Here is a 70739-nt window from a genome sequence, read left to right as displayed (position 1 = left end):
TAAGACCTGGAGCAACACAAATGCAGTTCTCGCTTTAAAGTCGGCTGCAACATGAACGCATTAAGACATGCGACTGGATGGGAAAAGAAAAAATTATGTTGCATCCATCTCTAAAGGGAGAAAGAAGCACACCATCATAAATAGGTTAAATTGCAGATTTATTGTTTTAAGTTAAGTCTATGATTGTTACAAATTGGTTTCCATTTATTGTCTTTAATGCAGTGGCTATCTATATACTGATTCATGAGAGAAACAAGATCACATGGTAACGTCACAGAAACATAGTCTAACACGCCTGCTTATGTACTGAATGGTAATGTGATAAAAATTGCTCAAATTTTCTTGACTTGTCAAATTAAACATTAACGTTTTATATCAAACTGAATCACTTTGATGGGGTTATAAAACATGGGAAGTAAAGGACCTACTTCTAATTCCAAGAAGACACACACACACGCACACACACACACAAATCATCTCACTAGAAGTAAAAAAGTTTAGGCGATATCTCACTTACGACAAAAGTTCTACAATGAAAGATTGTATTAACAGTGGCTGTGGTCCGTAGACAATGAAAAGTCTGCTTATTTCTTTATTATCCTGATTATGAAAACAAAATGTACCTATAAAAATGTACCATCACATCATGGCTGTGACATTATAGCACTCATAGTGATGTTATAATTACTATTCATCTGCCTTTCAGAGGTATACGACAACTCACACTTTCTCTGCTCGATCAACCAATCACAGTCATACTTTAACTTGTCGCAAAGTTCCTGGAAAAGCACAGGTTTCTACATCATGTGTCATGTTTGCAGCAGTCCCAGCTCCTTTAGACTCGCATCACAAACCACACAGTCACAGAAAAACAAGAGAAGACAAAATGCATAATGTTCTAAAAGTTTCTGCTCGTTGTACCTTACAACGAGAAAAACCTTGTAGCAAGAGAAACAGATACCTGGAAATGTGCAGAAGTAGTCCCTTTGGAGAAAAAAATAATCTTTGCAAAATTTCTTTTTAAATAAGTTATCCACTTTGTCTAATTTTGAAAAAGACCTATAACTCCCGCTGAGCTCTGTGTGAGTCAACCAAAATGAGTTCAGAGGCAGGATTAGTTTTTCTTTTCTTTTACCAGCAACAGCCACTGAAAGCTCACTGGAAATCGAAAAAAAATAATACATCTTTTTTCAACCTTCAACCTCTCCCGACAGTTGAGCGATTGGTGTGGCTGGATGCTGAGTCTGGTTAAACTAACTTTTCTCCACTAACTCCAGATCAGAGGAAGTTTTGCAGTGAATTTGTCGCTGTTTGGTGTGTAAGGAATGTGTAATGCAAATGTAATGATGATACCAATCAAGTGGAGAGGCACACCACACTTCAAACACAGATAGGTTCATTAACCCCATTAAACACAACAAATGGAAAACCAGGTGACCATCTTGAACACCGAGTGTCTAAATGAGCTAAGCATTTATGATCGACATGTTGAAATATAAATGACGTTAGTTATAACTGACTGCTACTTGAAACTGAGTTGATTGATCAGACAAAAACGACCCCAGATTAGATTGTGATTTTCAAAGGATACACAATGATGTGAGACTTGTACTCGTGCAAAACACTGTTTTGTTTTGTTTTTTTCTGTTCGGGTTGAAAGCAGTCAGTGATGTACAGTATGTAATTTCTAACGCGTGCTTTGTTCTGTGTGTAATCTGTATTTGTACATAAAGCATTTAATAAAAACAACATAAACCTCAGCACAAGTGTGTAAGACTCTCTAAAAACACAGACTTTGAAGCTTTAAATTTTGTATTTTTCTGCAGTTGGTTAACATTTTTTTGTCTCGAAAACCCAACGTCTGCTTTGTGCTAACAAGCTAACTTCTTCAATAAAGAAAGCCCAAACACATTTCTTAAATGAATCATTTGCTAAATAATTTATATTCCTGCTCGAACATCCTTGAATATTTGGTCATTTTCTTATTTAGAAACTAATAAATTTGTCTTCTTAATCCATTCTGTGAAGTTTTACCTATTAAACAGATACTGATTGACTCTGAGAAAGATTTGGAGTTTAAAGAGGTAAGAACAGCCCTCGTATGCTATTATAACAATACTTTAAACATGCTCTGCATTCCAAGAGCATCTGATAGTGTTTTATTGCTGAGTTAAAGAAGAAGAAGAAAAAAAACGTAACCCTCAGCTGTTATCTGCAACTCATCAATGTCTCTGCTAACCTCTGTCTGCATTTCTGTCATTTAACCATGAAAAAGCTGTACTGTCCGTGCTTTAAACCTCCAAGCTGAAGTCCATTTAGCGATTTGAATTCTCTTTTGTGATTAGTACACCTGAAGCCTGACTCTCAGTAAGGGACTGAAAGGAAGACTAAACACTAAGCAGGTAACCCCAATAATAATAATACTAATTTAAATATCCTACACTAACTTCCACTAAAAAAAAAGTAAACCTGCCCGTTTTAACCACGAATAAATACACTGCTGAATTAAACACCCTTCCCATCTCTAACTAGAGCCATAAGCAATTCAGCTAAACGGTGATAAAAGAAACAATAAATTTCCATTTAAATCAAATATAAAATAATGTTCTGCAAACTAAAACATCACATCAGTGATATAAATACATTTCTCCTAAAATTTCGGTTTTATAATACCTTGAATTGGTTTACTTTTTTCACAGTGATGGAGTGTAGTGATTGGTGTGTGTGTCATGTTGCATGCAGCCCGTGTGTGTGTGTGTGTGTGTGTGTGTGTGTGTGTGTGTGTGTGTGTGTGTGTGTGTGTGTGTGTGTGTGTGTGTGTGTGTGTGTGTGTGTGTGCGCGCGTGCGTGTGTGTGTGTGCATGCAACAGTGATGATATAGAGGATTAATGCGTTGCTAATGCTGTTTCATTCTCTCCTGTAGATAAACGATCACACTGTAGAGTGAATTGGCCAAAGCCAAAAGAAATATAACAGGTGAGTGGATGCAGTCACTTTGTCCCAGTTATATATGAGTGTGTAGATTTCACTACCCTGAATCAGGGTTGTGGGAAACATCAGTGATTTATCATGATAATAACATTTGAGTTAAACATTATTCACAGAAAATCAGAAGGTTCAGCATAGCCAGCAAAAATTTTAAAAGTGCAAGCTGTAATGTTTCAGTATTACCACCTATGGTGGAGTCTGATGCTGTTACAATAAGGACAACCCTCCATTTCACGTGGTTCATATATGGAAGAACATTTCGCTTTGCTTTAAAAAGAATTTTGTTTTCATGAAGACATGAATTTTATTTTCTAAAATAAAGAAATTAAACATTTTCAATGGGAGTTAACTTTGCTGAACTTCTGATATGCTTCCTGGTAACATCTCGTTTTTATATTCTGGTCCCATTTAGATGACAGCAATCAACTGAAATTAAACTTTTGTCTACCTATGATGGTTGTTTGCATGTGCAGTGATAGCATTTCAGAAAAGTTGGAGACATGGAGATGGATCGTTTTCAAAAAGTTTCACTTTCAGTGACTCCGAGTGCCGTTGTCATGTAAACGGGAAACCGAAATGTAAATTTTTTTCACTTGAAAATGTTGCAAACTGGCCCTCAGTCTCCAGTGTCCCAAGTCTGGTATCATTCATCTGCTGGCTTCTCGTCTCCCCAATATGATCCTTAATTCACAGTTCACTGTGCGCTCCTCATGTTTGGCTGGCTCATTCAGGTCTCAGGGGCTCACATCCAGCATGTTCCTCTTGCTTCCGAGGCCCCTGTGCAGTGGTTACACCCCTGGACACGTCACCAGTACATCACAAGACAAACACAGACAGATTGACATACACTCATATTCATACTTACACACAGATTTTCACACATGTTTTCAGATGTTTTCCACATTAAAAAGGCTTGTCTTGCAATACAGTATATATCGCTGGTTAGTACAATACAGAGACAAAGTGAAATAATTATGACTGCTGGGGTTTTTTTGTACTTGCTTATTTTAAAAATTTTAAATAGAAGAGTTATTTCAAGTGGGACATCTGAGTGATACTTGACAGTTTAAAACTTCCACTTGTCATTTAAAGTGAAATCACAGCGGCTTACAGTCTATTAAAAATGACAGTGTGTCTCTGTATGTGTTGTGCAGAATGCGCATCTCTTTGTTGCTCGCGATGTCACACTTTTCATGAAGGATTGAAGCATAATTTCTAACTCGCTGCGCTTTCTCATGAATTCCCCATTAAAGCTCATTTGCATCAACTGTGCAGTTACAGTTCTCACAACTCTGACAGCTCATTAAAAACACAATAAAGCATTGACACACAATTAAAATAATGAAAACAAAAGAGGTAAAGGAAGCAAAATCTTACAAAAACTGCAACGCAATTACAAATAATTAATGATCTGATTAAAAGAACAGCAGAGTAGTGACTGTATAAGGTTGGCTGGGAGATAAGCACTTGTATGGCTGGCTTAAGATTAATTATACATGTGGGAAAGTGTGGGGAGAGAAACTTCACAGTCACAGGAACCAAACAACACTCGACAAACATTATATCAACAAACATAATATCTGGTCTGTTATCTCTTTTTCCCTATCTTATCTTCTGTCTTTCCTGTGTGCTTTTATTTATCTGGGCCAGTTTTTGCACCTTCTCTTTTTGCTGCTCAGTAATAATCTCACCAGATCACAGTTTTTGCATTTTTCACTCCGGTTGTTGTTTTGTGGCTGTGCAAATACAGATACACTTAATCTTTATGGCCAGATACTTGCTGACTTATTCATAATTCATCCTCCGCTGCTGACATTTTTCCAAAGGTGCACTTTTGTTTTGAAAATGTATGTGAGGAATAACGCCTTAATTGAACACTTGTGCTGATAATGCACAACAAGATTCATGAGCGAAGCCACTATCCTTCGAAACGCAGCGTCCATTGTTGTCCATGTTGGTACAGAACTGTCTCAGGACAGAGAAAGCCTGTAAGGCAGTGTGGATATTGTCCAATTGGTATGTATACAGAGATATGAGAAAGAGAAAGAGCATCTGCACACCTGAATATTAAACACATGCCAAAACACGCAGCTCGATGGAAAAACTCCCACACACAGCCATGTTCAACACATTAATTCACGTTGCTGGTGTGAGTAAGACCTCCATCATGCATCACAACAGCACTAAATCCCAAAGCGGTGTTGTTTCCCCATCAATGATACAGCAACAGATTGTTCAAGCATTGCTAAAAGACACAAACATTTATTTAAAAAAAAGGGCACATGAGCATGGCCATCACACGTTTCACATCATCATTAAGGCTGATGAGAGCACAGCAGGTCAAAGGCTAATGTGCTTGCTATACTGCACTTTCACTTTAAAACAATATGTGGCATTGGCGTAACATTGATCACTCACAGTTGCAGTCTTGTTTACGAGGTTGACCCTGCTGTTGAATTTCCATTATTGACTAAAGCAGGATACTCTATATGTACAAAAACAAAAAATTAATTGGCTCCTATATGTTTGATTGGAAAAAGATCAAGATCAATACATTGGAGATTGAGACGGATAAACCTTTTAGGGGATTCATCAATAAAAGCCAACTTTGAATTAGTCATATTGCAGACATGTTGGGACAGTTGCAATTAAAAAGCTACTACACCTCTGGAGTACTTAAACAAATACTGGGGGAACAATCTACAACTAAATAGATTGAATGGATAACAAATGAGTAATATGTTTGCATATTTGAAGAGCATCACAGAGAGTCTTTTCGAAGAGATAAAGAGAGATTTACTGGGCTGGTAGAAACAGTTGAGTACGTTTTTTTTTCTTTGCCTTGTAGAACAGCTGTGGGTCACCTCTAAGATCTTTAAATGATCAAATCATCACAGTGTATCCGGTACACACTCCTTCTCACAACCGTGCATCAGGGACTTTCAAAGGAACGGGACACTTGCCCAGTTCCCCTGCCCCAGATTCTAGAAAGTGCCTTAATTTGGCCTTTTTTTAAATTTAACATTCTCAGACCAAGGAAGCCTTTGGCCCTCTATAATTTCTGGTACCTTTTTTTCACGGGGTCCCCGAGCACAATTTGAAAAGCATTGATCTAGAAAATAAATCTGCTTGATGCACAACACAGCGTGAGCGAGCACTGCAAAAGCTCAGTGACACGTTTAGGGAGTACTGAGTGCGAACTGTTGCATCCATAAATACTAATTAAAACTACACTATATAAGGAAAGCAGAAAACTGTTTTATGGGCGCCGACTCATGCAGAAGGTACCGCTGTGGAACTCCTTACCGGTGGCCAGTTTAAAAGCTGTGATGATAGAAGTGTGAACGGCACACATGCTGCTTTCAGATGATATCTTTGTATGGGAAGTCCTTTCCTATTTGAAGCCTTCAAGGCCTTTCACACATTCTGCGCGTTCTCAACATATTTGAACAGCAAGGCTCAATTTTACCAGAGTCCAGGTGTTAAATTGCCTCATCTGCAGTCTCGTCCTGTCACATATTGTGAATATTTGGGACAACAACAAAAAAAAAAACAAGAAAAAAAACTCAATGAAAAACCTGAAACTGTTGAACAAGAATAGAAAACAGCTTCCTGCTTTTGATCTTGCACAGTTAGTGTTATTTAAAGTGTTGCTATCTTTTGATGATGGTTACTTTTTTAAACAAAACAATAAATGACATTTCACCCATGAAGTGAGCATGTCCATTAGATATATAGACATTGTTATAATAATCGGAGCGAAAGAAACTGTTGCTAGAAAAAGAAGATACATAATACTTGATTAAAAAAATAAAAATACATGAAGACTTTATTCAGGATTGTCTGTGTGGTCTCTAACAAGATATAAAAACCCTTTTCTTTTTTTATTTTTTTTTTTTATTTTTTTTTTTATTATTTTTAAATACATTACAGTCATTCCAATTTGCTGTTATAGAGAAAATAGAAAAGCCCAACATATCCACATGAGCAAGCAGGTGTGTTTGCGACTGTGGAAAGGAAAAACTCCCTCAACAAGGAGAAACCTTTGCAGAAACCAGACTCAGAGGTGGCGGCATTCTGTGGACCGGTTGGGGTGAGAGGATAGAGGAGAGGAGAGGAGAGGAGAGGAGAGACAGAGAAAGGCTTGGTGAAACAAAATAAATACAAAAAATACAAAATACAAAATACATACAATACCCTTGTTAGTGCTACATACAATTGTTTTTTTTTTTTTGATAATACATTAACCACAGTGATCTAAATATTTTCCAACTGCCATGAGATTAAGACCTGCCTGAGCAACAACAGAGCAAAAGGCCTAAATAATGACAACAATTATAACAAAAGCAAAAAGCAAAAGGACATAGAACAAAAATAAATAAATAAATAAATAAAACAAACAAACACACACAACAACAACAAAAGCAAACAACAACTTGGTTTTGATAATTAACAGAACAATCTCGTCAATGGGGAGTGTGTGTGTGTGTGTGTGTGTGTGTGTGTGTGTGTGTGTGTGTGTGTGTGTGTGTGTGTGTGTGTGTGTGTGTGTGTGTGTGTGTGTGTGTGTGTGTGGTTTATTGGTTTATTTATCAATAAAAACCCTTTTCTTGTAAATATGTCCTTTTTAGATAGATACCCATGAAGACAGTTGCTGAGTGATTAACAATCAGAGGAAAATTCAGAAGATTCTTTTTTTTTTACATATTCAAACATGAGTCATAATCATTTCATTATATATTGTTTTTCTTAACTTTTTGCAATGTATGAGATCTCAACCTTTATGACTAAAACATGTTTGCCATGTTTTTGCCATTTCAAATTTAGTTTTTGTTATTTCACATTTTGTAGTTGTTTTGAGTCTGAAAAGTTAAAAATGTATGTTTGTATTTTAAAGGTTTTTAGCTTGTTTACCTTTATTTAGATGTTTTAGCTGTTTTTTGCAGTTTGAAGCACTTTCATAGCTTTTTAGTGGCCAATTTCTCTCCACATCTCAAACACACAAGCAACCTTTATTTCTTTTGAGTTGTGCAACAGACTTATAATAACATATTTGATTTCTCTTTTATCACTTTTATGTTAGTTAGTTTGTGTTGAGCTTTGGTTGTTTATAAATAAACATGAATTGAATAAAATAAGATACAAATATTTTTCCTTACACATATTGTTATTCAGTGTAAACTGCAAGGAGCCATTACAGCACTACATGGCTGACACCTGCTTCATACAGGACATTCAAATCTTCTGAATATTGAAAGACATATTTACATGATTTCCACACCATTACCTTCACTTTATTAACACTTTACATAGCATCCCGGTGTTTGTGGAGTGGGAGTTTTACTGTCTGTAGACAATATAGAACTAAATTCCGCCTATATCATGCAGTTCCACCCGTGTCTGTTATGTTTTAACCCAGCATAATATATATGGTTCATATCATGCTCACAATGATTTTTTTTTTTGTGTGTGCAAAACTCTAATGTCAACTCGTACTTGTGTTTCTCTCCAGAGCAGGAGACACAGAAAGCAGCTCCCACAGGACTGAAGATTGCAGCAGACATGTTCAGCGACTTCATCAGTCAGTAAAGTAGCTTGGTATGTATTCAGAGTTTTCCACCATAAAGTATCCTCACAAAGGAGAGTTATACAATCTTCTTTTGCACTGAGATGGAAAAAATTGGTTGTTAAGCTCGCATGAAGAATTATCGTGTCAGCCTAATGCAAAATTAGCACGATGTCTTTAATTTCCACTTGGTGAATAGATCACGTTGTCACATAGAAGATTTTTTTTTCGAGGTTGTTTTCCAAGAATGACAATATTGTAAATCAGCAATAAGCTACAGCAAAGTGCTATTTATTTTAAGAAATCTGTAGAAAATGGAATTCTGTCCTTCACGCAGAGGTTATCAAATATTATCTGGTGAATGAATAATGTTTGATTAAGTCTCACAAAGACAATTTCTACCTAATCTCTGACTCGTCACTATCCTGTTTGCTCTTTTCTTGTTTCCTAAAAAAAAAAACAGCCCTCGTGTTTCTTTGCGCGTATGAGATGGAGGCGCTCAGTGTAGCTGCAGACTCGTGTATGCTAGTGATGTACATGCAGCCTCTGCCAGAAGCAGCTCTCGGATCCATTTTCATAACAAACCCACCACCGGCTTGAAGCCAAGAGCTGAAATCCCAGTGCCTGCTATGGCTGTTGATGCGTTTCTTAAAGTGATTGCCACTGATAAAACTTCTCACACGTTCAGATTACAAGAGGGATTTCAAACAAAAACTCACAACTTCTTGTACTTTTGTAAGTAATCTAAGTCTGAGGCGTTTAAAGACGTTGCAGTCTGTCTTCATCTCCACTCGCCCTCAGTCCGCACACGGATCCTCGGTGATTCCCGCCCATTAGGCAGACCTGGGCCGCAGCCTCGGGCGCAGTCAAAACTGGCAGCTGTTTATTTAGGTGGTTTGCCAAGTTTCTCACCTTTGGCAACACTGTTTATGCAGCCCCTACACTCTTGTTAATAGAATACACATTAGTCTTTCCAGTAATACACTCTTCTTATGCATCTGTTCCAGCAAGAAACTGAAGTAAATTCGGTCTGTGTTGATTGTACGCAGGAATAAATTTGGACGTGGGGAGGAAACATGATGAAGCGCATTGGCAAAGACTCACGAATACCCGACAGGTAAAGTGGTGCTGCTAACTGTGATCAGTTAAATTCTTCTGTGGAATTACTTTTGTTTGTGTGCGAGTGGATTAGATCTGTATTTAAAAAGCAATCCTGGCAATGGAAAGAGTTTTGCTGGAAAACCTTTAATCATCTTGTCTGGAGGACTTCAGAATGCATTTTCAGCATCAAATCATATTTTCTTTGCTTCACTTTGGACTGTATGAATGTATTATTGTTGTGCTATAGAACCACATTTCCATTGACACTGTAAACTGTTTCCCACAGGTCAAACCTGAGAAAAGTTCTGCAATGTGGTAAGTAATGCTCTTTTTTAATGTTTATTCAGGGCCATAAGATAATTAGGTTTGATATCAGTGTAATGCATTTGGAGATACCATTTCCTTGACCTGTCGACTCTTGTTTATGCATGTTTCCAGTAGAACTTATTCACCATTTGTAGCAGAGATAACTGTGAAAATGTTATTTAGTTAACAACATTCAAAATGTAATAAAAGCAAAATCTTCAAAAGCAAATATATTAATTTTTTTTTTGTTTTTAGCTTACTTGTCAAACTTTTGAATTTGGTCTTTTCAAGCATGGGGAAAATCAAAACATGAATTTAAAGCATTCACAAAACATGTTTATTTGTTGATTCCATTTGGTTTCGGTGCGTAAGTGTTTGCTCTGTGTGCTGTAATCGACTACCTTCACTCTATCCTGCTTTTCGTCTCTGTTGGCCATGATGGCTCGAGCTTGATAAGGCAGGAATAGAAGATTGGTGGATGGATTGCGTGTGTAACCTCTGCATCGAGCCAGGTGTTGCTGTTGTAGCTTTCAGTGTTAACAATGTAATAAAAGCGCTCTGGTGTGTGGAAGTAAATAAGCCCAAAAAGTTGAATCACAGAAACTTATAACTCTTATACTGGAGGTGATATGGCAGGATTACTAATCAGAAAAGGAAATAGATATAAATATGAATGATTGAAAATAGACCTTACACAGCTTGAGTTGATATGAACACATTCTGCAGTCATGTAATGATACCATCTGCTTATGGGTTCAGACTGGCTGTGAGACAAAGAGACGTCCTCAGATAGGCAACATGCTGTACTCACTAACTCTGTCGGAGACTGCTTGAGCAAATAAATGTTGGCTGCACACTCCTTCCTGCCAGCTCTCAAGTGCAGTTGTGTGTTTTCTCCAATGACTGCACCTATTTGTTTCTTAACAAGACAATGAAGCCTCATTTGAAAAGGTCTAGGTGAGAACGGGGGGGGTCTTATCTCCTTCCGTATCCATCTCAAGGACGAGCTGATTGTGTCTGGCTAAAAAGCTGCATCTCCATACAAAACATCACCCTGGATGTCAGACTCGTGTTGACAGATTATAACTGGGGGATTCATAAAGAGACAGCTAGTGGATCGAGGGGAATTACTGCACCGCATTTGATGCACACCCAGCCAAAATGTCAGGCTGCGGGCTCAAAGGCTTCCTGCATTTACAAACAGCTACACACCAAGGACACCAGTGTCATTTGTCATACAAATCAGAATCAATTCAGACTGATGACTACATGCTTGTCACATGAATAATTCTACACAATATTATATGGACTCAAAAGAACCGTTTGACATTTGGAAACATATTTCTTGAATGCTGTCATGAGAAAAGTCAGATCAGAGGATCGATGTCATTCGTTTGTCACGGAGTTAAATATGGACGGGGGGAACTATAGAAGCAATCACGAGGTACTCCACAGCATAACATGGGAAGTTGTTAATTGTATTCAGACAAAGCATCATGAAATAATGTGTTATTATTCAGCATTAAAGCTGTAGATCTTTATAGGTTTAGACCAGTAGTATCAAACCCAGTCTCCTAGAGATTCTAATATGGGCACTTTGCAAGGTCACCTTGCAAGGTCAGCTTGCAAAGTAAACAAAAACAAAAAAAATGACATTAAGTACAGGTTTCTCAATAAAAAAATAACTGTTGTTCCTAATTTTTTCCTCTGGGGTTTGCAAGGTTTCCAAGGTCATAATGCAATAATGCCAGCCAAAACTGAACAGCAGATGGCCACAATGTTGGTACTCAATAGATCATTGATGCATGAGAGAAAACTAGCCACCTATTGCTTGCTAAAAACATGCATGCTAAAAACTGCAGACAAATGAAATTCAACAGGTGTTTATGAATATTAATATGAAGAGAAATGGCATTTCAGAAATTATTCATGATAGTCTATGTAGGAAAAAAGAGCAGAAAAGTGTTAGCTAATTTGCATATACTAGTTTTAGGGGTTTTTGCTATAAGATAAGACTCTGTAGTTGTTGGTAATTAGGCTATTATACATTGATTTTACAGGTCAAGCCTAATTGAGATTGAATCTGTCTTCATATACGGACATACAGTAGCTTTAGCTCTAAACTTTGCTTCTGATCTAACTTTGTTGTTTTCGCTATTTCGGAGTTTAATAAACATGGTAGATCTCAATCTTCTCAACTCATTATTAACAGGATATACATGTATTTTTCAAAATATCTAAATTTTTGACAAACATTTGAAGTCATTTCTTCCCCTGTTGTTGTTTTTTGCATTTCATAAAAATCTATGTCTCTGCTTTCTTTGTGTTACAGATTATTGAAGATGAGTTGCATTCCGGGTGGACAATAAAAGCTTTATCTCATCCCTCAGGATCGCTGTGTTATTTATATAAATGTATTTCTTGAATTGTAAAATATGTCCTCAGGTTTAAAAACTTAATTTCACCCAAGATCTGCATGAGAGAATGCTGTGTTTGCTTATTTGTGTTTGTGTGGCATGCCCCCCCCCCCCCCCTTTCCAGTTTCATCATAATCACATTTTGTATTTGAATCACTGTTATGGCCTCAAGTAAAAAGTCATACACACAACAAAATTTCAACACGACTGCACCTTACTTACTTTCGCGAGCAGAGAGGTGTTGTCATTTGGCGGCTGGGGTCATTACCGACTCCGGGTGCACCCTGTGTCTCCTCCCCGCTCACTAATAAATGGTTCACTTAGTGCTGCCAACATGAACATGTTAGTTCATTAAGCAAGTCGAGCCCACTGCTGGCGTCCCGGCCAAATGTCACAGCTACTTTATGAGCCCAACCCGTCACTGCTGCAGGAATCTACTCCAGCAGCCAGTCACAGCTAACCCCTGTGTCATTTTCCGAGTGGTAGTCATAATGAATGGAGCCTTCTGCGGCTCTACATATGGTACGAAGTGATTAACACTCGAGATTGATAGAAGCAATGCAGGCTTTCTACTGTTCAAATAAAGGTTGGAGAATGCCTTCCCTCTGAATTTTTGTGCTCATATTTGATCTACATAACAGAAAATCGATAACATCGTAAAGCAAGCGCGTCGCCACTCCTCGCAGCATGTTCATCTGGAGCAGCTCACAGAGCAAAGAACCACACTTGATCCAGAAGATCATTTGTTTCTTATCTTTTTGGGGGGGAAATTGGGGATTCGGTGAATCTGCTCCATTGGGTAACGGGCCCCTTCCCATCCAAAACATTCATTCTGATTTTGGCATTTGTTTAATTCATTTGCTCTGGGACATCCACTCCACGCAGCCCATGTGACAGCATGCCGTTTATCTTCCTCGATATCGCTTGATCTAAATATCGGAAACACAAAGAGACGCCAAAGTGGGTCAGAATCTAGGCGAATACCCAGAAATGTTCGACGATGCACAACACAGAGCACGACAGCGGCTGTAACATGCAGCATTTCCCCCAGCCAGCGACGAGTACCTGAGCAAACTCAGCTCTGTTTAGACAGCTGCTTGATGAGCCAGAATAGAAAATGAGGGCTTATAATCACTGCACTCCAAAAGGGCCTCTTCACCAACATAGCACTTGTGATGAAATGGTGTACGGAGTCATGGAGTCCGGGATGTGTTTTGATGATTTTCACGTTGTCTCCCTTGCGACAGCAGGCTGGGATCTGAGCCAGGTGACAGAGGGTGAGGATGTATAGCTTGAGCTGCAGTTTGTTGTGTGTAAGCCTACTATATCTGATCTTAGCTCCTTTGTGCAGAAAGCGCTCTCCTTCAGCTCATTAGAGCTATTTTAGTGAGGCTTGACATGGTAGGTTGCTCTGTGCGTACAACGAGGCTAAGCAGCAAGTGGCTGGTTTTTTTTTTCTACAGAGGAAGCCATACGAAACAAAATCGCTTCACAGATACAGTGGTGGCTCAATGTACAACTTGGTTTGCAGTATGTGGGGCTGCTACTGGTAACAGGATTAAGCATTATGCTTTGAGGAAAAAGTGCCCCTTCAAATACAATATTCCACTGGAAAGTTACAAAAGAAAATAGTCATTGTGATTTTGAACAGTGCACATGCACAGTGTGAACTTGCTCAAAACACTTTATTGGAAAACGTTATTTCTCTGTGAATGATAACTTTAAACAAAACAGCGGAGTCCAGTTTTGTTCCAGAAAACAGTGTTCCCATGCATAATGCAGAATAGGCTGCAAGATACATTTACATATTTAGATTACAGATACGTATTTATGAATAAACATAACATCTACTTGGCAGGGAAGCGGCAGCAGACCGCAAATGCATATGTAAACAAGATGAGGTGTTTAAATTAAATTCCTCAATGTGTGCATGTGTCTCTGTGCAAATAAATGTGCTGAATTGAATTTGAATAAAACACTTTATATCTGATTTAAAAAATAAATAAAACTCATCCAGATCATTTGTCTATTTGATGTACTTTTTTTTTTTCTTCTTCTAGCAAACAATGCCACTTACTTGTTTCATCTATGGTATAATAAGGCATAAGGAGTTTCTCAACCATTTGTCTCAAATCAAAAGCTTCTTGTCTTAAAAATAATATTCATCCATTCAGCTGGAGATAATTCCTAGTTATGAAGGTCCCATTTAGATGGTTACAGCATTAAGTTGATGATAATATACTGCTGTCAGAGCAGAAAAATTACAAAAAAGCTTGTCATCACATTCATCAACCAAGATAGGATGATCAATTCATTTTCACACTACAGCATGCAATTACAGTTATTTTGATGCTGCTAACATATATCACAATCATTAACACCATTGATTTGAAGCTTTAATCAAGCAGTAAGTACATCACAGAAGTTGTGAAAGGGAGTGTTGTAATCTTTGCTTGTGAGTGCCAGAAAAGTCTTTGACCAAAACCAGGTCCAAACAGGCTCGCTACTTTGCTCACACACGTAAAGACTGATCTACTAAGGGGGACTCACTGATAATTGTGTCAGACGAAAACACCCCGTCAATTTAGTGCATTTGTCTACATGAATATGTGTGTTCCAAATTTTGATGATTACTCAGAGGAGTTTATGTTAATAGAGTTATTGTTCAATGTGCAATGTGATTCACTACCTTTGACAATGTCTGCATTATTGATGATTGTGTCTGTTTATAATGCTAAAGGCGGTATAAAATATCTTGGCCTTGAGCAGAGATGCTGCTGTTGCTTCATCTGGCTCCCCACAACTTTTATCTGGAAACTAGATTTTAAGATATTTTCTGTGTTGAAATATTTTCAGAATCTCTTCTGTTGCTTTTTTCTTACCCACCGCCTTGATGTTGTGACTGACAGTCTGCCAAACTGTGTTGTCTATTGTCTTTTTTTGGCTATATATGTATGCTGATTCCCCCAACCATCATATCCAGTTATATGGTCTGACATTTAATGCTTGGGGATCTAAATGCTCCATACAATCATTCTAAGGCAAATTTAAGCAAACAAACATGGAGAGGATTTCATTTCCAGAAGATCCCTGTTGTGTAAACAGGCCTAATTTACGTTAAATCCCCATTTGCATACTACTGTTTAAACATGATGTCACTCATCATATTAGTCTTAGTTCATCACCTGCAGTGCAATCTATTTGCTTAAACATGCAATTTACCATGCTTTTGGCAGGGGCTTAGGTAAACCTTTCCCATCTCCCAACTCCTCATGATTGCATCAATAGCTTTTGTTTAGCCCTCCGTGGCTGCTCCAGTAAATTTAATCTCTCACATTTGACACCCTGTCACTCACCTACTGCTTGTACCAGCCTGAATATTCGACCAGTTGATGCTCAGTTATGCTGAATGTAAACTACATTTGAGGTATTATTTCAGGTTAGGTGAAATCCAAGAGTCCTGTCATCTCAGAACCTCCATCTAAAGGTGAGGATAAAGGCACCGCAGGTATGCTTTGTCTGTTTTCCAGTTCCTTGATGCTTTACATAACCCCTGATGATTCGGAGTGCAAGATGCTCTGTCGGATAAATGCCTCCGACAGGCGAGAGTGTGATGTCGTTGTCAAGATTCAGAGTCACAAATGTCCCCAATGTGGCTCTTATATTTTACAGAGATTGTGTTTCCTGTCGCAGTACATAGCAAACTGTTGCTGGAGTCAATCTGGATGACAAAACTACTGATAGAAACTGTTGCTCAGAGGCCAAGGCGATCCATCCAGCCCACACCAACCACAGCTGGCTATATTTTGTGCTGCTGATTGTCAGTGGAGGTCATGTTGGAGTCTTTTTGCCCCTGGATATTTTCATGAAGAGCACGGACCAAGAGTAACATGCAAAACAAGTGAAAATGGGCATAGATGTCACATCGTCAGTGTCTCATAGTGACTCACTGTCAACAGCCACACACTCCACAATAACGTACTGCAGCCAAAATAAACAAGCAGTGTGGGCAGACTGATCGCAGGCTTATCGCTTTCTGCTTCAGCTGCTGTCAAAGGGGTTGATGGGTCTACTCCGGTGTCAAGACGAGAAAAGATTTTATAATCACTGTACAACTAAATGCATCAAACTAAACATATAACATGTGTTTTCAGTGGAGGAGCACCAAATGGAGAAAGAAAATGTTTTCTTTAAATGGTTAATAAAATGTCCTGAAGCTTTTCCAATTCATTTGTGTATAATAGACATGTCAATCATGTGGACTAAAACTGACCTGCCACAGAGTCTGACATGATCTGTGAGGTCAACTTCAAAAGTGGAGAAATATAAAAAAATTCAATACAAAAAAGAAATCCCTACAAAGTAGAGACAGGGTGCTGTTTCTTATTCATTTACTGGGGATTTCAGTATTTTATTAAAAGTAAACAAACATTCTTGAAACCGTCACTGCTAAAACAGCAACACAGCGATACAATAACATTAGAGTCATACTATGACACTGAATTTATATAAAAGGCATATTGAAGGCTGCAAACGACTGCAGAAGAAGAATATTGTTTTTTGCCTTTAGAAGTTGTTTTTTTTTTTACCAGAGAGCATTTTCAAAAACGGCATACTGTTGAAACAGCACTGATTTACAGTTTGTTGAGGTGTTGCGAAAAGACAACAATTGTAAAACTTGAAATTGTATTTTTTGTTTTACATAATACGTCCATTTCAATTTGCTTTTATTTTTTCTGAACTTAATGGACTTTGACTCTTGGGGCATAAATGTTAATTACTTCATTGATAATATTTTTTCAAAATAGTTGGATAACCCTTTGTTTTTGTAAGCGCTGTACCTTCGTTCAACCATAATTTAGTAACAGCAGGAACAATATTCATGAATCACAAGTCATGTATCACTGAATTATTCTTCCTCTCCTGCATTTCTCGGCTAAAATACCCAAAGGGTTGCTGCAGTAAGCTGTTGAAATCGATTGCAGGCTTGCATTGACTTCACCTTATCAGTGGGGCAACCCATGGGGGCTGTATTAACGCTTTGTCTCGAGTCAAAGTATTCCACATCATCTTCAGGATCGCACAAGACCATACTATACGAGAGATCCACACAAAGCCGCTGTGACATTTTCTAATTAACATTTTTTCCCAGTCGTTCACTCCAGACCTACTTTTTGACCATGGTGTGTAAATGAGAAAGAAAATGTTTATAGGCATTTAAAAGGAAATATATATCCTGATGTTAAGGCAATCACATGACATGCTATTTGAAAAAAGAAAAAAATAGTAAGTCTTTCCGGTCTTTTGTCTGATTTGATTGTCATATTGATATTTCCCTGTTAAAGGTTCGAGGACGACCTTGTAAGAAATAAACTATAGAAACATTTTCTAAGCAATTACCCAGTGTGTATACCATCCAAACTTTTATGACTTTATGCTTTGGGGTCAAACGGAGGTAATTCTGGAGGAAATAATGTTTTGGGGGTTTTTTTTGTAGCTTTCTCAGAAGTTGTCAGCTCAAAACTGCAGGTGTGTGAGGCCTTCATCAGCTAAGACATCAAACTGCAAACCATTATGTGGGTAAACTGCGCTCCTTTTCAGTGAGTGCTGGTGGAGACCCTGTGAAGATGAAAAATGCATGTCAGTGGTGAAAAATCCCAGCAGCCCGAAGGGCGCTGGAGCTATGAACCACAAGAAAGAGATTAACCAATGCAGCTCTGAGAGAGAGGTGAACTCCCCATTCTCTCCCGCATCTAACAGATCATTTCTAAAATGATTTATTCTTTAAGAAATCTTCCACGGCAGGTGTGATTTAATGGATCAAATTATTTGTTTCAACATGAACGGCCCAGGGGATGGTTTGTTCCCACAATGATAAATCTGGTGTGTTTGAGGAAAAAAAAGAAACGAAAAAAGCTCAGAATCTGATTTAAGAAAACAGATCTTTCAATTTATGACAATCTTCTCGTGGCAGGGAAGGTTTTATCGGGACGCCTGAAAGACAGTATTATTCAAGGACCATGCATTTCATTCCTTTGAATACGGCTGATTTTACCTAACAACAGCAAAAGTAGCTTCACCAGACTCACTGCAGAAACTGAAATAGATAAGGAAAGGTGACAAAGGACATCATTGTATTCATGTAAATGCTGGCTTGAAACTGAACTATATCAGTGGTGTGAGAAACAATACTCCTCAAAAGCCTTTTTATCATTCTTGAACTTACTGAGCTGCACCCCTAAACCACAGTATCTAAAAAAAGGAAGGGGGGGGGGGGTTCTCTTCCATCCATCAATCTCAAGAGGACAATCTGGTGGACTCATGTGAGCTCCAACTCATCAATTTATCAAAGTCAAAGAGGGAATCCAGAGGATTGCTCCAAAGTGTGGTTCGTCACACTCTCCCATCATTCGGATTCTTATCTGCTGTCTGTTCCAACTGCTAACTCTGTGTCAGCTCGTGAGGCATCAACAAGCTCCAGTGCACTGTCTCCCCCAACACCCCCTGCAGGGAAAAAGGACAGGCACTCAGCTGGTTGATTGTCAGGGCCATTATGCCCTCCAACATCCCACAGTCCCTGCTTCCACAATTCCCTCCATTAACAAGGGGGTTTGCTTCCCACTCTTCCTCTTTGATGTGTCACACTCTGCTGAAGATTTGTTTTTAATACATGTGACAGAATCCACTTAACTGGCAGTGAGAGGATGTGAGAAGACCTTTTCTTTTCCCTGACATCGCATCCGAATTCCAGTTTTGTGTTTTTCAGAACTGAAATCACATCACGGCGACAAATGTGCCGATGAGTAAATATAATTGGCAGTTTGCTGCAAATAAGTGTTGAAAAACTGCAAACAATTGGGGGGAAAGCAAACAAAAGCCTTTGTCCATTTATTTAAAGGGAGAGTTCATATAAGGAAAAGTCCTCATATTTCTCAAGCTGTTTGATAAGACTGAAAGATCGATATCGTTCTTCTATCTGTCAATCATTTTTGCAGTTAGTTAGCTTTGAACAGCGAGAGGCAAAGAGCACTGAATAAATGTGAGCAAATGCAGGGAGACGTAAACAAATCCTTTTTATTTTTATTCAGAAGAGGAATGGAGCATTGGTGGCAAAGCCTCCACTGCTGTATGTTAGATTGAGCAATAGCAATCAATCAAATATATCTACATTATATGATCTCGCTTTGCTTTGCAAAGTGAGAAACCAGCTATAAACAACAACAGTGAAAAAACTGTATCTTGTCTATTATCACAATAAAGTCAACAGCTCATTGTCATGTCTTACCTGTCAGTTGACTGAACAATTTCAATACTATTACTCAAGGTTTGCACCAAACTCATAATCCTAATTCATAATCAGTATAAACATAGCCTTCATAGACTTTGTACAAGCTTTATGACCTTGAGAAGCATCTGGTATTTTAGATTCAAAGCATCAACTCACAAAACACATTTACACTGCTTTAATTCAGTGTGTACAGTTTTCTAAAATGTCTGAATTTCCTTACTATATTGTTTGCGTTAAAGACCCACCCAAACCGCTAAAATAGGCTTTCCTCAGTCAGATGTCCACAGCTTCTTTGTTGTATTGTTTATTAAATTAAAGCATTTAAGTGATTTGTTTTTATTCACCTTTCATCCAATTCTGGCTTTTGTTTAAAGGAACTGCTTATACAGTCATGCGCAGCAGTTTTTCAGCTATAAAATCCTATCAAATTGGAGATTATAATAAAAACTGTATTTTCAAATGGAGATTTAGAATTTGATATCAATAATTCAACTTTAGAATAAACACGGGGAAAGAAAATACTGGAGTGAAATTCATACATAGTTAATCTCCCTTCAACCAACTTTATATATTATTATAATATAAATAGTCAGGATTTAGAAGGCAGTTTGATCTACAACAATGTGGCGATGGGGAAAAGCAACCATGCAATGTTTCTGCTGTAATTAAAACATGGCTACTGAAGCAAGCAGAAGATCTTTTGAGCATTTCGCTCTCCTCTTTCCCAGGTTTTAAAGCAAAGTCTAACACGAGGCGACAGCCTGGCTGCAGGTGAGGCTTAGAAGAAGCGCAGAGTTTGTGAGCAAAGTTAATCACATGAGTAGCGACTCACACATCTGCCAGGTTAATGAGGAGCCCGGCAGGAATAACGATGAGTTTACATACAGCTGCGGGAACTTTGCCTCTCATTCTACAATCAACAGTGTTGTCACACCTCCCGGCTAATTCTGTGTTTGGAAAAGATCTTGATGACTAATACATTGTCAAGCAACATCAATTTTTTTTCTCAGGCTTCACGACATAAATTATCGTTAAATGGAAAGCGCTGCTCTGTGCAGCGGCTGCCAGCATTCACGAGAAGTGGACAAAATGCTGATGGGAGTGTAAGTGATGCTCCCATCTGGCGCTGCGATCGATACCACACAGTGTCACCAGGAGACCGTAATACACACTCGTAGACGTCCGGATATAGAGCACTGCCAGCCAGTGCATCTTCACAACTGACAGTTAAGCTTTTCTACGAAAAGCCAAAGACAACATGAACCGATGCTCAGTTCTAAAACACAGAGTGAGTTAAAATGATGACCTTTGACCTTTCCTGTTTGGTAGGAGGCTCATGGGAAACAACTGAATTCAGACCCACTAAAACTATATCAATCAATGGTTTCTACTCTGCTTTTGAGATCTTTTAGATATTTGAAATGCAATAGTGTTGCAGCAGTTAATACAATTCATATTTTCTTTGATAAATGTCATGATTATCAGCAATTCATTGTAGTATGAATGATATAATATTTATCTCAATAGTGTTGAGAGTCATCAGAAACATCTTTCTTTTAAACTACAGTTGTGCTGTTTGCAGAGAAAGACAAATTGTTTCCAGTGAAAACTTTAGTTTTGTGCTGATCTGTTAGGAGAATAAAACACTCACACATTGGATGTTGAAGAAAACCCAAAGGTGCTTGGAGGTGGACGACAGACACGGAAGATTTACAATACACTGACAATAAATGAGTGTAATGTTACCCTGTAATGAGAATAAAAGCTTCTTTAGTTAGTTTTTTTGTTGCTGATATAATGTCCCTTTTTTTGTAATAATTGACCTTCAATAAAAAAGTTCTATCCCATCTATGATGTATTTGTAAAACTTAAAACAGAAAATAGACATGTACACACATATCGACATGCAAGATTTTGGACTCAAAAATATAATATAATGATAAAAAATAATGTGATAAAATATTATATGTACTTCCCAGCTTTTCTTGTGGGATGAGGTCACATCACATGGCCATCATCAACAGCTTTCAGATGGAATAATAGTCAAGCTTTAGTTTGTCTGTATACTTCAAGAATCTGTTCATGACCTGGTTTCCCACTTTCTGAACTGTGAAGTCAGTTCATAATTTAAAACAAAAACAAAAAAAGATCCCAAAGCAATTAAAGTAGCACTTGAATCAAGACTTAGTTATTAATTTAATCACCATCAGACTTTGTTTCAGATCTGCAGAAACTTTTTTTTTTTATGCCTTGAAACTAAAATGTTTTATTGTAAGTGTGACAATGCAGTACATATATTATCATTTGACATGAATCCACAGAAGAGCTCAAATACTTAACACCATGACTGCCAACCTTTTGTAAAAATTTCAGCTGGTGAACGAGATATTTAACCAATAGATTGTGAGGTTTCTTATAAAGCTCGAGGGGGATTCGCACACATCTGTGTTATTGGATGTTATTCAATACTTTCTGGAGAAAAAAAGAATCCCAAAGTTAACCAGAGCTGCCTCTGGTGGGGCATTATTAAATAACAAATCACTCCCATTCTCATTCAGTCCTTTGGGTAAAATTATACAAGGATTAGGACAAACACTGGACAGAAATGTACAATAGAGTCAATGCGGTAATCATTGCTGCTGATGAAAGACCTTGTGATTGATTTTTCACAACAGGAGACTTCTCATATAATTGCATGTGACTTCTGTGACTTGCTCATTAATTGACTTCTACACATTATGAAGTGCATTACAGTTCTGACTCTTTATACACAATGCAGCTACTGTCCTCAGCAAAGAATCATTTTAACAAAACAAGGCCAAAAAATGCAAAATCAGTGCAGCTAAGTGATATGCTCCACATCTTGTCAGAAGTATTGCCCTTTGTATATTCCTCAGTTTAATACAGTGTATGCAGCTATTATTCATGCACTGTTGTGTTGTTATCCATTTAGTCCACATAAACGTCACTGTTGCATAAATTAACAACACCAGTGTGACACTGTGGAGCAGATCTAATGCGGAACGTAAGTAATGTCCAAACATAAATATGTAAACTGAGGTACAAGAAAATGATTTTCAAACACTATCTGAATGACGGCATGCTACTATTGTTAAGTATATTGCACACTGGGTGTGTATAAAACTACAGGTTGTTGCTCTTCATGTTTCTATATTTATGTATATAGGTGGGTGGACATATCAATACATATATAAAATTGTATATTTAAAAAAAAAAATCACTTCATTCAAACAAGAAAGGAGGTTTAATAAGCTATGATACTCCAAACACATTGTATTTTTTTCTTGCTGTTCATGTTTTATATATTTTAACATTAAAAAAGGGTTTTCCTACCAGTAGGGTTGATTCTTCCCGTTTCCCTGTGACTCATGGAGAGACAGACAGAATAGTATGTCTTAGATTTAGTGTATCAATATTGTACAGGGAAAAAACGTTTTTTTTCGATCCCTTCTTCTTTTAAACAAGGTATCTGGGTAAGCAACACCAGATGTGGCTCTATTCATCACATCTAAATGAAAATCAGCACATCTCTGATTTCAGTAGCCACCTCTTGTTATTTATAGACCAAAACAAAAGCTTGGTAACCTCAGTGCGAGGTCTTCTTCTCTGGCTATGCAAGCTTCGGTGTGTGAGGCTCACAAAACAATCGGTTCAGTTTACTCCTGGATTACATTACTTTCTCTCTATGATAATGTGTCATGCCCAAAAACACTTCTGGTCCATGTAATGAGGGGCAGAAAGGAATCAAATCGCAGGATAAAAGCAACCAAGTTCATGACTAATGACTGCAAATCCATTTGAGAGATAAACACAGTCCCAGTTAACTGCCTGCTCACAGTCTAAGAAAGTGCCAGCTTTGTCAGACAAAGTCATGCTCTACCAAATATTAAACATCAAGGGTGTCTTGCTGACAGCAGCCAGGCTGTGCACCGTTATCCATTCGCCTTATTATACTGAATAAATCCCCCTCATGTCAAGCACCATGCCTGGATTTTAGAAGCTAATTTAATTCCAGCTATGTGCGGCTCTGACGATACGAGTGTGAGACACCGATGCAACGTGGTCCGAATGTGTCAGAATATTTGAAGCAGACTTTGAAAGTCTGGTCGGTTTAAATGCCGGGATTTGCGAGAGTGACGTGTTTAAAATTAACAAGTAATAATTACTGATAGGAGTTGCAGCAAGAGGGGACTTGGGTGTAAAAAGAAATAGTCCTGTCTAGGATGCCAATTGAAATAACTTGCTGTTGCGACCCCTGTAAAATAAAGCTGCCAAACAGACTAATCAATTACAGGCGTTTAATTTGGATTCCCAGAAAACTTTCAAATTGTGTACCATTCAGGGCCAAACTCTGCAAGGCCTCTAAAGTTAGAAACTGTAGAAATTCCAAGAAAGCACGATTAGGAGAGCAGCCACTGTTGCCAATGAAGCAGAATGACAAAAGGTTCTTCCCTCTTCGACAGCCACCATTTTTCACAAATTACAGAGCAGACAGAGGTTTAGGAGCCTAGAGAGGAAATATCTCTTGACCACGTATGCTTTGAATAAATTGCATTGTGCAACATCAGGCAATATTCCAAGCCAGGATAATACAACTGTGGAAATTGTTTATTTTCATCCATCCTCCTGCCACCATTCATTCATGCCGCTGCCAGCAAATACAATGACATTGTTTCCGAGACAGCTGGGAAATGTTCTAGTCATCAAGCCCAAAAACTACGGTCCTGCCAAAGCTCTGTGCACCATGACTGGGTGCTGGCCATCCGAGTTCAGACCGGAGTCAAAACAAAGAAACTCGGAGAGAAAGGTTAAAAGGTTTTTTTAAAAAGTGACCAAAAATGCAACAACATTGAAAGAGAACTCAACATTGGTGTGATACCGAGGTGAGAAGTATTCAGGTGAAAGCTCACAACAATCAACTAAAGCTTAAATCACATATTTATTGCAGATATGAAACAGATTTCACATGACAAGGACTGAGTCAAACTATGCAACTCAAGCCCCTGTTCAGAAGACATTTCTATTGTATGAAAAAAACCAAAACAAAACTAAAAACCTCCCATTAGGGGTCTTGAAAGAAAGAGTCCAGGTCCTCTGTCATCTCGGCTAAATGCTGGGAGGGTTTTGCCGTGGCCTCTCGGGCTGTGCCAGATCCTTTAGTGGAAACGTTTTCCTGTGACCTCTGGGCGCCGTCCATCTCTCGCTTTATGTCCTTGCCAGAACCCAAAAGTTTCTGGCTTTCCATAAAGTACAGGTTGGGGTGATTGAGCGAGAAAGTGGTGTCTTCAACCTGCTCAGAACCAACAACACAAACAAAGCAAAAAAAACACAAGAGAAGGAAGGTCAGCAGGAAATAAGAGAGGCAATTATTAGATTTTAATGCCCTGACTGATCATTTAGTGTCTCTCCTTTGAAGACGGAGTGGGATTGGTTTACTATTGTAACAACAATCAACCGATTTATTATCATTAATGAGGACAGCAAGCCACATTAGCAAGCTAAATCTGCAGCTAACTATTCCATCAGAGTCCAGTGAAAAGACGAAATGCCCTTTTAGGAAGTGAAATGTCGAAATCACTCACGATGAGTAAAAACCCATGAATCAATTAACAGATGGCGTTCATGTGCTCTTTCTGTGACCTTTACCATAATTTTTAAACAAATCATTAATTGTGATAGATGTTTTCGAAACCTCGCTCTCATTGAAGAAGTGAATAATTAAACAGGCTTTAATAAGACGGCGTCAAAAGCTTGAAGAAACGCTTCACTTTTCATATCGACTTGTTCAAGTTTTAAAGAAAAAGATTCTGTAAAATATTGAAAATTGGGCACTCAAAGGACAATCAGGAGGGATTTCATGCTTCCAATCAGTGCAATGGAGTCTGCGGGGGCCAGGCAGCAGCGGCTTCTGGGCCCGCTGAGATTTCTGGATTCACAAAGCGAATCCACACTCACACAGAACATGTTGTGCAAGATCGCCACTTATATCAGCTGTGGGCATCAAAAAACTTAGAATTCAGGGTGTATTTATTATCCTGCAGGGCAAACGGATTCATTTTTACACATGGCTGCGAAACACAACATCTTTGTTTTTTAATCAATTGCTGAATTAATGTTCATGTTGCAACTGTGGGCAAACAAACGGCGCAGAAATGATTCATAAAGCTTGGATGGTGAAGGTTGTAGCCCTGGGTTACATCTGTAAGGTCTCAGTGGAGCAGATGTTCACTAGAAACCAGGGAGAAACTAAAATGTAGGCGCAACCGACGAGGACCGACAGACCATCATGAAGTGTGAAATTTTCAAATGTACCTCAGGCTCCGTTGGACTGATTTAGAATGTGGTGAAAACTCAAATAACTCTAAATTGTTCTTTTGTAAAAATAATATAACCTAAATTAGGATAAAATCTCCTGATACACTCCTACATTATTAGTGTGGTGCAAAAATGTGTTGTGTTATAATGGTAATATACAACAAATACAAAATATAATATCAAACTATTGCGTATAAACATTGTGAAATTGGATTAAGTCACCCTCATTACACTGCAAATTATTTGGCACACACCAAAACTTATTATTTTACAGCATAATGTAAGATTTAACATCAGGTCAAAATTACTTGCTGCATAGAAGGATTTTAAAGTAATTTTCTTCTCAGTTTGAGAGTTTATATCTTATATATATGCTACCAAGGCAAGCTGGTGTAAAAACTGGAGCGTTTGCATGTGTTTCGTCTCCATTAGGACGTCTTAAGGTGTCAAATATGAGATGAGCCCATTTTTGAAGAAGAAGAAAAAAAAAAGCTTTTATATTCATATATCTGAACCAATCCAGCAGTGAATATGCTTTATGCTATTAAAATGTTAAAATGACAAAAAGTGCACATAATTGTATATCCCGACAAAATATATTTACAAAACGAGACATCTACCTCTTTTATTCTAGATGTTTAACAGGTGTAAATGTGGTTTAAAGAGAGAAAGTTCAGCTGACGATCATCTCTGGAAAACATCTGTGCGCGAGCTAAACTGTGCTGAACGACCCGCGTCTGCCTCGGGTGGAAACGCGCCGTCACTTTCGGGCCCTGCTTCTTAGAGGATGATGACTCAGGCATCCGCAGTAAAACAGATTAAATTAAACAAGTATCCACGGGGGACAAAACAAATCACAATGCTATAATAAACCTATAAAGATTAAGTGGCTATGACAGCCGGTTAATGATGGAGAGGATGACTGTTCTGGGTGTTTGGCGAGCCTTCACGCAACGAGGCGCTAACTCCCGCCTCCGACACAGGTAGTCCCCCTCTCGTGACCGGCGTGTGTGCACTCACATTGTGTGTCAGCTCAAAGTATTTCTGGCACGCCAGCTGGTAGTGCATTCCTTTTACGAGCTCCAGGATCTGGAAGAGTATGGGGTAGAAAAAAGAAAAAGAAGGGTAAACTTTTCCATGTTAAGATGATTTACAGAGGATACCGACAACAGTGTGAGCTGCTGTCGCAGCCCTCCACTGCAAACTGTTTTAATTGGCTGCTGGTCAATTACCCACACAAACACACCCCATAAATCATAATGACAGCAGAGAATGCATCCTTCAGGAATTCTTTGCAGAAGTGATAAAAACAGGGCACATACTTTTTTTTCCCCTACCCCAAGTTGATTAACATATTCGTGCCCTGAGCCAACTCTGTAGAATTACCACAGGCGAAAGATCAAACTTCCGGGTCTTCTGATACATCTCAATTTTGAGAATGTCTTATTTATTCCCCTTCTTGAAGCTCTGCAGAGTTCTAACGAGAAAGTGCGAGCGGCCCGGGTTTTTACTGGGTCACATGAGGGCTCCCAAAATCGAGCTGTAAAAATCGCTGTGGCACGAGTGTGACTGCACACTCAGGGTGAGCGACCTGCTGAAAAGTAAATCCGGGTTCTTCACAGCATTTTGCCCAGAACAACTCTTCTGAGGACGCCTGCATATGCTCCCTTCATTATTTCCCGGCTCCCCGAAGGGCTGCCTCCAGCGTGATGCTGCCACAAGCATGCTCAATGCCACGGCTGGTGTTGGATCAGCGAGAAACTTTGTGACTGACGAGCTGCAGCTTTTAGGTTTGTGCCGTGGAATACTCGGGGAAAATATGCAAAAAAGTCACCGAATAGAAAAAAAAAGCTGTAATGTCAGTCTTATATCCTCGCTTTCTTGTGCAAAACAGCATGTTTTGCCTGCGTGCTTTTCTCCTTGCACTCAAGTTTCCTCCCACGGTCCAAATACATGCAGTCAGTTTGACCTGTTGACCTACAGTCACCTCAGCTGGGATCGGCTCCAGCACACAGACAGAAAGTTCAATAAAGCCGTTTCCTGGACATAAGATGGATGTACGTACAGACAGTGGCCTGATTAGTGTAAAGACACAACACCCCTGACAGCCTGTGTAGCATATTCTACAGAGGAACAGAGTTGTACACATAAACCATATTCCAACTTTAGAATGAAGGACATTTTGTGGCTTATTCCAGAGACATCATCCTGACGATACTTAAGTTCATGCAGAAGTCCATTCTTGCCTATTAATCACTGTTTACATGTTCTTTCTTGTGTTGTGGTCAACTGTGTAGTTTGAATAGAAAACCAAATAAAAACTGGCTGACTGACTCATTTCTGACACGAGTCTGCAGTTTTCTTGGGGTGAGCACGATGACACGAACATTTAAAGTTTGGCCATGTTAGTATTATATAAAGGCAGCGTTGGAGTATTATTATGATTCAAACTTTGAGTACCATCAGCTGTATATCATGTTGCCTGCTTGACAAAGATCCAACAACAAACTGAACTTTCTGCTCGTATCTCCACAGCAAACAACTGCTTGACCACATCTGAGACCTACTGCTCCCAGCCACTGATGAAACAGTGAGAACCAACATTTGCTGGTTTCCAGATTCATTTTTTCATTTTATTTGACACAAATTGGATAACCCTGCTGGCAAAATAAAGTTTTATTTGCCGAGTTCTGTGACGTTGGAGGGGGGGGGGGGGGGGTAAAAAAAAATGGAACACACTAGCCATCCTCAGTCAGGAGGAGATAATGGTGGCTGGAGGGCTGCTGGCCCTATTTGACAGAGCAAAACCTGGGCGGGGCGGAACCCACCTGATGGATTCCACTGGGAGACACCTTGTAGAACTGAAGCTTCTGCTTCAGCAGCTCTGGGTCGCTGTGACGGAATGGACAACCTGAGAAAAAAAAAGATGTGTACATAAATAAAGAGAAAACGATAGGAGGATGAGAGCATGAGAAAATGAAGGTTTTCTAACTGTAACAGACTAAGCACTTTAAACTAGAAAACCTGATTACAATCAGATGGGTAATGGCTTCCTCAAACAGATGCCAACTCACCATGATGATCGCCTTGGCTGGGTGGGTTTGATAAAATCACCTTCATGCAACTGTAGGGGGTGTAGTCTGTCCGCTTGCCTTCTTTGCCAAACATGTGGCGGACGCTGTAGGCATATGCTTTGTCAAACTACAGAGAGAGACGAGGAGGAAGAGGAAGAGAAGGCATTAGTGAGGATGGGAGTGCAAGAGCAACAAGGTTGGGGTGAAAAGAGACATCGTCATACATCATGTCAGTTTTGACAGGGCGTTTTCCTCCATGAAATATAGAGCTATTAGAGGGAACCTGCTGTAGAGGTGTCGCCACACTCGAGATGGCTGAATTACGGATACCGTAGCGCGGCCATCCTTCTCCATGCTTTTGGCCGTTCTCCAACGTGGCGCTCTGACACGACATGGCGAGCGTGTTTTAAATCACAGAAATTCTGACACGGCGCTCGACTATTCAGCGTGACAGGACCGGCGTCACCGTGCAGATCAGCGAGGGGCTGCACGGTGGAGGCGCTATCCAGCGGGTGTCACCGTTTGTTGCTTTGCTCTACAGGAGAAAGAAATCTCAAGTCTTCTATAATGTGACACCCTCTGTGAATCCAAATGGCCCACGGCTATTATGCACCATCATTTCCCGATATTTCAAGGAAAGGCAAGGAACATTTATTTATAGACCACTATTCAAACACAAGGCAATTCACAGTACTTAGAAATACTTAAAAAGCTTTACAAAGATATACATTCAATACTGCTCGTGTTGAAACACTACAGGCGACGTAATATAAAGTAACCTGATTAACAATTCAGCTCGTAAAATCAGCGGAAAACTGCTCAACAAATATATTGTTGCTCAATTAATTTTTTGGGTCGTGTTTCTAAAGAGGCACGGTTCTGATGTGACATTTTTAAATGTGAATCTTCCTTGGTTTCCTTAAGTCCTCAATCACAACACACTACGGTTGGTTGGAAAGCTAAAGGACTGCATTTTGAGCTTTCAGAGTTTGAATAGTGGAGAAAAATGTGACACGATTAATCGATAGGAGGGAAAAACAGTAACTGCAACCAAAGTTTAGAAGTTTGAGAAGTGAGACACTTTCCATCAAACTTCAAGATGTGTGAAAATTGTGTGTTTACTGTGAGGCTCTTCTTTAACAACCTCAAGTTTAACCACACGTGTCGCCATCCGTGGCTCATCGAGTGCAGGACTAAATTTTTCTGATTGGTCGTTTTTGAATTGGAACCAGTTTCCACTCAATTTGTGCTTCATGTGAAGGGAATCGGGTTTTTTTGTTAATTGCTTTTTTTTTTTAACAGCATTTAATTTATTCACAAAAATGTTATTAATCATTTGATCTGGGTTTTTTTGTGTGACTCTTCCATCCGATTTAACTTTACCACCCACATGTAATCATCCCCTCTCCCATTCGTGGGCTATAACAACTGGGGGCTCGTCCGGGATCGTAAAGATGAAATAAGGCTCAGCTTTATGGGGCAATTAGTTTGTTACAGGTAGATTTTGTCAGATTTCTTTGATGAGTATTTAACTGTTCAGTCTCGTGGCTGCAGTACCCCTATTTTTAACTATTTCCACCAGGCTGCAATGCCTCAAGCGTTTTCAAAGACAGCAGGTGACATGTTGGTTCAAACTGGTTGAGACAGAACAATTTTTCCTGAAAAACAGTAGTTTTGCCCTGAGAGAGGTGTTACAGCTGCACAGGCTGTCTGTTTCTCTCTGTGGCACCTGTTACTTCTTTCTGCGGGTAACCCTGGAGACGTGATACATATTGGCGACAACTGCAAACACCTTTGCATGTTCATGAAGCGTAAAACCAAATCTGCACATTTTGAAGTGCACAGTTGCAACACTTAAACAGATCCTCGGAAATACCAAAGGACTTGTGCCAATCAGTTTGAATTTAGCCCAGCCAGCCCAGATTAGGTGTGAAAAGAGGATGTTTGATTATTTTGTGCGTCTGCTTGCCTTGTTATATACTGGATGTGGTTTGGTTTCACCATGACAGCCGTCTGAAGGTCTTGCTCAGGTACCCCCAGTGCATATTTTTGGGGAATGTGGGAGGAAACCCGAGTACCCGGAGGAAACCCACGCACACACATGGAGAACATGCAAACTGCACACATATTTGAATCCACGACCTTCTTGCTGTGAGGCGAGAGCGCCGACTGTTCTGCCACTGTGTGGCCTAATGACAATCTGTTTGCTTGTTGTTCTCTCCTTTTGAAAAGCTCAATTCAAAATAATGGCTTCGCAGAACAAAATTGTTACCTGCTATCAGAAGATTATATTAAATTGCTGTAGTATTAACAGCTGAACATAGGCATTGAGAACAAGGTCTTCAAACAAGCCTGTACATCTTTTATTGTACAACTGAATGTTCTGACTGACTTTCAGGTGTGACACGCGCTGTGGATTTAGGCAGAAAGATCCTGTTTGAATCTCATTAGAAATGTCTGTGGCATGTATACCGAGTTTAATATTCTGGAAAACTATGCAGGCCACAGATTTAATGTGTGCAAAAGCCTCCCCAAACACAATACATCAAAGTCAAGGACACTGGTGAACTGAATAAATAAACTTTCAGGTGGCAGACTTCTACAAACCTTCACGTCATCTTCCATTCGCTTGCAAACCAAAATCCTGAACACACTTCAGATTGGGGGGGGGGGGATTGGAAATAATCTTTTGCAGCGGATTTCCTCTTATTGTGCAATGATTCTTCCTGGTCATTAAAATGCATTACGGTGACCCTGCCTCTAAAAATCTAAATCGTAAAATATACAGAGTGCTCTAACAGTGGAAGAATACAATCAGCATGACTGCACTCATCATTGCGCATTAATGTTGCAATAAAACCTTTGAACTTGCTAATGTGACAAGCAGCAGCGGCAATTTAAGGAGCTATAAAACCCTCTTTAAGTACAATAAATCAGATATTAATTATGCAGTGCGTCAAACATTTCCAGGACCTAGTTTCTGATTTAGGACCCCTTTACTCAATTAAAACAAAACTTGGATCTCCGGCGGCACTTAAGTGTGTTTAATATGTATTATGTGAAAAAATGTAGATGTTAAAAAAAAAAAAAAAAAAAAGGAGAGCTTTTTGAAGTAAAAATGATTCATGGAGTTGAGGTGATGTGACATTAAACTTTTAACTCATCTGGGTGACATTGAGGTTCAAGTACGTAGAATAAAAATGCAATTTCAAGTCAATATATTACAAGATGCCTGTTTATTTGATGTATCGAATTTAAAAACAAACACCCTATCTATCAAACATTTAAATTAAAGCATCTGTGGTTAAATAGTCTTTTTCTTATATGCAGCTTGTCATTCAGCTTGTTCTAAATTTACTCCAAAAATAAAAGTCCTCTTAATATGATGCTAAATTTTCTTATAATCGCCAACTGTGTCCCTCCACTTCAGATAATCCGGAATATATCCCAATCCAGCTGACCCCCTAAATGAGCAAATTCAGAGCGGGGAGATTAAACACATGCACAAAAGATGCATTAAAGGAGGCGAGCCACAGCTCTTTTATTACATATCTTGGCTCGTGGGGCACCATCAGTGTAACATCCCCCCACACTCGAGGACACATTCACAAAAACCTGCGGCGGTGGAGACATGGAAATAGGACACAATCAAAGGGATTATGTATCTGTGTGAGTGTGAGTAAACTTGGCATGGCTTCTTAGACTCGGTCCATAGTGAATGGTGTGCCTGTAGCTTCAATCCGCCGTCTTATGTGTAATACCATTAAAGTACTTCGCTTTTAAAGTGCACAACAGGCCTTGTCACGTCGTTAAGGAAAACAATAAGAAACTGTGAAAGACCTCCAGCTCACATGAGTTAAGAAGTTTGATGCTGCCGGAAGAGGCAAATGATCTAAAATCAATTCACTTACACATGAAAATCACGTTTAACTTAAAAACAAAATAAACACTGTGCCAGGAAGCCACTAAAAACGTTGATGTAAAGACAGCAATGTGTCTATTCTAAAAAAAAAAAAAAAAAACGCTCATCAGGATGGGTTATTTTTCTCGATGCCAGTCTGCACCACACATTTAAGTCCAATAAATGAATTTGTGTTTTATTCATGAGAAAGTCCACTTAACTGCCATGCAGCCGCCGGCCACTAGCGAGCGCTACAGAGCCACCACACAGTGTTTGAGGAAACTTTAAGTGACACAAAGAGGAAAAAGAAAAACCACAAAGACATAACTGCAGCGATTGTTCTCAGACTGTACCCGCCCCCCATTAATAGGCATTAATGGAATATGTTGAGCCTGAAAACATCGTGTTATGTTTGGAATATTTCTGAGATTTCTGTTTATTTTTCTCCCGGTCTTACCTCAAATATTAATTTAATTGACAAAGAAATGAGTTGCCAGGGACAAATCTACTTCTTAGTGAACCGTAATTAAATTTCATATTTTAATGAATTTTCTGTGCTTCTATATATGTAATATTTGTTTTCAGTATTGTTTGCTGCCGTCTTTCAGTGCGGAGTAGAATTTATTTCACGCTGCATTGTGTCATCTAATCTCTTAATCGCAATGTGTTTCTTTTAATTGCTTTGATAGTTTGGAAACCATTGTGTTTGTTTTCCCTGCTTTTATTCATTTCTCACCAATGTTTTGTCTCTTCAGGGCGACTGTGGTAAACATGCAATATTCTAACAAAACAATTGAAGACACTAAGTTTTACCATGACATTATCATGGTAACTGACAGCTTCCAATATTCAATATGGTATAGATTTGTTTTTAATGCATGGGCTCTTAGTGCAACATGTAAGCAGAGAAAACAATATTGAATGCACTCATCAGGCTGCCTCTTTCAGGGTCCTGGTATGATTCATTCAGCTCATTTTCCCCGTGTCATGGATAGTTGACACTTGAACAGCAGGAATTCATTGTGGATTTTATGTATCATACCTGTGCTTTCCGACAACAACTCATCTGCAGTGCGAAACACCGCAGGACAATTTCCTGCAAAAGTGTGCTCATAGAATCAGTCTGAGCAGGAAAACTGAGTCCAAGTCCGAACATTAGGACACTATAAAGTGACATAATTTGTTCTAGACCGGGATTGAGGTTTGTCGAGTTTCTGATAAAGCATTTCCTGAGGGCAAGAGGTAGTTTAATTTTGTAGGCTGAAGATGTCCCACTACATTCTGATCCTACTATCACCTTGAACATTATTGCCTCATATTCTAACTTTCTGAAAAAGCAGTTAGAAAAAAGTTCTAATAATTAAAAAAAATAATGATGGGGTTTTTTTCAGCTTTTTTTTTTGAAGCAATGAAGCAGCTTGAGGCGTCTTTCAAACGCACCGAAAATATCAGCGATAAAAATAACAGTGTACATTTGCAGCCAGTCTCGACCAGCTCTTAATAACATAAAGCGTCAACTGAGTCTTCCAATGCATTACCTTTAATGCGAAAAACGGGGTCACTTAATGGAAACTAATTAACCTCAAGTTAACATCTGTAAAACAAGAAGTTTTTGAAGCAGCCCTACCCAGAGGCAATACGACGCGCTGAAACGTGGTGCAAACAGACACTCCTTCAAATGAATGGGATATCGTGCGTGGCAAGAAAAATGGATGGATCACGTTGATTTCATCTATTTTCGCTCTCCTTCTCGTCTAATATTACATCGCCTCTTCCTCCAGGCCTCCCTTTCGGCATCGCTGCCTCCCATCTTTTTCTCGGTGCCTGTCGCATACTAATGAGCCGGCTTTGTGCAGCCTGCCACCAAGTGCAGTTCCCGACACAACACATACATCACTGTGAGCGTTGCGATGTGGTCAGCGCCGTTCTTCTGCCTCTGCCGCACATGAACCAGGCATTGTGCAGAGTCCATCGCACGTTCTCCGGGGGCTTGCACGTGGGAACTGGAGCCACCTCAGAAGTGTTGCGCCAAAGAGGACTGGAAAGTGAATCGTGAGTCCTGTGCCTGCCATCGGCGTCTCACTGAGAGCCAGTATCGCTTATGAAGACATTAAACAAGGAAGGCAGGAATGACAAACACGTCTATGGTGCTGCTGGACACTTTACATGTGTCCCTGACAGCCGTTGTACTTTTTGTAAGAATCAAAAAAAAAAAAGATGGGGAAAAGTTTATTCGACTCAAGAACCATACATTTTGAACCAAGTTCTGGTGTGGGTTAATTTATCACATGAAAAAAAGTATACAAACCTTGATAAATTAGGCAACTTAGCAGCACCAATGTATTCTAAGTGTAGAGAAAACCTTTCCCTCCCAGTTCATCGTTTTTCTTCATTCAGTGTAAACAGAAAAAATATTTTACTGAGAAACTTTTGGTGTTTAGTTCACCAGCAGCCCAATATCTGAAGGAGACCGTCTCAGACAAAAGATGAGTAATTGTGACAATATCTTATATGGTGGCTTAAAGTCTGCGGACGTGTGTTGGAAAGTAATCCAGATTCGGGAAAGGTCGAGGTCACGGCCACACAACCTGACAGCCTGAGATCATTTTCTGAAAGTGTCAGACATTTAATTTCCACCACCTCACTGTGAGTGATCCTTTGCTTCACCGGCAAACTTTTTCAGTCTGTGACATCAAAATATATACTTTGAGTATATTCGGCGATGGCTTGACATAAGGGACACAGGAGTATGAAGGTAATGCTCATGTTGTGCATTGTTGGGTTTGAAGATGAAGTTTTGCCAAAGGGCACCATGTTAGGATGAGGTTTCGGCAAATCATTTTAGACAGGATAATCTGCCTGAAATGAATGTGACCACACAGATTTAGAGTGTCTGTCCTGCTGCTCCCTTACCACAGGGCTCTTAAATCGCAACCTAAACTATAGACTTTGGAAGATTTTAAACCTGAACCCCTGCAACATCCAGGATTTGAACTTGTGTACCCCATAGTCAAAGTCAAAATCTGGTCATCTATCATAAACTAGCTCTGGGAGTTTTCACTTTCATTCCTTCAAGGCAAAATATTGTTGATTTTGGGCTGATGATGCCTCCTTCACATCTCAGATTATCAATGCTACCTTATGATTTCCTCTATTTTCCTGAATCACATTTACCTCATTATATTGCAAGTGTATCTCTTTGATTGCAAATTCGGATTGGTTTATTTCTTAATCACACAATGTTGCTCTTGTGCAAGAAGTGCAGCAATGGTGCAAACCTTACGAGCAATTGTCTGTTTTCCAAATCGCCAAAACACAAGGGACGGTTTTGTGTCTTTGTGCATCCAAGTCTGGTAGGGGCGCTTTAATGTTTCTGCTCATTACTACTGAAACTGTGGCACCAGCAGGGCACGCAGCCTTCAGATATTCCCACATGCCCGGACACTTTGTATGGCTGATGCAAAACATGACCCAGACTGGAAAGAGTGCACACTACCTGGGGAAACATGGCAGTGAGCCACTACTACAAATCATCATTCAAAGAAAATACTGCTCAGGGCTCATCTTTACGCATAGCAACACTATGCCGGTGGATGAAGAGTCTGGATCCAAACAACAGGTCATAACAACATCTTTACCTTGCAATAATGTGATGGAAGCCCAGAGAACAGGAATCATTTTCACATTTTAAGACATTTAACTTAAGTATTTCAAATCCAGCTTCAAAAGACACACAAGTCAATCATCATTCGTATTGATTATTGGCCTGTCAATCCAACAACCAATTAATCATCTTAATAGATGTCTCATCACACACTGGGGGCAGCAGCACATGCTGGGTAATGCTCATGTTACGCCAGTGATCCTACCTTTAAACTCAAGAAAAACGTTTAATATTTTCTTTTGCTTGAATATCGCTGTTGGTTGTTTTATCGCTTTTGCCAGGAAATTTACAAAAACCAGATCTGGTAGTTTTAAGACTAATACTTTTTATCATCAGCTGTTCCTCCTATACGACTTGAAGCTCATTTTTACTTTAATGAATGTTCTTTAAGAGGCATCTGGACGAGCATCTCTTAAGTGTTTACACTGAGGAAAAACAGCACGACATAAAAATCACAGTGAAGTCTGAATCAGCCCTCTCTCACTTCTCAGATAAAGCACAGCGACCCTTAACAGTCTTCAGTGGATGCTCTCCGGTCATATCTGCAGAAGCAAATCGATACGAGCCATTCAAAACTTATTTTCCTGACAGTCAATAAGGAAATGCATTAACACTTCCAGAGCAGACCAGCCAATTTAAGGTGTACACAAACTCACTGCCAGAACAGCAGCTGTGTGATGACTTTCCTGAGGAATCTTAACTTCCTTCCTGCAGCTGTTGCTACAAAATAAAAAAATACAAAAAAAAAGATTCGGGTTCGAAGCGAGTCCACTATTGTTCCTAATGAATTTGTGTTTCACATATTACAACGGTGCTAAGCATTTTCTCTCTACGAGATTGTGCTGCATGAAATGCTGTTTGTTCTCTCTGAACTGTTTCATTATGCGGTGCCTCTTCCTCACATTAGGACTAGTGTTTCCCTTCATGCAGAACATTTTTTAAATGTCTTCACTGTTTCTCTGTTGCTCATTTAGACGCATAATAACCAAACTCATCATCACTTACGTCTCCGTAAGCCCTCTCACTGTGCCGGCACGTAATGACACCGCTAAACATTCATGCTTTGATGACAAATACTTAATCACCTGTTTGAATATTTATCAGCACTGACGACTCAATGAGTGTGAAGTTTACACAGTGAATAAAAAAAACTCACCGAGTGAGCGGTGGGCTGTAGATTTATTGGGCTGAAGAAATTTTGGTTTACAGCTTAATGTTTTTTTTTTTTTATTTCTGTTGCCATGATCCATACATCCATCTATCTTCTATAGCATCCAATTCAGGCTCCTGGGCAGATGGAGCCAATCCCAGCTGCTTTTATGGCAAAGACAATAGGCCAGTTCACACCTGGTGTTAATATGAGTTTCGGTCAGATCACATGGGTCATTCTCTTGAATGAAAACGCGTATTTTCCTGCAACGCCACCGTCACGGCTAATGTAGTTTACGCTACAAAAGCCTACGTGGTCAGATGCTCTCCGACGACCTCAGGGTGTGGATTGAATGAAAGTGCTTTGCTGCCTGTTCAAAACTCGTCTTTAGGGCTCGTCACATGTGATCGGATCACCCGAAGCACATGAAAACACCAGGTGTAAACGGGCCCAATAAGTCCTGTAAGTTTCAAACACATGGTCCGTATGCTGACACTGCATCGTGACATAATTCGATAAAACATACATGACTTTTTCAAGAAAACTACCTGTTACTGTAAATATATACAAGCAGCTGTGACCTTTGTGTGAGCATAACTGCCTCGCCATGAAAACATGCATGCAGAAGAGGGAACACCAAAATAAGTTGAGATAAATACAATACCAGATCAGGTGAGATCAGAATGTGTTATTACATTTAAAATGGTTCATGTTTTGCTCCTTTGTGGAAAAAAACTAGTTTGATAGATTCTTTAGAATATAGTTGCAGTGCAACTGACGGAAAGATGGGAGTGGCGGATATTTGATGGTGTTTGTTATGTGCACAGCAGATAAACAGAAAGGTTATGCCGTATGAAAATCTTCTTACGCCTCATCTTACAGCATGCAACAGATGTAAAAGATAAATGTTCCAGCAGGATGCAGAAGTAAAAAAAACTGGTAGAAAAATATCACTATAATAGCAGTTAAAGCAATGCAAAAAGAAGATATGGTGAGAAAATGCCAATTTCTAAACGAGTTCACTCAATTTGGGTGTCACTGAACGTTACTTGTATTCAGACAATACTATGCTTTTACACTGTCGGTCCCGTTGGGTTAACACTGGGCTGGATGTGGCTGATGAAGAGCGAGTCTACGTTACCTTGTCTGCATCCACTTTGCCTCTGATGAACTCGGACCTCCAGAACTGCAGCGCCTGCTCCAGAGAGAGGCCGATGCCTTTGAGGAACAGACCGTACTGCATCCGGCCTCCATGACGGAGGTGGTGGTTGTCCCGTAACGCCTGGTGAAGCTGCCTCATGCACAGCGGGAACGACTTTCCTGCAAGCTGCACGCAGTCTGTCGTTAACGCCGTGAAATACCTGGTGTGTAACTTGGCTGTCTGGACCTCATGTTAAACATTATGTAACTGTGTCGGAGTGGTGGTAATAACTTCTTTCTCTTTCCTCTAGATCAGCAAAGTTATTTGACAAACCCAATTTCTCTTCTTTTGCACGGTCCATTTCTAGACAGAAAGGTCACTTTATGAATAAGTGGTTAGCGAAACGTACTGAATCAATTTGCTCCAGGGAGATCTTCCCAACGTTCTTCTGGATGCTGTAATCCTGTCCCACATAAGCATGGCTGAAAAAAAAAAAAAGAGGACGGATATAAAAATCATCAGGCCTACAACAAATAACAGTTATTTATGTAACATTATTATGCAGTGTTAGAAGCAAACAGGGACACCATGAAACCTGATTGAATGATCTAATAGAAAACAAGATGAAGTCGAAACTTTAAATGAATGCAATAAAGAAAGTGAACATCAAAAGTCAAACATGTCCTGTAACCCACAGACCGACTTAAACTTGCAATAAGACTCTTTGTGTTCGATTTTTAATGACATTAGCAACCCATTGATCCCCTAGCGGCGGTGCTTTAACGTGGCTTTGTGTTTACGCTCCTCCATAAAGATTACCGACCTGCCCACTAATACTCAACGACAAAGAAGCCTCATCCCGTCTTCCTCCCTTCGTTCATGTTTTCACTTTGATCTGAGGATAAAGAAACGCCCTCACTGTGTTCCGACACCACTCAACTCCGTTGTTATTAAGCTGGCTATTAATGCAACCTTTTCCTCTTGAGATTCCCTTTTAATATCATGGTACTATTCATGTTATAATGGAGGGATTTTGTATTCACGAAAACCTGATCTGCTCTGGGTTATATTGAGGTATTAGGTTAAATGATACTGATTTTATTCTGGAACTTTGCATTTCTTATCGTTTCTGTTAATCCAACATTCATACATTGGTGAAAAGTTGTCATTTGTTCTGCTGCTGTGTGCACTGGTAAAGCAGCTTTTACTTCCAAACTGCCTGGAATCACCTGGTTGATGCTTTTAAATAGAAAAGGCTGTGTTTAAGCAATAACCTTGTACAAATACAACTAGTGCAAGTATGTGCAGTGCTTTTAATAAGTCATACTTAAGATCCTTTTTAATAAATAATGATTAATGTAGCAGGATAGTGGTGGTCAGTAGCATGTGCCATGTGTTTTAGAGAACTTAAGTGAGAAATCCATCTGATTTTTAAGCTAGAAATATGATGATGATCAGTCCAATCTTTTTCATTAAGTGAAAAAAGCACATTTCAGGTACAAGTAAAAATAATGCCACCATGTGCACTTTATTTGAATTTAACCATAGAGGTGACAGTCAGAATTGTCGAAATTTGTTGTGCATTTAACATTTGATCCATTATATTTAGCTAGATTTCTGCAATATTTGTTCAAACCAAACTATGTTGTGCTATTGTGCTTCAAACAGATCATTGACTGGGCAATATTTCCTGAGCACAATGTTTGAATATCTTTCTTTAAAAATAGCCAAACACTACAAAACTCTTATTTTTTTTAAGATCATTACATAGAAAACATAACACGAACACAAAATTAACAACTTTTGGCATTTCAGTTGATTAAAGGAAATAGTGAGCTTTTTAATATGTTGGTAAATAACAAAGAAAACATGTTGGCAGCACTGCAGCTCTACATTGACAATATTATGGAAAAATCAGTCCAGCTCTCAGATCATAGCACAAGCTTATACTCTACGTCAAAAACAATTCCTCTGTGAAATAAATTCATTGGAACTAATAACTGAGATAGTTAGGAGAGAACAACATTAGACGTTGGAGATTAGTTGGAATGCACCAAAGGAGCATAAAGACTGGGAAGACTCAGACCAGACACACGCCTCCAAAAGGTCTCTGGTGCCAAAGATTAATCCTGCGAGACATCTTTTTTAGTAGAATCCCAGCAAAATGGCAGCAAAGTTATTAATCCTGGTGCTTACCTGAGGTGGTTAAGGAGCGGCTGGAGCCGTTCATCAGAATGCACCGCTGGCAGCGAGCGAGCCGTCAACTGCAGGAGACATGGGCATCACATGAGTAATGGCAAATAGCCTCTGTCAAAGCATTAAAACTGAGCAACACCTCCGATTTCACTCAGACATTTTCACATAAAACTAATTAAAAGTCCAAGCTTTTCACACACGCGTGTTATCCAGGTTGATCTGAAGGCATGTAAACAACTCAAGACATACCTGTAATTAATCAACATGTCAGAGGCTCAGTTGACATATAAAACGCACACACATTTATCAGTTTCCTGTTAAGGTCTGCTGCAGCTGTTTAAAGGCAGTGGTGGAATAGAGGTGAGAGAAGCGGGAGTTCATAGGTTTGAATATCACAGCTGATGTGTCACCACTGTGGCTCGGGAAAAAAAAACAAACCCTTGACCCCCATTAGCCCCCTGGAGCACCGTTGTGTCAATGCACCGCCGCATCCTAGAAAGAGGATTGGTCAATGTGGGGGGAAAATAATTTCTCCAATAAGGTTTGATTTGTTTATTAGTTATTAAATTAGTACATCTGCAGGGACCTTGTAGCAATAAACCATCAGCATGGTGTATAAACGTGTGTGAAGGCTCTTGCAGGTAAAATTAGGCTGATATAATGCTCTGACTGACACCAGTAATTTACACATTTTGACAACAGAACAGTCACGTGATCAATAACAAGCAGCATCTACTCCGATTTAGCTGTCAGTCTGCACACTCTCATTGTTGTCTGTAAAACATGCTTTACAGACATGTAATTTCACAACGTTCCAACCAATCCCAGGTTTGCTTTAGACACTCTCTGGGAAACAAAAGGAATGTCTTGTGGACTATTTGCGAAAATGAGCATCAAACCAATAACTGGAGTCCTATGGAGAAACAGCGTTCACTTTCATACCTTTTTAATGACACGTTTTGTGTGATGCCCCCACGCCATCCCCAGTGAAAACAGAATAACCATTAGAGAGGCACGATGGCACAGTTACAAGAAAAATAGTTTGGCGCATTATTCCATTCCAACAGTTAGTGGTCCGGATAATTGCTTGGAAATAGAAGAGTGGCAGAAATGGACCAAGTTGTTTTGTTTTATTTGTGTTTTGCTTTGTAATTGGCAAAAGCCAGTCCTGTTGTGTGATGGGAGACATTTATTGGGTATATTGGGAACATTTTGGATATTAAGTCAGCATTATCTGAAATAAAATGACAAATCAAACTTCAAGCAACATGACAAATACACAGAATTAGTGCAAAGATTACCGGGAAGCAATACAATTCCACTAAAGAGGAATAAGATGAGCATAAACCAACAGCATTAAGTTCAAGTAAAATCTGAGCTTGGAAATCCACGTCTAAAGAAAACCTTACCACACATTACAGTTTGCCTGAATTCAGTTTGAAACGAGTCGTTTGGCTTGCTAATAAACATTTTATCCGACGAGCTAAATGAAACCCACTGAATCTAAAACACAGATCAGCACCATGGAAAACACACAAGCTACATTCACATGACTTCCAATTGAGAGATCAGATTGTCCCGTTGACATGGACACTGAATGTCGTGATCAGATCATCATGCAGGTTCATATACAACAAGACTACTGTCGTGTTTTGATTCTGCGGTTTTTCTGCAACATTGTGTGTGTAGAGTCACACGGTGACGTGTGCACAAAGCTCCGAATGTGGGAAGCTGATGGGTTCTGAGATAGGGACGACCTAATCACATACAGCTGTTTATTTGGATTGGCTTTTAATCAAATTACTTATTGTCCATGTAATTGCAGCTGGTGACAGAAAGGGATCGCTCACAAAAGGACGCAACATAACCACTGACGCCGTTTGTTCAAAATACTAAATAGTTTTCAGTCCACAGAGAAACAAACACCAATTTTAGCAGATATTGAAGCGCCTGCGGTGTCTTTTAATGGAGGGTTTCAGAGTTGCTTTTGCAGAGTTTGCGAGAAAAATGTATTAAGAGGATTAAGTGGGTCAGTGATTCACTGCAACACACAATACAGACAGCATATATCCTTGTACATGCACATCTAATAAAACCGATGACAAGGTTAGATATCATCACATACTTTATCGGTGCCAACATTAATGTGGTAGCATTGTTTGCCATTCAGACCCTGTGAATCACTTGAATTAGAATAACAACTAGGAGTTTTAACAAATATCTGACCAGTGCAAAAGTTATGTGAAGTCAGTTTTTGGATTGAATCTCGTTTAAAAACCCAAACGTTCACATTTGCCTCTCACATTTGTTTGCTGGGTTTTTATCTGAGATTCAAACAGTTTAAGGTTAAAACTTCAGAAGTAGCATCATTCAAACAAAATTAAGCAAAATAAAACATTATTATTCATAATAAGTTATGACTGACCTTAGTATTAGTATAGTATTATCCATTTTCAAAAATTGGAAATGAGGGAAATTAAAAAAAATCCCTACTGCTACAGTTCATTTGAAAGCTTCAAGTCTGCTTTAATTATGCAAGTATATTTCACAATTAAAACATTTTTCTCACATGCATTGATTATTATTGAATCCTAAGATGTTGATAAGTTGATCTTGTGCCAAAAATGTGTATTTCTACAGAGTCCAGGATTTATGTAATAGATAACAATCTTACATGAAGATCGATAAACACCAAGTGATAATCATTATTGACTATTTCTGTTAGTCTGAAAAGGAGCCAACTATTTCTCGGTAATAAAATCTAACTATTTATTCATTGTTCATATTTGTTAACTTTAATGTCTGAATATGTATTTCATTGGCATATTTATTATTTCAGCATGAATAGCAGAACTAAAATGTCGATATAAAATAAGAAACACTGTTTGCATTTGTGCTTTTTTTTAATGAGAGCAATTTGTAATAAAAAATACATTTAACTCCTTTCTCTTGCAACATAAACTTATATTTACTGTGATACATCAGGCTTCTTGCACAAGAGTCATGCTTAAAACCATTTTTGAAATTAAACCTTCATAAAAAATCTGTCTCCACTATTTAAAATTAAAAATAACAATATATAACCCAAAAAATGCTTCTTTTAGTTTTGGTTTGGTCATTTTTAATTCAGCTATGTTGGAAATTCAGTTTAATTTCCATGAGCTTTAACACTGAACAATAACAGTAATTCTGAAGGCTATACACCAGTGTTTTTCAACCACTGTGCCGCGGCACACTGGTGTTCCGCGAGATATAGTCAGGTGTGCCGTGGGAAAGTATCCAATTTCACGTTTATTTCTAAAAAATATTTGCTCTCACATCCGCTGTCAGCTGTGAGAGCAGTGTGTTGAAGAGTAATCATGTATAAATACTCTTCGTCAATAGATGGCAGCACATAAATTTGCCAGTGAAATCGAAACTTAACAGGCGTCAGTCTCGTTAATCTCCACCACTTGCGCTGCTCCCATCTTGTATCAAAGCACTGTGTCAGTGGCAGTGATGGAGAAGTTTTTGAAAAGGAAGAATGTGAACCAGGATCTCAGCTCTTCATCCATCAGGCCCAGTTTTCACACTGAGTGAGTAAAAATTTTAAAAAAATGAAATTGGGAAATACTTTTTTTCTGTATTTATTTGATTCCTGTTGATAAAACGTTGATGAGAATGACTTTATATTGTTAATAGAGGCTACAGAGTTTCACATTTTAACATTTTCGGGTGCTGGTGTGCCTCGAGATTTCTCCAAACAAAAAAGTGTGTCTTGGCTCAAAAAAGGTTGAAAAACACTGCTATACACTATAAAGTCAACTTGTATTACAAGATATGAACCAAAACAGGATAAAGCTTCAGAAATGGACACCTTCACTGTTTCCTGTCTCAGACTCTCTCCTCTATAAGCTATATTTATATTTAGTGCGTGTTAGGATATATAGATTTTATTTCTAGAACAAACACACATTAATTAAATCACTTCAACTTGCAGCCAAGAAACAAGTAGAATCAAATGAGAAAGATGGTGGTTTCAGTACAAACTGGAACACTCTGCAGCTCTTAAAACTGGCAGACTTTTGTTTGGTTTTTTTAGTATTTTAATTTCCTCTCCTTCTTCCTTTGTAAGTCACTGTAAATCAGCTCTATTGTAGATTTCTTGCACCTCATTAAATGAATGAGCCTATTCATAAAGCAGCAGCACTGCCTTTGGTTGTTCCTCAGTCAGGACTCTTCGCCACAATAAAAATTAATTTTGGTTGTCTCCTTTCATACATTAAGAAGAGAGTTCCCAAAACATTTAGCCGCGGGTTCCTCGGGGGCATTCAAAGCGATGCACACAAGCATTGTCGCATCCTCCTCTCCACGGCCTTTAAAACAAACATCATGCCTGTGGGGGAAAAATGCTTTTTCCTACTTGTCCCCAATCAACCCCGCAGACATTTCATGCCACGTGTGCATGTTTATTCCTGTCTTTTCAACCCTGTGTTACAGCCATTTCCTTCAGGCCAATGAAGGCAACAGCTGCAATTTAGTCTTTTGCCTTATTAAACTGGAAATTTCTGTACACATCGTGTGTGTCAAAATTAAGTACATGTATGGACCGAGCAGCGACACATGTACAATTTAATATAGAGTAAAAATGTGTGGGAGACAGTCAGAATTTAGAGGAATTGTCCTTTTTGTTTTGTTTTATACTGAAAAGAAATGTACGTTCTCATCTGACAGCCACTGTAAAGCAGTGAAAGGTTGCACTTACAGCCAGAGCTTTGGAGAGCTTCGTGCGGAAGTCATTCAGAACAATGGTGACGATGTCCTGGTGGGGGATGTACACGTAGCCTGCTTTGAGGTACACCTTCCTCAAACGCACCACATCCAGAGCATCCTGAAAGGGAACCTGAAAAGCAAAAAAGAAAGCAGTCAGGATGCAAATAACAGACATTGACGGCGTCAAATGTGATCCCAAGATTGACACTTTTTCTTGTAAAGCAAATATGATTACTGCATTTCTCTCAATCACCAAGCCAGCCGGCAGCGTGCGTCATTATGCTAACTCAATTACAAAACTCTAGCATTTTCCATTTCCTTCTCATTTAAAAATCGGAACGTAAATCCACTCCCTCGCTGGAAGTCAATCAGCAACTTATTTTCGAGTCAATCCGTTTTTTACGCAAATGGTAAGAATGTTTAGATCTGAAGATTTTCACTGAAAGTACACACATGTATCGGCTGACTCTGAAACACAAATTTGATCAGTTCAGCAGGTGTGTGCTACATCAGATTTGATGCCAGGCAGAGCAGGACTTTCTCCTTGTGCTATACAATATTTCTCAGGCAAGCAGAGATGTTCTACGTTAGTATAGCTAAAGCTTTTGCAAAAAATAATATGCATGCGAGTCTCCATGCACCTCGTTTTCTGTTTGGACAAGAAATTGTCATCATTCTGGATTGTGACCCTTTTTTGGCAGAAGAGCTTCCATGGTCCAGAGCCACGAGCAACTAAGCAACTGGGATGTAGATCATCACCTTCAAATCCTGAAATTAGTTTTCTCTGCAGGATGGTGGGTCTCTTCTTTCAAACTCAAAAGACTCCAAATCAAGCCACTACTTCTCCACATTGAAAGAAGCCAGTTGAGGTTCTTTCGGCATCTGATTACGATGCCCACCTTGTTGGAAGTTGGAGGAAGTTGAGGGAGAAACAGGATGTCTGGACTTCTCAGCTCTCCATACTCCCACCGCAACCTTTTAGGTACAATAATTTTACAGCTTTGAACAGTGTGGCTGTGGGTGAAAACAAAATGTCAATAAATCTGTATATTTGGAGCAAAGACATCTCATTTGTTATTTGTATATAGCTAATCGGGTACGTTTCTACTACTGTATGCTCAAGTTGGTCATAGCCATTTTTTTAATTTACAACATTGTAAAAGGTTAAGAGTACCACTTGTCTAAAACAACAAGAAACATACGGGGCCACAAGGCCACACAGGTTAGACAAGAGTGTTTTAGATGAAGTAGCTTTGATCAGCGTGTAGTTTTTTCTCCTCTTGTATCGCCGTTAGTTTTATAAAGTTGCCTTCGTGATTTTATTAACTTTCTGCATGTGATGGCATTAAAGTTCGAGACAAATTCCCCCCCCCCCCCCCCCCGAGTTACAAAAAAGTGTATCTTATCTAAAACATCACTTAACAATATAATTATCAATCCAATTCTTTAGTTGGAAGGTAAAGTGCTCACATGCAGAATAGTAATTCCAAATTAAGACGAAATCTCCAGAAAGTTAATGTAAAGTGCCTCGGGGAAGAACACTTGCTCATTTACTTCGTATCAGCAGATGCTCTGATGATATTTGAGAAGATATCAGCTACAGGAGGAGAAGTGAGGAAATCAAGCTGGTAAAATAGCACCTCAAACAACCCAGTCTATTGGGCAGATACAGTCTGAGACGAGAAGGGTGGACTGTGCTGAGGTCTTCAGGGGTGCACAGACACTTCCTTCTATGAAACATTGGTGGCAGCAGCCATCTTTTCCGGGAGCGTTGTGCTGGGCGAGCAGCATCTCGCCAGCTGACAGGAAGTGACTTGACTAACTGATGATGAAGGCCAGCTCTGTCCTGGGACGCTCCCGAGACTCGGTTGGGGGGACGTGGGAGAGGAGGATAATTGCTGAGCTGTCACCCCTGTTGGCCGATGAGTCCCACACCCCCTGCAGGGTACTGACAACACCAGAAAGCTCCTCTGGCGACAACCTGCTCCTTCTGTAGATCGCTCTCCCTTTCTACTGTTTGACCCAACAATCGACGGCGCTCCCAGGAGACGCCTCCTGCCCTCCCCACACTGAGAGTCTGACTACTCCGTCTCACACCTCTCTCTTCATGCTTTACCTTCAAACCCATGTATTTATGTGTATTCTCACAAATGAACTATACTTGTAGGTGTGTGTGCTTGCAAATTTACAAACACTTGAGGTACCTTATTTATGCAACACACTGATTAAGTCAACACAATAAATACTTAAATAGATGTCATTGAGGGAGAAAATGTGACGTGAACCTCAAGTCAAACATGCAGATCATCTGATAGCAAACTAAACACTGTAAATATTCTGCAAATGCCAAAATTGTTGTAGCATAAACATTAGTTGAGAACCAAAAGTGTAATTTACCAAACACACTTACAGCAAACGGACTTATATTGTAGAGAAGTTTTGCTTTTTTACTCACACTTTAGAGCATGATTCCTTAACAAAAGTAAAAGTATTATGCTGGGAAGAAGCATCCCCCGACCCCGTGATTACTCCTGCCACCGCTGAAGCCCTATGGCCAACACAGCCAGTCGAAGTGAGGAAATTACAATTTGATCTATTTGTTTTGTTTTTTAACACTTATTTCCAACCAAAGACTGAGTGACTGATACCAATTCAAATGTCCCCATTTCCTTTTCAGAAGAACAAAAGCAGTACCCATTCTACAATCAATGCTGCAAATGATCTCCATTGCTGCATGAGGTGGTCGACAGATGGTTCCAGATCATCATAGCCGCTATTCATCAGGTTGTAAAGACATGAATCTGCTGCTCTGGCCAAAACACTTAGTTACCATGTCAAGACATGTTGCTTTTTCAACACATTATGTGAGCTCTCCAGGGAAATAAACTCCATATTACATCTTCCCGGAACTTAACATGTTTAGAGATCTCAATGGAAAGCGATGAGTAACTCACTTTGTAGAAGTCCTGATCTTCCACGGTGATCCCACTGACGGCGGCACTGGAGCTGACAAGTTTATCCTGCAGAGCTTTCTTCTCCTCGACACTGATCTGAAAGTTATTGATGAGTTTCAGTGAGGCGCTACGAAGGGTGAGCATGGAGGTTCACCGAAACCAGACATCATTTATCTACATGAATGTACTATGTGTCGTCCCACAGCAATCTAAAGAGTTTTTCCTTTCCAAGATATTCACAGCTATTATTAAAAAAAAAAACTGCACTGCTTCCAATAGTGCAGACGGCTCGGAAAACATACCATTAAGCAGAACTGAAACTAAACTGTGTGAATTTACCGACTAATTAGCTGTGATTGAGATTACCGAGATTATCTGCATTTATTAAATCAATCATCAAATATTGTTTGTTCATGAATAAATATTGCTTCTCAAATTAAGGCGCCTGAGCTTTCATAGCACCTGTTAGTGATCAAACACCGCCATCTAGTGAAAATACAGCTCAACGAAAGGGATGTGGAAGAGTTCACACTTCTACATACTCATTTTCTCAAAAGTGTTGTTTAATGGTTCCCTTTTAATAATTAAATATTATTACATTAATGCATATACCTCCTAAACATATATGGCATTACTGGATATTATTTGTGTTGACATAAAATCTAAACAAAAACAAATGTGTCTGGAGCTACAAAACATATTTATCCTAAAATATGTCTATCTCTTATCTTTATCTTAAAATGAAGAAAACACATCTCATAAAGCTCCATATTCAAGTTGGAATCTCAGGTAGCCAACTGCAATTACGAAGAGTAAATAAAATATTACATTTTGATCAGGTCAGTTGGTTAAAAGTTTTTTTTTAATAGGTGTTTAGTGGTTTAAGCTGTTTAATCTTTGTTTTGAATATTAAATGAGAGAGCAAAATCTAACTGGTTTTTATATCTCACCGTGTCATATTGCAGATTATTCCTGTGGAGAAATTCCATCTTTTGTTTTGAATTCAGCTCAGAGAAGCGGTGGCGGAAAAGATCAATTTCCTGTTGTATGAACCAACGCCTCAGATCCTCCCTTTAAGACATCACAGGAAAGCTTTTGATGATCTGAGTATTCAACATCTGCACTTGAAGCCTCATATATCAGGAGCCATTCTTAAAAACTAGAAAAACACACACTCACGTTTGGCAGTAGGCAAGTCTGAGGATGAAGTGTGAGATGTGATCCTTTCTCCGTTTGTCATGCTCGCTCAGTCCAGTCTGAGGCTTTCTGTCATCCTTAATAAAATAAAAACATTTAACACCACAATCAAGCTCAGTGATACCGAGAGGTATAAGATAAGATTGTAAAGTGAGTTTAGAGACCATTAAATCAAGAAAAGTGTGTCTTATAAATAGTTTACCATTCACAGTACATGTATGACATTTATTAACAACTTCAGAATGAATATTTTGCATAGTAGGACAATAAGAAAACATTGGGGGTTCAGCTATGTCCAAGCAAATGTTTACCTTTTCACTGATGAAAAGAAATATGATCAAAAGAAATAGGTGGAGAATAAAATTTCCCAGATTAATTTCATTAAACCACATATGCACATATGAGCAATGCTGTATAACTATAAATACACTTGTGTATAATAAAACTTACAAATATTAAATTCTACTGTATTTTAATGCATATGGAAAAACATGCAGGAAAGTGGCACTGGTCAGTGAACAAAGAAATTATCAAAACATTTAACACTGACCATGCTCCCAGTCTCTGGTCTGTAGGGAAAGTTCAGGGATTTGGACTCGTTGACCAATTTATTTGCGTACTGCTCGGACAGTTTGACGTAGCTCACTCCTAAAGTTTCAACAGTCTTCAGCACTGCAGGAGGAACAAGAAGAGAGATGATCAGAATAAGCAGTCTATTCACCCAAAGTGAGGTATGAAACCGTTGTCTTACACTTCAGTCGGTCCACTGCAAACGCCTCAAACTCGGAGAGAGAGATGTTTTCAAGAGGAGGCTGTCCGTAGAACTGCAGAGGCTGAGCGTAGAGCTCGGTCTGAGGGTTGACGGCCAACTTCCTTCTTCTGCCAGAGAATAGCATGGTGCCTGATGGTAGGAGAAATCAAACACTTTACATATTGCTCACAGCAATATAGTGAGTGATGAACCATTCATATAAAATAGAACAACTAATTCATCATTTTAAGACTGCACAGAGAGGTACAGACCAGTACACACTTCATCACAAGTATACAGAAAGAGGTAAGTAACAATTTAAATGTTTATGAACTTATTTAGAGGAGATCTGATGAGAGAACCAGTTTAGTCTGACAAGTCAGGAAAGACAACAAAGCAGCATTTTAAAGTGACCTTAACTTGCAGGTTGCAATATATTTTGTTAGAAATTAAGCAAGCTAGTAATCTATTAAGTGATTTACACTTATATATTTAGCCATAAACGTAATGTTATTGCCCCTACGGAGTCCTCATCTGAACATCCTTGGCTCTGGTTGTGATTACATGAGGAGACAGAAGAATGTGGGGCATCCACAGGAGACATGTTCGGAGATCTTTCTGAAAAGTGTTTCCTCAACCTATTTGGGATGCAATGGATGCCCCCACTGAATACTGGCTTCTTTAGGGTGCAGTCAACGCCACATGTGTTAAGTGATCCAAACTCACTATTAATAAAGTGCCTGTATCTTGATGGGGATCTCTATTTCACTCTATAAACTATTCGTATCACACACTCACGACGACACGCATCTATAACAGGGAAGCAAATAGAAGGACAATCATTGTTGTGGGGAAATATTTTCAACTCGTTACAAAGCACAAAACCCTGCATTGGCGTGTACAGGAGGAAGATAACTGGTGTGGTCTGATGAAAATAGTTTGTACTCGTATGAACGTAAAGCAGCTTAATAGCGTATCGGAGGTAGAGTTACTTGTCAACAAGACAAGGTAGATCAACAGACAATATTGATCATTAGCACAATCATTAGCACAATATCGACCATTAGCACAAGTATATTTGGCGACATGAGACAAATATACGTGATAGCAGGTGGTTAGCTCCCTTTTAGCGTTCAGGTGAGTTGACAACTACAACAAGCCGAAGACTTACTACACCATATTAATGAAATCCTACATTTACCTGAGAAAATAGGAAGATGGAGCTGAGTAGAGCGACCTGATGTCAGTCCCGCCAAACGAAGTGGGTTGTTCAACAAACGCGGGTAAATGATGACGACAGAAGGCAACCCGGAAGAGAAGCGTCGACGTCAATTAGGGTGCGCTTGTTTCGTGCTTCTTTCGACTCAAATTAAACCAAATAACAATCTAAACGTAGAAACAGTATGGTAGCCATTCACGCATACACACAAACAAAATAAAAATGCGGATTACTCAAAGGTTAAATGATAGGCTTCTACGCTTTCGACCCGGTTGCGACCCACCGGATCAATCGTATTACAAAACAAACGCACTCAGATCATGCGCCTTTCTGTAAGAAGCGCAGATAGATTGTGTACAGTCTTGTTGGTGCTTGTTCTAAATCTCAACAACATAAATCTAAGTGTCACAAAACCTTAGGTATGTTTCGGCCCTGAAAAACGCGTTTCCCATAATAAAAAAGTGTAAGACGAAATAATAATAATAATGATAATCTTTACAATGTCAATAGGATCCTTCGGCACTTTCAGCGCTCGGACCCTAATAATATCCAAGACTCAAGAAAATTGTCTGCATCTGAATCCCCGGAGGATTAGTGAAAGTTCAACATTTCCATCTGTGACTGAGAACGCCGGATGATTCCAGGGGAATCGACACGCGAAGCTGGATTGTCGGAGCAGGACTGTCAGAACCCAGGGGCGGGTGAGTCGGACTCCTGGAGCCGGAATCCCGGAGCGGAGTTTCACTCTCTGCTGCCTAGCAACAAGCAGCTGCCAGCTAGCCACTGAGCTAACAGCTACTCTTGTGCGCAGCGTCGCGAGCCGGAGCGAAGGGTCGAAGCGGATAGAAGATAGATGGCGATACATTTTTATTCCCTCAATATCACAGTTTTCCACCTCAGCTGTCGACGTTAGATGGACTTTGTCTATCAGTCTTAGGCGGGACACACCCGGGCTGTGAACTTATTTGACAGAATCCGCTAGCGAGTGAAGCGGGTGGGTGTTTTCTCTGAGAAAAGTGGCTAAGGCTAAGCTAGGTCATCTTAGCGCCTCTTGCCACGGGGAAGGCGAGCAGAGCTCAGCGGGGCTGGAGACATGCTATGGTGGGTTAGCTGCCGGGGTTAGCGCTTCTCATGTAGACGGAGCAGCTTTGAGGCGATATCACAGGTAAGAAACTGCTCTCGGTTTTCTCGTTTCTCCCCTGCAGCGTTCCCAGCTGCTCGATGCCTGGAGCCCTCCTGACAGCGATTCAACAGGTCGCATCTTGACGAAGACAGCATGACTGATTTGGGTGAAGATGGACGGATGAAAAGTTGAATCCAAACTTAAATGCCGCCCACAGACGCTGGGAAAATAAGCTGATCGTATAAACACACATGCATAGCGCGGAGCCGCTTCGTTGCATAACATGACATGACATGACATGTTAACGTTATTTGTTAAAATGAAGTGTGTACCGGTGCCCCGCCTTGGGGCCTGGACAAAGTAACGGTGAGTGTGAAGATGAGTCACTGTCGAGCTGGGAGCTGCTTTATCTTTAACATACCAAGCAGATTGCAGCTCAGGCACTGAGAGCCTCTGCATTTCTCATCCTCTGTCTCATGTCTGTAAAAAAGGTGGTTATGAAACCTCATCATATAGTTTTTTGTTTTTTTGTTTTGTTAAACCTCCACTGTTACAGGGGATCACGTTGATACGCACCTGTAAGAGTTTAACACAGGGTCATGTCTTCGTCAGAGGCATTTTTAAAAATATGTGTATGTATATATATATATGACTGCCCATTGCTGTTACAGACAAAAAAACATATTTCACCTGTAATTTTAAGTCATGGTTTATTTCATTTGAAAGTGATCCAAGTATAGATTATGTTACTTGTGTTATACTTTGCTGACTCTTAAAAAGTGGTGCTTTGATCCTTAAGCAACTTGCACTTCAGTTCTGGGTAGTTGTTATGCATTATGTCGATCCTGCTGCCCCTTTTACTCTAACCCAGTTCTGGCACACTCATGGTCAAGATTCAACCTGATGCACCACTTATTTTTCTTTCAAGGTCACCAATACCTGTCGTTCCAAGCATTCATGTTACAACTGATGCATCCCCCCCGCTCTGTTACAATCTATGAATAATATCTTCTGCTGCCTTACATATTGTGAGTCAGATTCAGGCAGGCTGTTAGACGGCACAGCCACGCAGCAGGTTGTCAGTGTCCACTGAGAACAGCTTTCCTGCAATATGTTGTTTTAGCTTTGCACTCAGCCGCTACACGCTTAATGCTGTGGAGTGTGTGCTGCTTTTAGTGCTAATGGAATTATCAACCCGCTGCACCACCGCTCCCCACACAATTTGCAACGATGTACTATGTACATACATTATGATTGTTATTAGAATGCAATGCCGCTGGAGAAAAGTGCTTATCAAATTTAGTTGTCAAAAAAAATATTTAATAGTCCAACCTGTGTCATGGAGATGGCCTCTTCTGCATGTTTTCTGTCTCAGCATTAAGAACCTGATTATGACAACAACCTTTCACATAGCTGTGTTTTAGTTATGTTGTTTTTTTTATGTATTTGGTGAATGGGTGACTCCAAATAGTCCATGGTTGTAAACGTGCATCTTTATGAAATGTCATATTTATAGCAGCTTAACATACATAGCATGTGAATGCTTTGTGTATAAATATGTGGCTCTTTCACTTATCGTTGCCACTCTGCAGGCATAGTGGAAGCGAGACAAGGATCCAGCGGTCGCCACCATGTTGGAGGAAGACATGGAAGTGGCCATCAAGGTGGTCGTGGTCGGTAACGGGGCTGTCGGCAAGTCCAGTATGATCCAGCGCTACTGCAAAGGGGTCTTCACCAAGGACTACAAAAAGACGATTGGAGTGGACTTTTTGGAAAGGCAGATTGTGTAAGCACCAGAACTCGATCTCATAATTTAATGACGCTTCCTTTTTTCTTTTTCTTTTTTCCAAAGAGCGGACGAACTAAATCTGCACAATCTTGTCCGATTATTCAAGATGTAGGTTTAATAAATGTATTTGAATATGATGGAAAACCTTGTATTACCTGTAACGTTTCAGTGTGAATGATGAAGAGGTGCGACTGATGCTGTGGGACACCGCAGGCCAGGAGGAGTTTGACGCCATCACTAAGGCTTACTACCGAGGTAAGATTGCATTTCTGTCGTGGATTTAAGCGGCACTGATTTGTCACAGCTCTCGCAGTCACCTTCCAACAGAAACACGTTGTGGGACAGACTGTTCCACAGCTCAAATAAATGCTCTCCAGGGGGACGCTTTTGAAGTGGAATCTGTTTCTGCCTTCTCCAGGAGGCTGAATCACACCTTATATTTTCTAGCAAAAATAGACGAAATATTTTCCAACAGCTTGGGAACGTGAACCGTTGGTGTGTGTGTCGGTGCTTCCCAGGTGCCCAGGCATGTGTGCTGGTTTTCTCCACCACCGACAGAGACTCGTTCCAGGCGATCGACAGCTGGAGGGAGAAGGTGGAAGCAGAAGTTGGAGATATTCCCACAGTTCTGGTGCAAAACAAAATCGACCTCCTGGAGGAGACCGTTATTAAAAAGTAGGTTCTTGGAACAGCAAAATAGCAAAGAGATCACTGAATTGTGATGAATTCACCCTGCGTGTGTTTTCTGTGCCTGCTTTGCAGCGAGGAGGCAGAAGCTTTAGCGAAACGGCTTAAGCTCCGGTTTTACCGCTCTTCGGTGAAGGAGGATCTTAATGTCAACGAGGGTGAGTTACTGATGATGTGAACAACTGCTCGGATCCAAGAGAATCGCCAAAAACATTACTTCTGGTCCTCTTCTTCTAGTTTTTAAGTACTTGGCTGAAAAGTATCTGCAACGACTCAAACAGCAAACAGCAGAGGACAAGGAGGTGTTTCACTCAACAAGCAATAAAATAGGTGAGGACTCTTCTACTTCTTGTCATTTCCTGCTTTATTAATCTGATCACCTCACACATATATATATATTTTTTTTTTTCATGTTTTTTCAAAGGTGTTTTTAATACCACCAGTAGTAACGTCTGCAACCAGAGCTCCAGCAACGGCAGAGAAGTAATCACTTTGCGGCCCAACAAACAGAGGACCAAGAAGAGTAAAAATCCTTTTGGAAGCTGCATCCTACTCTAGAATTGAAAAAGAAAACACACATCTAACTCTGACAATAATTCTACAGCTAAACGTGACTACAGTTGTATTCAATGGAAGTAGCCACAGATAGAGACCAAAGCCCACACAGACTGGGAAATACTTCACGACGTACTACTTTATTAACCTGATGTTTATTCTCTGTCTTGGGTTGTTTCCCCACATTGTTAGTTGTTTTGTTTTTTGTTTGTTCCAGCCACAGTTCATCAGCCGTATTGTATGCACAATATGTGTCCACATCTGCACACACTTGTCGCCTTAAGAAACAGCGGCAGCTGCGGTGTGTTTGCTCTACACAAGTTAACTTCCACCAGTGAGTGCAGTGGGATCTTCTCCGTGTCGTACACATTTATTTTATTTTTCTTTTGTAGTTTGAAGATGACGACGCCAGCATTGAATCATGTGACAGCAGAAATTGCACTCTTTACTCTGAGAGAACTTTTCCTCCTGGGCGTGACCGTACGGTCCCTCGTCCCTGTGTTTTGACATTTCAGCTGTGCAATATGTTTGCATGCATTGTAAACGATATACAAATTGTTTTTGTACCATATTTTTCTAGTTCTCAAACAGAATGTGGTTCAAGCTGTACTCTGTCCCCCTGTCCAATCCAGAGTTGGATCTCTGCGTGAGTATTTTTGTACGAAACACAACCGTGTTGATATTTTGTGCCAAATTCTCCTGAGCTGTGGGTGAGCGTTACACCGCAGTGATGTGGATGCAACGTGGGTGATTTGACAAGATGTGCTTCTATATATAACCAAATAATAACCACTGACACTAAAGCAGTCCTTCGTATATCTACATACACTCCTATCGATTTACAAATACCAGAACCTGACTCTTTCAGATGTAAGTGATAGAATACTATGAGGAAATGAATGATGATTCTCTCTTCGTCACAATCCCTTGCCGTCTGATGTTTTTGATTGCAGTTGTTTACACTTTCAATATTTAACCCAGCATTGTTTTGTTTTTACTTCAGAACCAGCAACGCTTCTACTACGTACAGATTCAAATGTAGTTATATTTCTAATGTTTCCTACATTCAACTTGGTTCCATTGTTTTATTTTCTGGGGATTATCTTGTGAAGTATCTTTTTTTATTTAAGTTCACCTTCATATGTCTACGTAATCCTTTTCTTCATTAAAAAGCGGCGGCCTGTGTAAAGAAAGCGCAGTAGTGTCTGTACCTGTGGTACGGTCCTATGAACAAGATGCAAAACATTTGTCCTCATAGAAAAGAAAACTAGGACTGTATCATCTACTGTAAAAGTGCTTGTGTGGGCCTGAATATGCAAGAAAAAGATCTTCTCATCACATGAGGGTACGCAGCCTTGCCCGCTCCACGCCTTTCTTTAAACTCATCTTGAGGACACTGGTTGACCAAGCACAAAGAAATCCGTGTTGATGTTGCCGTCTCATTGTATATCTCCCGTCTCCGGTCCCACACATTTCGGTATTAGTGGTGAAATTGATGTAACACGAGGGATTAGAGTACATGTGACAGCTGCGAATAAATTTGCCTGCATGATTTAATCTTTCTAGAATAGAAACACAACTGAACTCAGATCTGCGCTCAGGTGGGGGCTGAATTACTTTATCCTTCCTCCTAATCTGAGTTTGTTGTGAAAATTCCCTCAAAGGCGGCTTAGAATGTGTTCCACCAGCTGCAACAGTGGTTCTTAAGATCGAGTGATATTTTAATTTCTCATTAGTTTGTATGTAAATTGTGCTGGTTGGGGGGGGGGGGGGTAAAACAGTCAAGTGACATAAGTGTAATGCATGCAAGCCTTATTTTCACGTCAGAGAAATGAATGTTCAACAATGGTCTCAACGCCTTGTCTATGTTTACATTCTCCATCGTCCACCAGGAAGCTTTGTGACTCCTCTTGCTGTTTGTTTGAAATTGCCTGCACAGTAAATCTGTAAATAGTTACATCTCAAGCTTTCTCATCATTTTGAACATTGTGTTCATCAGTTGTTGTTGTTGTTGTTTTTTTCAGTTTTTTGCAATTTGACTGAATGGTTTGAACGCACTTTACTGTTAAAACATTTAATCTCAGAGTTTCCAGATAAAACTAACCATACTCGCGTGCCGTCACTCAGGTGTAATAATCTTAATGTGTCTTATTTTTTTTTCTCTACTTTTCTTTTTTACATTACTTCAGTTTCGCATATGTAGATAGACATATCTACTTATGGATGATATCATTTTGAACAACAAAAAGAAAAAAAAAACTTGTTACTGCAGTTGTTAAAGTGTGCACATCACTGCACCTATGTTAATATTTAGAGGGGAAATGTTTGATGGAAATCTGATACAAATAAAATTCTACTTTTCCTTGGCATGTCTTGTGTGATTTCACGTGACTGTTTTATATTTGTGCACTTAAAATGTCCCAACAGTTTTGCCTGCAGTCACTACGGATGAGAGATAATCTCAAAATGTACACCGTGTTTGCTACAAGATAATACGGCCTGTACTTTAGGAGAATTTTCAGGTTAATAAGCAACCAGGATGTCTGTTGAAGTTCAGCCTCGCTCTGGGAAACACGAGTTTAGCTAAAACAGCCGTGAATGTTTGTCTTCGTAGTTTTTCTTCTGTCACTTTGTTGTTCGACATGAAATTACGGTAATTCAAACTCCCATTGTTGGTACATAGAAAGTAATATAGTGTGGTTAATGGTTTCCCTGTTGTTAAACCAGCTAAAATAACAAATAGCAAGTTTCTCCTTTGTTGCTTCAAGAATTTACACCTTTATAATGCAAGTGACCATATTCGGTGACTTTTCTTCCATAAACATAAACTTAAAAAAGTAAAAGTCAACTGAAACGCTGTGGACATAAAGATAATGACTGTCGAACTTGTGCAGGATTCTGGTTAGAATCATTAAAATTGTTGACATTTCTGCTCTTGATAGTAACATAAACAGTATTGTTTTTTTGCCTGTTGTTTGATATTTATAATTTTTTTTAAATAATACATTTATATTATAAGACAACACAGTAGTCTGCCAATGTGGAAAATGTATGTATAATATTTAAAGGGCATTTGGGCAAAATAAAATAAAAAAAAAGTATTGACCAACTACAACAAATATCTATTATTTTAATGATTGCCCTATAAAGGGATATTTGCAGCATGGGAAGCAGGTCATGATGTCTTTAATCTGAGGAGATTTTCCACAGTGTATCCTATTTTGCCTCTTAATCCCACAAATTAAGACAACTCTAAATAAACAAATACAAATCTAAATTCTTGAATGAATGATTAATACTATGCCCTTTCCTATTCCCCTTTAAATTTGACCAGGTTGCCTTGATATTCTCCAGCCATACTCAAAATCAAATTTAACCAATAGGGACAACAAATACAGGTACTCTCATGGTGTTGCGATAAGTTTGTAAATTTCTTAGCAGGACATCCTTTGTTGTCTTCAGATTGTGACCCCTGAAAAATGAACCAATGAATCAGGTCATATTGGGTTCTCCATTCTTTCCCCGAGTAAGTGTATTCACTATAGCATGTATCATGTGGCTGAGACAGACAGAGACTTTCATAATCAACTGCTAAAATTGTGTTTATTTTCTATTTGACACAATTTTAACATAAAATCAGCTTTGGTAAAACAAAACATAAACACCAAACATGACTCGTGATGTCTTCACACAAAGAGGTAGTGTGTGTGTGCACACCCTGAATCGTCAACAGTGACCCAAAGGTAGTCGGTGAAAAAGAAAAAGACCTTTGGATCTAGTGTTGCAGTCCAGTGCTGATGTCTTAATAGGTCACTTTAACCCGACAAACAGATTCGTACACTGTTGTATCACTTAATATTATCCACAGTGTCTTCGGTCCTAATTTCATTTTCAGCACTGGTTTTATTAGTAAACAGTGATCAAACTCCGAGTGCAGGTTGTGTTTTCCTGTGTTAAGTGAACATGCATTGTGTTTGTATTGTGTAAAAACAAGTAAAAAATAAGACAATTTGAGTTACATTTTGTAAAACAAAAATTTCACTTTAACATCAAACTAGGACTTTTTATGGCTTTACATAAATGTTTGTGGAAGATTACAGTAGTCCTCCGTGAAGTTAGTGGCATTTCGAACTTGTTTGATGTTTTTGTGACAAGTCTTATTGACTTCCATCTACTTTAGAATCTTCAAGTTTCTGGTGATCCATTATCTTGATGTTTTTTTCGGCACTTTGCACGTTCCTCAGCAGAGTCTCCAGCCTCCGCTTGAGCTTCTTCTGGTCCTCCAGGGCACAGCTGATCACTATGGCCTGAAACTTCTGGTCGACGGGACCGGGCGGGGCTTCAGACACGCAGGCCGAGAGCAAGGTCAGCAGCCGCTGCCGACCGCCATCCATGTCATCCAGTAACTTTTTCACTATTTCATCGATTATTGATTGAGCCTTCTGCAGGGCCTCTTCCTGCTGGGAGTTTCTGATCGTGCCAATGGAGATCTCCACAGACAGCGTTCGGCCCATCAGACGGTTTGCAGTCAAACTTAACTCTTCTCTTTCGCCTACAGACACAAGACGACGACAAAATGCTGTATTCTTAGGACATAACACGTTAAGAAAAAAAAAACGATTATAATATTATTACATCTCCCCTGTAGGTGTAGCACAATGATCAAGTATTTCCTCTCCTTATGGTCTAATTTGGTGGTAATCCTTGCTCTTGTTCTTATTGTGTGGACTTTCAATGTTCATGTTTACACACACACACACACACACACACACACACACACACACACACACACACACACACACACACACACACACACACACACACACACTGGCAATATAGTTTGAAATTAAAAATTATGTTTAGTTTTCTTAAAGTTGTCTCATATTATCTATCCTATTATTTTAACCGTAATCCATTCATCTTCTATAGTGCTTTATCCACTGGATTTCGGGTCCTGAAAACAAAATGGAGATCACAAGCTAACACACAGACTCCATTTAACCTAAAGCACATATTTTTGGACTGTGGGAGGAAACAAGCCAACTCAACACATGAAAGCAGCCAAACACAGACTCATATCTGAGAATATTCTTGCTGTGAGGCGAAAGTGTGAATCACAACTGCACCAGGCCAACTTTACAATCTGTTTTTTTGGGGGGGGGGGTATTTTTTAACCTGCAAACCACACTACAAAACTTTACTATGCCAAGTTGTTTTAGGTTGAAAGCTCTCGTGATATGCAGATTGATAAACTCCAATGACAGGTTTGTATGTTTTTGGAAGATACTCTTGTTGAAATATCAATATTTACATTATAGTTACTATTTTGAGATGAATGTGTTTTTTATTAAATGTAAATTTTATTAATCCTGCTGATTGACATGAGTACTTCTACTCCCTCATAAATGATGATAATACTGCTGCATAAATGCCTGCCAGAGGTGGAATGTGATCAGTTCAAGGTAAACGTCATTATCCATATACTAAGCAGGACCGGTACACCTATTTTCAAATATTGGCTGACACTTATCCCAGCCATGTTTGGAGCAGCGATGAAAAAAAAAAGAAAATACTGTTTGCCTTGATTTGTGTTGAATTGGTTTAATTTGAAACAAAGTTTTACTCTTCTTATGCCACATAAACTTAGGTTTCCCTCGGGCTTTTGAAACAAGTATCAAAGGAGATCAATGGTGTCTACCAACAATTGAAAGGCCAAGAATCAGATGGTTCACTTCCTTTGTGCACACTTTAAATGACAGGATGTTGAGCCAAATTCTTGTAAATCTGTGACTGGGTGGAGCTCAAAAACCCCTTGAACATCACCGCCGAGGCACCAGGCAGCTCTCACAGCATGACCTCACTGGATCACAATGTGACATCGGAGGGGAGTGTGAATGTGAATCTCACCAGCACAGATGTTACGCATTTCTTGACTGTTCTGCAGAGACTGAATCATTTCCAGGATGGACTCCCTTTCCTGCTCCATGGCCGAGGCGGCGTCACGCAACGTCTCCACCCTGACAGAGACAGTTCATGAGCATTTCAATCTTATTGTTTTCTCACAACACTTTTTCTTTTACTATTTCAACCTGCGATTATTGGACATCTAAGTAGGGCGCAGCTGCTTTTAAAGTCGAACTGGAAGCAGCCCCTCGGCTGTCCGTTACGCACGCCGCCAGGCCCCGTTATGACATGAACCGCACCTCATTTCCAGCTGATCCAAATTTTCCAGCAGCAGTCCGGAGCGATCCGCCATGGACAGCGTCCTGCTGAACTTGCTGCACATTGCCGCTTCGTTCATCTTCGCCTGGATTTTGGCCTGAGCCATGCTGGGACAGAGAGTGAGGAAGAGCGCGTAATGTTTACGATCCGAGCCGGAGAGTGTGCGCGGTGAAGCCGTCCAGATGACTCCTACTCCTCCAGGGACACTTCCTAACATGGACTGTGACTTCCTTCACACTCTCTGTCACTCCTCATAGAAGCTTCCCGAGGAGTCCAGAGCTGCGGTTCTCAACAGCAGGTCCGAGGACCCCTTGCAGGTCCCGACACGCTGTACTCACATTACAAGTTCATACTGTTCATACATGCACATTGTCCAAAAAGCATTTAACTTAACCCATTGTGTGCAAATGAGAATATTTAAACCAAAAACCTTAGTAACAGAACATAACATCATGTTTAGAAATGTATCTTTGTCTTCGATGCCACTTGTTCTGTATATCATGTGCAATTTAAGAGAAATGTAAAGTAGTTGTCCAGGAGTTTAGATGGATAGAAAAATACTTCATTTTAGTTCAGTTTAAAAGTTATAACCAATACTATTTACTTTTAATGAGGTTTTAAGCATCTTTTTCAAAGTCTTAAATGCAACATGACCCCTTGACACCGTAGTTAGATCATAGCTGTCAAATTCCACAAATAAGAAGGTGCAGAGTTAATTAATTGTCCCGTGACGTTTCCATTTGGCCACAATCTTACATTTATGGTCAAATACTAGAAAAAAGTGCTCAAACTCAAAAGTCTAATTTATTCAAGTCAGTGTACGAAGTCAATGAGGCGCAACAAAACATTAAGACCTATCACTTGCCTCTAGGTCTGAGCATCTTCTATTGTATATGTTACTTTAGTAGCTTTACTAAAGTAAAAATGTAACCAGGACTACATTTATATAGCAAAAAGCTTTTTTTTTGTACAACTATGGACTCAAAAAAACCAAACAAAAAAAAACTTAATACGACACAACCTGGTATTCTAGAAGCTGAAGCTCAAAACTTGCTTCACTGCTTCCTTGGAAAAATTGTTGCACACAATACACTGAACCCTGAGTCTGCACTGAAAACCGAGACTGCAACCCGAGACACAGTTGTGGTCACGAGTTCAGCTGTGGCATCTTGCAGTGTCATCTCTGCCAACTTTAGCACGCGTCAACACCCCAAACTGTTCAATCTTCACAACAGTGTCATGCATAAATCCACAGGCTCAAAGTGACATTTCAGATCATGCAACCCCGTGTTCCACAGAACGACAGATTTAAAGTATTTATTTAATGGTTTTTGAACACAAACATCTTGTACAAAACACTTTGATAGAAGATCTGATGAAAGGGAGGTCATAGTAAACTACAGCCGCTTTAAAACTCCCGGAGACTTCTTTGAAGAGCTTCTTCCAACTCTGTAAAAAACAAAACAAAAAACAGAGATAGGAATTTAAGGATAAGTAGACAAAGATGTAAAAAAAACCCTGAAAAATTGCAATATATATTTTATGATATAATTCTAAATATGTTTGCTGTCCTTCAGTATGCAGTACTGCTTGGCATTGTTTAGAGCGTGGGAAGAGTCACTGCTTGAACTTGCTTTGTAGGAGTATGTGAATGCTTTGGCCACCAGTTTTCAGTTCATGATCAAATCAGGTCTTTGATAGAATTCAGGTCAGACTTCAGCAAGGACCTCTTCTCAGAGATCAATTAACAGGTGCATTTAAAAAAATATATCACAATATCAATGAAAAGCTTGCATTGTGTTTTGATTTATACACTCACAACATATACAATAAAAACATTTCCTAAATATTAATCCTCATGCAGCCAATGCAGTTTCTTACACACCTGTAAGAATGGCAAGACTTTAAAAATTCAGTCAGTCAGTTTGTATGTGCTACTTTGCTTGTGTGATTGTGTATCACTGCCATTTTCTGGTATATACTGTATTTAAGTTGATGGAAGTAATTTAAACCAAATTTGAATTGAAGTGCAAACTTTAATACACAATATATAATGAAACATGTGCTACCAATGACATTACAGTCTCAAATATTAAGGCTGAGCATAGATTCTTTTAGTGTTTTATCAAATGTGCTTTATTGAAGATTTCATAAAACTCCATCATGACTCATCGGGGATCAGCTGCACATTTGAACAATCCAAAAACATTTATGGTCACTGTCTAATATTGTCTCACATCAGAAAGTTAATTCCTTAGCAGCCATTGCTTTAGAGTACATTTGTATTTACATATTTTATTGAACTTCATTATGACATCTCAGCCAGCTCAACACGTACCAGCAGACTCTCTTCTGGCTTCTTCTGCACTTTGAGACAGTGCTTCTCTGAACTCCGCATCGGATTCCCCTGGAATGAAAGAAACAATGACTTTACAGCCAAGTCATTACAATACTAGCAATATACAGTATATTCAAATAAAAATTGTGCATGATTTATCACCCACTTTCACTTTCTTTGTTGATCTCACCAATCACCTCAGTCAGGGTTTTGTCATCCATCCCTATGAGTGACATGGTAAACATTAAATTAATGAGTCACATAAAAAGAAAGCATCAACAGAATTAGAGTATAACTGACCATTGCAGTCTGGCACGATCTCCACAGCATTGAGGGTTTTCACACTGGCGGGTTCTTCGTTCAAGTCTTTCCTGTTGGTCCGAGAACTCGCACAAGGCTCCAGTGCACAGTGGTGGCAGTGGTAATGTGTATGGAAATTCGGTACGCTCACAAAACTCTCCTGGCAAGCTTGGCATTCTACATCAAAGGTCTTTTCCAGGTTCAGGGCCGTGTGTTTTGTGTGGATGTGGGTCTTTATCTGTGCATAAGAGGGAACAGAGACGCGACAAGGAGCACACGCATACTGACACTTTGCTTCGGCAGCCAGATTTTTCATGCACTGTGTATAAGAAGCTTTGATTTCTTCTTTGCTCTTTTCAAAGCCCATGCATGGACATCTGTGCCGACTGGTTGTCTGATCACTGGCCGGCTGAACAACCTCATTCTCATCGTCCATACAATAGTAGTCCTTACTGTGAAGCCTGTTGAAGTGCTCCAAGAACTCCTCCTCAGTATCAAACTGCATGCTGTCGCAGAGGCCACAGAAATAGGAGCTCTTGATCTGCCCGTCGTGCTCGTTCATGCAGTGTCTCCGCACGGTGGACTCTTTGAAAAACTTCTGAGGACAGTGTCCACACATGAACCTCTGAAAGCTGTGACTGCTCACGTCACTACAGTGTTTGTGGACAGCCGCTTCAGAGTCGAAGACGTCTTCACACATCCTGCACATCCAGGTCTTCGCCGCCACTGTGTTCTGTTGCGCCGCCGACACAGACGGCGAGTACCGCTCCACTTTGCTGCTTGTGGAAGGCTTAGCGGCGAAGGCTTCGGCCAGCTCTGGGGGCACCTCTTGTTCAGTGTAATAGGTGTGTCCACTGTGAGAGTCCAGCACGTGCGCCAGGATGTCTTCGTGGCGAGGCATCTCCACTTTGCACTTGCGGCAGTAGAAGAGGAAGTTGGAGAGGTGTGCGCCCCCGTGGAAGCGGCTCAGGTGGAGACGCGTGACTGAAGACTCTCCCATGAGTTTGCCACAAACACCACACTGATGGAAGATCTGGTTCACAGCCAGGAGGTGCTTACTGGCTGCATCCTCCTCTGAGAAGTGAAGACCACACTCACAGTACCATGCAGTTAAAGATCTCCTCCGACTGTGGGCCTCCATAACTGGACCAAATCTTTTCCGTTTCGCTGGAGAGCCAGCATGATCACTCTTTTTCCCGTTTTTTAGGGGAAAAGGTGCATCATGCCCCACAGACTGTCTTTTCTCTATAATCCTCCCAATGTGTTGGATTTCATTAAACCTGCTGTACTGAAGAAGTGCCTGTGCCATAGTTTGATTGAATTCAACATCATGCTGCATGGACTCTTTGTGCCTCTCCAGTTCACCGTGGCTGAGGAAGGTTTTGCAGCAGTGAGAACACTGTCCTCGCACTTGAAGCTGCTTTATGACCTGCACCACCGTTTTATCAGCCTTGGCCACAGCGCAGCCCTGTCTGCAATGCACACTGAAACAAGACAAGATAAAAATAAGTCTTTAGTCAAAATTCTTATCTGCCACATATTCAATCCACAGATCACTTGCTTTACCCAGACTGGAAACAAGGGGGAGCTAGAACGTACGAAATGGAGGACACACCTTGAACATAGCACAGCTCAAGAAATACATAATTTAAATAAATAAAGACAAACATGTGGACTTAAGCTTGAACGTACTTGAAGTGAGCCTGAGCTTCCTGGTGTGAGATCAGCACTTTGTGGCATAAAGAGCATCGGACATTGAAAGTGATGTCCTTGCACAAAGCAATGAGGCGATTCTTGGCATGTTGTGGGACAGGAACCGGCAGTGCTTGTCCTCTGGTTTCTGTAACAGACAGTAAGAGTGGCTTGTATGATGACATTGTACAATTACTTTTGTCCGAGTAGGTCCTTAATTCCAGTACACTTGTAATGCAGACACAGGTAGTTTGTACACTTTCAGACGCTTTGAAAAGGTTACATTCACACATTACAAGAAACCTCACCATTCATGGCGAGAGACTCGGCAAAGTGGTTTTTGGTTGACATGTGCTGAAGACACTCGTCTCGAAGGTTGAAGAAGAGGAAGCAGAAAGGGCAAGCAAAACATACTATTTTCTGGTAGGTCTGGTCGATGCTGTGACCATCAGCACAAAGGGAGGAAACCTGGACATCAAAACAATAACATGGTTATTTTATATAATGTGCTCTATTTTCCAACTATACCAAGGCTTTGAAAGATTTGCGCAAGTAGGTCAGTAAAGCACCTTTGACTCAAGGTGCTTCCTCCAAACATCTTTGGTTGGGAAATATTCAGCACAGGCAACACATGCAAAGAGTTCAGACGGCCAGCCTTTCAGGCTGATGGCAGGGTCGCAGGGGGAGTGATCAAACCTGCACACAAGACACGGGATTAAACAAAAAAATGCTATCGTTCACACAAGTGAGCAATGAAGGCACGATATCTCTTCAGACACGAGAGGGGGAAAAAAAAGGACTACCTTTTTAAATGTCCTTCAAGAAGGGAAGCATTTTCATAAATCCGACCACAGTTAATTACAGGACAAGTGTGTCTGAGCGAACCAGTTCTTGGGATCAAAGCAGGTTGCCGTCGTCTCCCAGAGCCAGCACTGATCACACCAGGTTTGACACCTAAAGACAATGTAGCAAGTAGAACATGTTAAATGTCACAGTCTCTGCATTGTACAAAATTAGGGTGGTATGATTTACATAAAACAATTATTCAACCCACATATGTTCAAAGCGAGTTACTGGAGTTGCTCACGTCACAAAAAAAAAAAAAATCTTTAAAAACATGCTGGCAGTTCAATTTATTGGACGTTTTTCTATAGATTTTGTTCAATGTATGCTGAGAGATTAGCAAACAACAAAATGAGCGATCAAAACGTACCTGGCATCTTTAACCACATGTCGACGCAGCGCTTTGCTTCCTGATTAGTTCCATTTGGAGAACTGAAAGCCAGTTCGTGTTGTCCATGAACCTTTTGTAGGATTTGCTTCTCCTGGAAATGAAATGCCAATATAATATAATAAAGCTACTTTTATGCCAGTTTCAGAGATAAAACAAGTTGCCTCAATAATAAATATGATGTAAACATTTATTCCAAAAGAGCAGATTCGTTTATTCCCAGTTCTACACACTAGGTGGCACTGTTGCTGTTACAACGGGTCTTAAATGCGTCCACAGAACTAAATAATCAGATAAACATCTTACTGTGCAGGTTACAATTAACCTTTATCTTTGCCTAGAAGTACACAATAGTACACACTTGCAAGGCAAAGACTCATTTTTATGTTAGATGTCCTTGATGACAAATACGAAGCGTTCACAAATAAATTTTTACCTCAGGTGATTATATAAAAACATAAGAGAATTTTTTGTTTTTTGTTTTAACATTTCTTGAATGTTTTTTTATCCCTGTTGCCTGTGTGAGGTTCACATCTTTCTGATTCAAAGTTAACAATTACCACAATATGAAGATTTGACGCTGCCATCATGTGAGAAAGCACATTCCTGAGAAACAACTGAATTACAATCTAAAACCAAAGAGAACTGATTTCAGTTCATTGGCCACACACACACATCTCTTGATCTGGATTGTGCCAGGCCAGTACAATAATAGCATCAAAAAACTAATAAAAACTAAGAATGTTTCACTGATAGGACTGTAGGTTTCGCATTTCTCAGGGGCATTCCAGATTAGGCAATGCGTTATGCTCTTTCTGGCCTGAGGCCTCATATACGACACCGCTGATGTAAAGGATCTCACCTTGAATGCTTTGCATTTATCTGCCCTTTCCTTCCTCTCCTGCGCCACCTGGTGTGCCAGTCTGTCAAGAGTAGACGCAACACGTGCTTTGTTGCGGCTGACTTTATCTCCAAGCTGCAGGAGGAAGAAAATTTACATTTATAGGAGAGAAAAAAAAAATGCAGATATTAACAAAAATCTGAAAAGAAATCTTTATAATTTTCCACTCACTGTGCCGACCATGGATGAACACCCTTCATCACTGTCACTTGACAGGTCAATACATTCTAATACCGGTCGTAGAGGCCCCTCCTGATCAAAGTACAAGACAGATTCAGTGTCAATTGTCAGTGTGATGAAGTAGATCGATACATGGGCTTGGAAGGATGAGTGGGATATGCCCCATGTTAAGTGGGTCATCTGAAACAAAGTCAATTTTATTTGGTACCTCTAAAAAAAAAAAAAAAAGGTAAAATCTTCAACACCGTGAAGTCAGACTTGTAGTCATTGCTGCCATGTCAGCTTTTGTTTCTGACGATCACTGCTTATTGTACTTGTCACCCTACCATTAGTCAACCCAATACCAACAACACAATCACAGTGCAGTTGTCTTCATTTGACCTTACTGGCAATAGAACATGTCTTACTGATACAAACTCCACTTCTTCATCCACTTCATCTTCATCTGCCAGAGTTGGAGAAGACATTTATCTGTACAAGAAGCAACAAACAAATGGTAACTTATGCACTATATCCTTCTTAACAGTAAATATATGGCACTAAATAATCAAACATTTCAGATGTGTTGAAATGGGCACATAGATGCATAAAAGTCAGATGACTTGCATCGCATTATATTTATCTGAGGCAAACATTCAACATGTGGCGAAAGGTCCTCGCTACAACGGTTCACCTGAGTTAAATCAAGTGTTGCAATGTGCCACCAGGGGGAGCAACGATGTACAAAACCCCTCCAGTGGAACGAAGAAGACGGATTCCGCGCCTCGAGAAGCGTTCACGAACTGCCAAATCAAACAAACAGCTCGGGTTAGGGTTCAATTTATATGTCGCGCGCACTCCGATTTTATTGACTTGATGCAACGACGCGCCTCATCGAAAGGTCCACTCGTCTTCACACGAGTCCGAATGATCCACAGTGATAGTGACAAACTTTACCAGCAGTGAAATCTCAGCCGCTATGCACAATCCAAAACATTTGGAGCGGCAAGCTAACGGTAGCTTGGCACTGCAACCATCGTAACAACAGATTCACTCCGCTCAACCGACGTCTATTGGGACACGCTGGAGTTTTACTTGTTTGCGGTTTACAGCACAGCTTGTGTGTCGTATTACCTCCGGTTTATTCTGCAGACTCCCGTGTGAGTTGACGGAAAAGTATGCACTGCGCCGCTACAACATCCCGAGCAAACTGCAAGGCAGCTATTCCGGTCTGTGATGTCACTTGTAGCTGGTGCGCTGCTTTTTGTACGCGGAGTGTGCCGCATGGACGGGGTTATTGGTTCTTGCATCAGAACAACGAAACTAACCCCGCCCTTGTGCGGGGACCTGATCCGGGTTGAAGTGTGACATACAAATGATTAATGTAGTGGTTGAAATAAGTGACTCCGACCATTGAGAAATGTTACTATAATTTATTATAAGTGTATAGTAGCACAGCGAAAAGCATTAGAAAAAACCACAATGAAATAAAAGACACACTGTTACTAAATATACATTGTGCGTTCATATCTTTGCATTTGATCTGATTTAAATTGGTGGTCACTTAATGATGTAAGTAATCTATGCAGGTATATATTTCAGTATGGAACAATTTCTACAATACAATCAAAAAAGGAAAATAACATGTTCAATCATGAACCTTGGAAAAAAGTGAAACAAAAACAAACCCATGCTGTTGTTTGAATTCCTCTGAAAATGTGGTAAACTATTATAGGATTTA

At 39.7% G+C, this 70739-nt stretch overlaps 4 protein-coding genes across 6 annotated transcripts; 1 reads left to right on the top strand and 3 right to left on the bottom strand.

Annotated features, from left to right (window-relative positions):
- Window positions 1-24467: 24467 nt before the first annotated feature.
- On the bottom strand, window positions 24468-52064 carry prim2 (DNA primase subunit 2). The gene is made up of 14 exons (XM_080508054.1): window positions 51984-52064; window positions 50783-50932; window positions 50582-50703; window positions 50014-50108; window positions 49785-49905; window positions 48835-48930; window positions 45873-46010; window positions 41129-41196; window positions 39342-39414; window positions 38933-39118; window positions 29077-29203; window positions 28831-28913; window positions 27023-27091; window positions 24468-24977 (listed from the first exon to the last, which is right to left on the bottom strand). Exons 2-14 carry the CDS (start codon window positions 50925-50927, stop codon window positions 24750-24752), a joined length of 1551 nt encoding a protein of 516 aa, XP_080364180.1. The 5' UTR covers window positions 50928-50932; window positions 51984-52064; the 3' UTR covers window positions 24468-24749.
- A 764-nt stretch (window positions 52065-52828) lies between these two features.
- rab23 (RAB23, member RAS oncogene family) lies at window positions 52829-58522 on the top strand. Its single transcript, XM_080507149.1, has 7 exons — window positions 52829-53166; window positions 54717-54910; window positions 55083-55168; window positions 55432-55588; window positions 55676-55758; window positions 55838-55930; window positions 56025-58522. Exons 2-7 carry the CDS (start codon window positions 54756-54758, stop codon window positions 56156-56158), a joined length of 708 nt encoding a protein of 235 aa, XP_080363275.1. The 5' UTR covers window positions 52829-53166; window positions 54717-54755; the 3' UTR covers window positions 56159-58522.
- A 1246-nt stretch (window positions 58523-59768) lies between these two features.
- bag2 (BCL2 associated athanogene 2) lies at window positions 59769-62584 on the bottom strand. The gene is made up of 3 exons (XM_080507201.1): window positions 62359-62584; window positions 62063-62172; window positions 59769-60707 (listed from the first exon to the last, which is right to left on the bottom strand). Exons 1-3 carry the CDS (start codon window positions 62481-62483, stop codon window positions 60313-60315), a joined length of 630 nt encoding a protein of 209 aa, XP_080363327.1. The 5' UTR covers window positions 62484-62584; the 3' UTR covers window positions 59769-60312.
- A 1107-nt stretch (window positions 62585-63691) lies between these two features.
- Window positions 63692-70251, bottom strand: znf451 (zinc finger protein 451). 3 transcript variants are annotated; one of them, XM_080508113.1, is made up of 14 exons: window positions 70133-70251; window positions 69693-69801; window positions 69427-69490; window positions 69011-69091; window positions 68801-68914; window positions 67921-68032; window positions 67511-67661; window positions 67277-67403; window positions 67016-67175; window positions 66708-66855; window positions 65016-66499; window positions 64882-64938; window positions 64716-64784; window positions 63692-63826 (listed from the first exon to the last, which is right to left on the bottom strand). In XM_080508113.1, the coding sequence occupies exons 3-14, from the start codon at window positions 69484-69486 to the stop codon at window positions 63786-63788; spliced, it is 2604 nt and encodes an 867-aa protein (XP_080364239.1). In that variant the 5' UTR covers window positions 69487-69490; window positions 69693-69801; window positions 70133-70251; the 3' UTR covers window positions 63692-63785. The 3 variants fall into 3 exon arrangements, with proteins under 3 accessions (XP_080364239.1, XP_080364240.1, XP_080364238.1); XM_080508114.1 differs by lacking the exon at window positions 69693-69801 and having other exon boundaries at window positions 70133-70142; XM_080508112.1 differs by lacking the exon at window positions 69693-69801 and having other exon boundaries at window positions 69011-69490; window positions 70133-70169.
- Window positions 70252-70739: the final 488 nt, after the last annotated feature.

Source organism: Blennius ocellaris, assembly GCF_963422515.1.
Source record: "Blennius ocellaris genome assembly, chromosome: 13".
Lineage (NCBI taxonomy): Eukaryota > Metazoa > Chordata > Actinopteri > Blenniiformes > Blenniidae > Blennius > Blennius ocellaris.
The sequence above is the reverse complement of the archived record's forward strand: the minus strand, read 5'-3'. Positions and strand labels throughout refer to the sequence as shown.

Excerpts from the sequence above, each read along its gene's own strand:
- znf451 (XM_080508112.1), bottom strand. The coding sequence starts at position 69,199 with ATGACCCACTTAACATGGGGCATATCCCACTCATCCTTCCAAGCCCAT. Across the intron at positions 67,176-67,276 it reads GGAAGCACCTTGAGTCAAAG|GTTTCCTCCCTTTGTGCTGA; the intron begins GTGCTTTACTGA and ends TTTGATGTCCAG. Across the intron at positions 63,827-64,715 it reads AGCCAGAAGAGAGTCTGCTG|AGTTGGAAGAAGCTCTTCAA; the intron begins GTACGTGTTGAG and ends TGTTTTTTACAG.
- prim2 (XM_080508054.1), bottom strand. The coding sequence starts at position 50,927 with ATGCTATTCTCTGGCAGAAGAAGGAAGTTGGCCGTCAACCCTCAGACC. Across the intron at positions 48,931-49,784 it reads ATAATCTGCAATATGACACG|ATCAGTGTCGAGGAGAAGAA; the intron begins GTGAGATATAAA and ends AATAACTTTCAG. Across the intron at positions 46,011-48,834 it reads AAGATCAGGACTTCTACAAA|GTTCCCTTTCAGGATGCTCT; the intron begins GTGAGTTACTCA and ends TTTGCTTTTCAG.
- bag2 (XM_080507201.1), bottom strand. The coding sequence starts at position 62,483 with ATGGCTCAGGCCAAAATCCAGGCGAAGATGAACGAAGCGGCAATGTGC. Across the intron at positions 62,173-62,358 it reads TTGGATCAGCTGGAAATGAG|GGTGGAGACGTTGCGTGACG; the intron begins GTGCGGTTCATG and ends TGTCTCTGTCAG. Across the intron at positions 60,708-62,062 it reads AATGCGTAACATCTGTGCTG|GCGAAAGAGAAGAGTTAAGT; the intron begins GTGAGATTCACA and ends TTGTGTCTGTAG.
- rab23 (XM_080507149.1), top strand. The coding sequence starts at position 54,756 with ATGTTGGAGGAAGACATGGAAGTGGCCATCAAGGTGGTCGTGGTCGGT. Across the intron at positions 55,169-55,431 it reads CACTAAGGCTTACTACCGAG|GTGCCCAGGCATGTGTGCTG; the intron begins GTAAGATTGCAT and ends GGTGCTTCCCAG. Across the intron at positions 55,931-56,024 it reads CTCAACAAGCAATAAAATAG|GTGTTTTTAATACCACCAGT; the intron begins GTGAGGACTCTT and ends GTTTTTTCAAAG.